General features: G+C 43.7%; 1 protein-coding gene across 1 annotated transcript; it reads right to left on the reverse strand.

The window, feature by feature from the left end:
* Positions 1 to 34798: 34798 nt before the first annotated feature.
* On the reverse strand, positions 34799 to 35380 carry LOC148540813 (neurogenin-1-like; the record flags this gene model as incomplete). Its single annotated transcript, XM_088481972.1, has 1 exon — positions 34799 to 35380. A coding segment is annotated over one exon (582 nt), but the record flags the coding sequence as incomplete, so codon positions are not given.
* Between the last annotated feature and the right edge of the window lie 36709 nt (positions 35381 to 72089).

A 72089-nucleotide genomic window follows, 5' to 3' on the forward strand; every position in this document is an offset into this window, starting at 1 on the left:
GGTGCGATAACATCGTTTTTGCGTTAATATCGCAATTATGACATCATTATCGCAGGTTTTACTTTTACACCCTATTCAAATTCAAAGACTTATCGCAGTTTTGACAAGTCTTTGATAAAAAACGGTGATAAGTTTTCATCATTGAAAAGGTGTCGAAAAAAAGTGATGAATTGGGGTTTAGGGGTGCAGGCTTAAAAAAAATAGCCTGCACCCCTGAGAATGACATTTAAAAAAGAACTGTGTCAAAAAAAGTTTTAAAAAAAATAGGGACACCCCAAAAAATTAACTTAAAAATTTGGGTGCAAAAAAAATAAAATGGGGAAAAATTGTTAAACAATAGGGAAATAGGTTCAGGGCTATTCTGCAAGTATGCGGCAGGTGTTTTGAAGAATTGAATTATAGCGGCAGGTGCACAAATGCAGAATTTTAAAAAACTTACTTTAGGGACATCAAAATATGCTAGTACCCATTTTCATGTACCCCAAATCTGATGGGACCAATTAAAAAAACGAAAAAAAATAACCTAAGTGCTCTTCTGCATCACTTCTTCAATGTCGGGAAAAAAACACCTGCTGCGGCTCTTTAAATCCACGACTTTCAATTAAAGGCTAAAACGGGGGTACCCATAGTGTTCCCCCATGTTTTTACAACTTTAGGGGGGTCTTACAATTCTTTTAAGGAAAAATTCGTAACTTTACGCAAATCCAACTTCGGAGTTTCCCGTTTTCGTTAATTTTATATTGAATACGGGGATAAGCGGGAGCGCGCACCAGACTTAACGCAGAAAAAAACTCCGATATGAAACGTTAACTTCGACAGTGAAGTTAACGTTTCATATTGAATACCCCTCTAAGTCAATATTTTGAGAGTTTCTGAATATTTTGAGAAATCTTCTCGATATTTTGAGATACTAAGTCACTAATTTGAGAGTTTCTGAATATTTTGAGAAATGTTCTCGATATTTTGAGATACTAAGTCAATATTTTGAGATACTAAGTCAATATTTTAAGATAACAAGTCAATATTTTGAGATTCCAGTGTCCAGTGTCGGAAATGGGCTTCCACACATGAGTGAAAACAAAATAAGGGCAACTTAATAACACTCAATTCAGAAAATCACAAGATGAATAATTTTAAATGTGAGATTTTTATATAATCTCCTAGTTTATCATTATTTCATTTTTATTTTTTATTAATTATTTTTAAATTTGATTTCAAAGTCCTTCATGAAGCTGATAAATATACAAAGTATTAGCAGTCTATAATAGTCCTAATAATCGATGATTATCAATGGGGTGGTGAGGGCGGCAGTGTTGGCTCCCTCACTGTGACAGGAGCTGAGTGCTGCACTTAATTATAACCACTCGGCAGGTGACACCCGGGTGCGACCCACATCCCATTTGTGACGCCACAGATTCTTGCATCATAATGTGCATGGACTTTGACACCAACTTTGTGCATTTATAGACAGTACAATCCCGCTTAGTGCACCTTTAGATGCAGCCATCAGCAGGGGTACTGAGTGGGGAGGAGCCAGACCCCCCAATGCGGTACTTTGGACAGTGAGGGAGAAGACTGACAGCTGTTGCAGCAGCCTCTCTCCCTAGCCCTGCACACAGGCACACATGCTGCTATCATGCTATGTGCTGGGCTAGGGAAAGATGCTGCTGCAGCAGCAGTTTTATTCCTCTCTCTCTCTGTGTGATGTGCCGGGAAAGTGATCACACTCAGCCGACATGTGGACACCGGTCCTTCCCCTGTGCATCCTGCATGCCCACTATTTGCAGCCACAAATATATTATATTTTTTTTCTTTTTCATAAGGAGGGGGTTTGGCCACACCTCCACAAGTTGGCTACGCCCCCTCCCAGTACCGGGGTCTAGCAGAGCTGGTGGTAGCAATATCCATTAGATGCACCATCAAAACTTGCACCAGCCCCATACTAGGTGCTGAATCTGTTAGAGTATGGCCTCCAATGCAGGTAATTATGTATCTGTGTATGCAACCAGTTATGTGACATGCCTGTGACGCTCCCATAATGCACCCATAATATGGTAAGTCTCAGTGCGTCTGAATAGACATTTCCCAGTAATAGCCAAGAACGTCCATTATATTTCCAATGCATTCCTAAGACTGTGATTCATTCGGTCCCACAACTCTGGGCCTAATTCATAGTAAAACTGATGTTCATGCACATCTCCGATGTTTTTAGATCTGCACATGCTCAGAATTCGCATTTCACATATACAGATCTGGGGCCGCTATGTCGCTCTCAGTGCCCCAAATGCCACATTTGTTTCCTGACCATGCTGAAGCTAGTGGCTGTGTGCTTGGATGCAGCTTCACAGGCCCGGCAGTGTGATTTTCCCGGACATCGTGGGTAACCTGTGGGCTATTCAGATGTCCGATGGTTAAGCAGTTGATCCGAAGATGCAGCAGAGAAATCGGCAGTGGCTGTCCTATAACTTAAGATGCCTCCTGTGGCTTTTTTACTTTTAGCACAGCCGCTGCGTAGAAAGAAACAGCGGCTGTGCTACTGCATCCATTTCTGAATCAGGCCCTCTCTACGCTTGCGATGTGAGACACATGCGCTGTGTGACTTTATCAACCTAAACACAAGCACAGTTGAAAAACATTGACCATTTGCATCAATAGCGTCACTGCGCCCAACTCAGAATCATCCCACAAGTCTCCTAAACATAACACTCTCTTCTTTGGAGATGTCAACATAGGGCTTGATTCACTATGGCTGATTGTTGCGTACTGCGCGTGCAAGTGTGCATGCACGAATGAGCTATTGCGATCAGGACTTTGATTGCAGAGGCTACGCAGAACCCTTGCAGATTGATTGACAGGAAGCACCATTTGTGGGTGGTGACGGGGGGTCGGTCTGGGAAACAGAGACGTGCCAGTGCTTTCACACAAAATTGCAGGAGCGTGCATTAATTATCCACTGCGATGCCCCGCGCAGCCTGAGGACTCATGATGTTAGCAATTTCTGAGTAAGGTCAGAGCTTGTGCAAGTGTGCATGAGGCTACGATGGTACTCGATTATACCAGTGGTTTTGGTATTCTGCTAAGTATTACGGATGTGTGCAATGTAAAGTGGGCATCCTTATGTATTGCTGAGTTTGCATTGCAATTGTAATGGATTAGCATACTATCGCAGTTGAACTGCGTGCGTATGCAATATTGTGTTCCATAGTGAATCAGGCCCACAGTCAGATGAATCCCTACTTTCCTTGCACAGTGGGGCTGAAGCAGACGTGGACAAAAAAATCAGCGTATTTCCGACTAAAAGAGCAGCGTACAAAAATTGCATATAGAAGGCTCGATATATGTTCTTGTCAGCAACAGTAACTCAAGCGTCTAGTTTAAGTCAGGCTCATGTCACAGGCAGACAAATCCCACTTATACCTATGTTTTAAACATGTCTTTTAAGTGCAAAAAAAACTTATTAAGCATGAATAAAATGTTGTGAAAATTAGCTTAAACACAATTTAAAAAGCATAATATATGCCCGCATGCTATAGAAAGCACCAATCGGTCGCAGCATAGAGTTCTCAGCCAATCACAAATGGTTTGGTTGTGCTCGCAGCACATCATCCTCATCTACTATTTGTGACTGTCGCTGACCATCTGCAAATAATACGACTTTTTGCGAATGTGTGAACATACCCTTAAGCGGCCCATACATGGTGCGATTTTTTACACAGTGTGCACGATTTCAATCAATTGTAACTATCAATCGTGCACATCGTGTGTTGTTTCTGTGTGTATACGATGCCGATGCGTATCCCCGCAGTCGTTTTTTTTATTTTTGGCCCAGCAGTGCTTGACAGACAGCAGCACAGCACCCCTGTGCAGCTACACCGATGACAGTGACAGCCAGGTGTAGCTAACGCGCACACAAAAAAAATAGTTTTTTTTATTTTTGGCCCAGCAGCCCTTGACAGACAGCAGCACAGCACCCCTGCTCAGCTACGCAGATTACAGTGACAGCTAGGTGTGGCAAACATGCACACAACATTTATTTTATTTCTTTGGCACAGCAGCCCTTGACAGACAGCAGCACAGCACCCCTACGCAGCTACACTGATGACAGTGACAGCCAGGTGTGGCTAACACGCACACAAAAAAATCGTTTTTTATTTTTAGCCCAGCAGCCCTTGACAGACAGCAGCACAGCACCCATGCGCAGCTATGCCGATGACAGCGACAGCCAGGTGTAGCTAACACGCACACAATTTTTTTTCTTTGGGCCAGCAGCCCTTTGACAGACAGCAGCACAGCACCCCTGCGTACATATGCCGATGACAGGTGTGGCTAACACACCACACAAAAAATGTGTTTATTTTTAACACTGGGATGAACCTCTGAAAAGAGGCAGCAGCCCCTTAACAGACAGCAGCACAGCACCCCTGCACTGATGACAAGTGTGGCTAACACTATTTTTCTTTTTAAATTCACAGTGGGTGTGGATGAAGAGCACCCCAGAAGGACAGAGCACCCCCTGGACAACACAGCACAACAGCCAGCCAGACCTTATGGACAGGACAACAGCCAGCCCCTATGGACAGGACAATGACAGCCAGCCAGCCCCTATGGATAGGACAATGACAGCCAGCCAGCCCCTATTGACATGACAACAGCCAGCCAGCACCTCTACAGACAACAGCCAGCCTTATGAACAACAGTAGCCAGCCCCTATGCACAGCGTCAGCATGCAAATAACAGTAACAACAGCATAGCACAGCTCCTAGCTCCCTCCCTCTTCACTCTCCACGTCCGGAATGAAAAATGGCAGCAAATCGCAGGACCTTTATAGAATCCAAAACGCGCAAGAATCCGACAGTGGGATGATGACGTTATGCCTCGAATTTCAGATCTGAGTCAGGCAGGAAAACCTGAGCTGACTCGGATCTGCCTCAGATCCCCGTAGTTTGGGTTACTTCGGTTCTCAGGAAACCAAACCCGCTCATCTCCAGTTAGGAGGGCAGTTGGCCAATGTTTTAAGTACTGTGCATGCTTCTGAGTTGCACTGTGCATGCTTCCTCATTATAAGATGGAGAACAAATTTGGATGCAGAGTGTAGTTTTAGTTGGAATTACTGGGAGGTAACAGGGGCAGGGCCGGTTCTAGACCAAGTGGAGCCCAGGGTGAGAATTGGTGCTCACACATACGCTTCCCCATAGCTTCACAAATGGTTTGGGTAAGAGATGGCAGCACTTGGGATCTTGGCAGTCATAATATAGATGCCGGCATTCCAACGGGTTTAAGATATCCTCAGCATTCTGACTGTCGATATTATAAATGCCAGTGGTGCACTTAGTGGGGGTTTCTGGGAGCCTAGAAACCCCCCTGGATGGCCACCTCCTGATGCCAGCTGCAGCATGTTTCACACGCTGCATCCTGCCAGCCATACAAGGGATGACAGAGCAGCTACTCCGTTTGAGGAACGCAGACTCCACTTCCCAGCTCTACCCGGGTTATTTGCGCTGTTTAAAATTGGGATGCGCGCTGACCCCCGAGATTTGGTTTTGGTTTTGGATCTCCCCTGGTTTTGGATCTGCATTGGTTTTGCCAAAATCTCACCTCCGTGTTTTGTTTTTTAGTTTTGATTTTGGATCTGAATTTTTTCTTAAATAAGCATAAAAACAGCTAAAATCACATAAAACGGGCCTGTTTTTGTTCCTACTGTATTATTAACCTCAATAACATTTATTTCCACTGGTTTCCAGTCAATTTTGACCACCTCATATCTCACAATAATTATTTTTTTCATCTAGTTAAGGACCAAAAGGTTGCATCCAGCTAGCTGGCTCAAAACTGAGTGATAAAATGAGTTGAGTACTGTGCAAAGATGATGGTTGGGGTACACCTTGAGGATTGAAGAATTGATTGTTGATAATTGATACTGAAGGAGGAATTGATAGTTGATAATTGGTGCAGCCACTGGCTGAAGTAAGAATAGTTGATACCTGATAATTGGTGCAGCCACTGGCTGAAGTAAGAATTGATAGTTGATAGTTAGCGCAGCCACTGGCTGAAGTAAGAATAGTTGATACTTGATAATTGGTGCAGCCACTGGCTGAAGTAAGAAGAGTTGATACTTGATAATTGGTGCAGCCACTGGCTGAAGTAAGAAGAGTTGATACTTGATAATTGGTGCAGCCACTGGCTGAAGAATTGATAATTGGTGAAGCCACTGCTTGAAGTAAGAAATGATAGCTGATAGTTAATTGTTGATGCAGCCTCTGGGCTGAGTAGTACTGGAATAAAGAGCTATGATTAGGAACCAGTCCTGCAACAGCCAATGCAATGCAATGTCAGGCAGCAATGTCCCAAACAGCACATTATGTTGTATATATGATATAGGACATTCACAGATGAACAAACCAATCACTTCGGCCACAGGGACTGCCACTTGTGGCTGAAATTATTGGTTTGTTTGGACCCCCCACAAAACAAGCTGCCAATGCGCAGTGGACATTGGTAGAAATGATCCCACACACAAACTGGCTTTACAACATAGGTAAGATCAGATGTTGTCATCGTCATAGTCATCATCATCCCTAACAGTGTGTACATCCTCTTCTTCACACAATATTAATTTGTCCCCGTTGGAATCCATCATTACAGACGCTTCTGTCGTTTTTTACTTAATTGTTGGTAAAGGTCTTCCTCATGGAATTTGTAATTCATTTTGATGAACATCATTTTTTCCACATTTTGGGGAAGTAACCTCCTATGCCGATCACTGACAAGGTTCCTTGCTGTGCTGAAAACTCTTTCAGAGTACACAATTGAGCATGGGCAACTTAAGTACAGCAAAGCCAGTTTGTGTAAGGGACTCCAAATTGCCTCTTTTTCCTGCCAGTAGTGAAACGGTCTGTCTGACATGCCTACATTGATGCTATCCCTAAAATACTCATCCACCATTCTCTGAATGGTGACCATATCAGACAAAGTCATGGTAGACATGTCACTCATTGCAGGCAGTTCTTTCAGACCCAACCAGATGTCATTAGTTTTTGCTGACTGATCTGCATCACCACCAGCAGTGGGTCTCAGAAAAATTTATTTTTTTCCTGGCTGCTGCAGAAACTGAAGGAGAAGATGTCGTGTCATGTGCCGCTTGAGCTGACAATTTTTTCACCAACAGCTCTTTGCATCTTTTCAGATTTATGTCCGTCAGAAAGAAAGACACAAGGTATGACTTAAACCTAGGATCAAGTATGGTAGTCAAAATATAGCGATCTGATTTCAAGAGATTGACGACCCTTGGATCCTGGCAAAGCGAGTGAAGAGCTTGATCTACCAGTCCGACATACCTAGTGGAATCACTCCATTTCAGCTCCTCCTTCAGTTTCTCCAACTGATTTTGCAAAAGTCTGATTAGGGGAATGACCTGACTCAAGCTGTCTGAACTAACTTCACATTTGGCAAGTTCAAAGGGCTTAAGAACCTTGCACAACACGAAAATTATTCTCCACTGCACTTGATTAAGGTGCATTCCTGCTTCTCTCCCTATGTCATAGGCCGTAGTGTAGCCTTGGATAGCCTTTTGCTGCTAATCCATCCGCTGAAGCATATAGAGGGCAGAATAGTTATTATCTGAGCCTATTGCAACATTTTTTTATATGTTTTTACAGGCTGTTATATCATGTATGTGATCATTACATTTTATTAGAGTACAACTATGTATTTATAGTGCTGTTTTATATGTTTATTAATTGTACCTTGGTTTAAGGAGACTGATTATCTCCTATTTTAAACAGCAGCTCTTATTTATTGGAACAGCTACACCAAAGCAGCGCCCGTCTGTTATTATTTGTTAATAATATATTAGAGGGTAGAATTCCACCTAGTTACTACCTCTTGCTTCAGTTGATGGCAGAGCAAATTCAACAGTTCTTTCTTGCTGGTTCTGCAATCTCCGACAGTTGCTGATTGTCGAAAATGTCCAGAAACCTTATGGGCCACCGAGGGCATCTCCTGGACGTCCCTGTCATTTTGAAAAAAAATGTTGCACCACCAAATTATTGCATTAGCAAAACATGGGATATGTTCGAATTCGCCCACATGTAATGCTCGCACAATATTGGTGGCATTATCAGAAATCACAAATCCCGAGGAGAGTCCAAGTGGGGTAAGCCATTTTGCAATGATTTCCATGAGTTTTTCTAAGAGTTTCTCAGTGGTATGCCTCTTAGTGAAACCGGTGATACACAGAGTATCCTGCCTCTGAATGAGCTGGTATTTGTTACATGTTGCTGCTGCTGCTGTTTGCACTGTTGGAGGCAATACACCTACCCAGTGGGCTGTCACAGTCATGTAATCTTTAGTTTGCCCTGTCCCACTTGTCCACATATCTGTGGTTAAGTGGACAGTGGGCACAACAGCATTTCGGAGGACTTTAATAAGGTTTTATTAATGTCCTTGTACAGATTGGGAATTGCTATTCTAGAGAAGTGGAATCTAGAAGGGACATGGTAGCGGGGACACAGAACCTCCATTAACTGTCTTAAACCCACTGCATTAATGGTGGATACTGGACGCACATCTAATACCAGCATAGCTGTTATGGCGTCAGTAATCCGCTGTGCAACTGGGTGTTTGCTGTCATACTTGTTTACCAGTGCAAAGGATTGTGTGACAGTCAATTGTTTGGTTGAACTTGAACTACTCAAAGTAGTCTTCTTCCTGGTCCCCTTCTGGAATGAAGATCCACTCATAGGAACAGCAGCAGCATGCATAACACTCAATGATCCTTCTGAGGAACAACAGATAGGAGAGGAGTCAGTCCTTATGAAATTGGATGCAGGACTACTTCCGATCACGAATGAGGCTGTTGATAATGATGCAGGTGTTGGTGGTGGAGATTGCAGGCGCTTGGATCCACATAGAAGGGAGAGCAGCTAGGTGACACTGGACTGATTGTTGTTCGTTTTTTTATCTCCACAGTTTTAGAATTTGAAATAGTTTTTCCAAAATGGCGATGCCAGGTTACAGCACTGCAGGAACGCGGCAATCCATCGCTGATGGATGGGGCCCATAACTCGTCTTAACAATTTACAATTTTTGGTACCTCTCCTACAAGCAGAAGGGCTTCAATCATCACAACTAGAACCACCAGTCATAAATAAAGGCCACTGCCTTATCCTTTGCTTGCCACTTCGTGCAGTGAATGGCATATTGCCAATTTTTTGTTTCTCTAAAGCTAACTTTTTTTCTTTAACAGGGTAATAGTTGTTCTTACATGGCCTGACTTTAGTCCTGGTTCATCGGCCTTCATAGATGATGTTGACGGCCTTGCATCATCATCATGACTTTTGCCTGCAGCTATAAGACTGGTATGTGGATACCGCTCTTCTGTCATGTGACTGTCCTCTATACTCACTGCGGTCTTGTCATCAAGCAATTATAGTGCAGCTAAGTTGCGGCTAATGCACACAACCACACAAAAAAATATATCTATTTATTTATTAACAGTTTCTTATATAGCGCAGCAAATTCTGTTGTGCTTTACAATTTGAATCAACATTAACATTATACTGGGTTGTAAAAGACATATATACATACATAAAAAATATACATAAGGGTAAGAGGGCCCTGCTCGCAAGCTTACAATCTGTAGGGATTTAGGTGCTGATACACAAGGATAGGTGCTACATATTGCAAATTGGTCCAGCCTGATTGCAGATGTTCTTGGTTGGTTGTATAATCCAATCACACTGGAAAGTTGGCCTAGGGTTAGGAGGATGTTAAATGAAGAAAGAGAAGAAGATGTGATAGGTGTTTACTATAAGAAGAGAGTTAGATAGGGAGCTATAAAAGGTTAGGTGGGCGGTTCTGGAATCTGATAAGCTTGTCTGAAGAGGTGAGTTTTCAGAGAACGCTTGAATGTTTGGAAACTAGTGGAAAGTCTTATTGTGCGTGGGAGGGCATTCCACAGGGTGAGTGCAGCCCAAAAAAAGTCCTGTAACCGTGCATGGGAACAAGTAATGTGCGGGAATGAGAGACGCAGATCTTGTGCAGAGTGGAGATGTCAGGTTGGAAGATATTTTGAGATCAGTGAAGAGATGTATGTTGGTGTGGTTTGGTTAATAGCTTTATGTGTGAGTGTAAGTATTTTAAATTGAATGGAGGGACTGATAGAGTGGATCAGCAGACACTGAACGTTTGGTGAGAAAGATCAACCTCACAGCTGTATTCAAAATGGATTGTAGTGGGGAGAGCCTGTTTTTGGGAAGACCAATAAGGAGACTATTGCAATAGTCAATGTGGGAAATAATGAGTGCATGCATTAGAGTTTTTGCAGTGTCTTGCGTAAGATATGGTCGAATTTTAGCTATTTTTTTAGATGTATGTAACAGGATTTAGAGACAGATTGAATGTGGGGAACAAAAGACAGTTCAGAGTCAAGGATGACACCTAGGCAGCGAGCTTGTGGGGTGGGATTGATTGTCGAGTTGTCAACAGTAATAGAGATATTAGGTTGGTAACTACCATTGGCTGGTGGAAATATAATTAATTCTGTTTTGGATATATTAAGTTTGAGGTGGCGAGATGACATCCAAGATGAAATGGCAGAGAGACATTCAGTGACATGGACCAGCACAGATGGTGCCAAATCTGGGGAGGACAGGTAAATTTGAGTATCTTCCACGTACAGATGATACTGAAAATCAAAAGAGCTGATTAGTTTGCCAAGAGAGGTGGTATATATTGAGAAAAGCAGAGGACCTAATACTGAACCTTGTGGTACTCCAACTGATAGAAGTGGAGGTAGACTCAGAAAAGCGAACAGTGAAAGAGCGATTAGATATGTAGGATGAGAACCAAGAAAGGGCTGTGTCTTGAAGACCTAGGGATAGTAATGTTTGTATGAGAAGAGACTGGTCAACAGTGTCAAAGGCAGTAGAGAGATCTAGAAGAAATAGAAGTGAATAATGGCCTTTAGCCTTGGCAGTGACCAGATCATTTACTACCTTAGTCAGTGCTGTCTCAGTGGAGTGTTGGGAGTGAAAGCCTGACTGTAGTGGGTCCAATAAGTTGTGGGTATTAAGAAAGTGTGCGAGGAGAGTGTAGGAAAGTCTCTCCAGTAGCTTGGAGGGGCAAGGTAGCTGGGAGATATGACAGTAATTTGAGAGAGAGTTAGGGTCAGAATTTTTTCAAAATGGGAGTGATCACTGCATGCTTGAACAGTGATGGAAAGATACCAGTAGAGAAAGAGAGATTACAGATTTTAGTTAAGTGTGGATGAGCACAGGAGACAAAGCTTTACTGATTTGTGACGGTATAGGATCAAGAGGAGAGGTAGTAGAGTAGGAGGATGAGAAGAGTGTAGCTACTTCATCTTCATTAGTGGGGTCAAATGACGAGAACATGCCACTGGGTTCAGGTAGGGAATTGACCAAGACCCTGGCTGAGGAAGTGCATACCATTTTATTTCAGATCTTATCAATCTTGTTCTTGAAATAGGAAGCAAGATCTTGTGCACTGATAGTAGCAGGTGGGTTGGGTGACGGAGGGGTAAGAAGTGATTTAAATGTATTGGGGTTAGAGGCTTGGGCAGAGATAACAGATTGGAAATATGTCTTTTTGGCATTATCCAGTGCATTACGATAAGAGTGGTAGATCGTCTTATATGTGAGGAAGTCACTTGGAGTATGAGACTTTCGCAACTGACGTTCTACTTTACGTGAGAGTTTTTGTAGGTGTCTTGTGAATTTGGAATGCCACGGTTGATGTCTAAGTCTACACGGAATGTGATGGGTAGCTGGAGCTACTTCATCAAGGGCTAGTTCTAGGGTCTGGTTTCGGTGTGATACTGCAGTCTCAGGAGAAGTGAAATTAGAAATAGGTAAGATTGATTGTTGCAGAGAGGTGGATAGTTGTTCAAAATTAATAGCATTAATATCTCTGTAGGTTTGAGGAGGTTTGGTTGATTTGCTTGGCATTGACATTGATGTAATGGAGGAGAGTGTGCAGGTGATAAGGTTATGATCTGAGAGAGGGAAATGAGAATTAGTGAAATCAGAGACTGAGCATAGTCTGGTAAATACATGATCAAGGCAGTGGCCATCTTGATGAGTAGAGGAGTCAGTCCATTGGGAGAGGCCAAGAGAGGATGTTAAGGAGAGAAGTTTGGAGGCATGAGGGGATTGTGGACTGGCAATGTGGATATTGAAATCACCCATAATAATGGTGGAGATGTCAGAGGATAGGAAGTGAGGGAGCCAGGCAGAAAAATGTTCCAGAAATTGATTGGGTGGTCCAGGTGGACGATAGATAGCAGCAATGCACAGAGAGAAAGGAGTGAAAGTCCTAATAGAACTTCAAATTATGTAAATGTAAGGGATGGTACCTGTGGAATAACTGTGTATGTAAAAGATTGGGACAGTATTATTCCTACTCCACCTCCTTTACTATTACCAGGCCTGGAGGTGTGTGTGAAGTGTAGACCACCATGTGAGAGTGCTGCAGGGGAGGAAGTGTCTGTTTGTGTGAGCGATGTTTCTGTTAATGCCAGAAGATTGAGGTTATTTGAAATAAAGAGGTCATGGGTGGATGTTAGTTTGTTGCAGACAGAGCATGCATTCCATAAGGCACATTGCAGTGTTTTGGGGGGTGATGGTAGGCATGTGATGTGTCGGAGGTTTGCTGGATTTATATTCCGTTGTGAGTAGGACATGTGTGTAGGGCCTGAATTTAGTGATATGTCACCAACTAATAGAAGTAGAAGGAGAGAGATATAAATATAGTTCTGGGTTTTGTATGAAAGTTTTTTATGGTGACAGGTTGTGGATGTTATGGTCAATTTAGAAAGATAAGCAGATTATTGAGGCTGCAATATGTACAGAGGGGTGAGCTGCAGGGAGAGCAAAGGATGTAATAGCCTTAGAGAACATACCATGAATAGTATTTGGTACATGATGATTTAGAATAAAAAGAGAAAATCCTTAGAATACAAATACTTATAGTTTGCATTTAGAAATTATCTGCTTTTTGATGTTGTTCAATGTTTGTTCAACTGTTTTTTAACTGTTCATTTTTGATACTTTATGCATAGGATACTTTGTGCATGGGATGCCCAGCTCAATCGAGCCCAGCTCTCTTAGATCTGACTAGTAAAGCTGGCCATACATGCTACAGTTATCGGGGCAATCCAACCAATGTCCGCGGATCGCCCCGATAATTGTAGCATGTGGGGGGGGCGACCGAGGGTTAAATATTGCTTGGTCGGGCATGCCAGATTGTCCAGCATCAGGAAACAAAATCAATTATCATCAAACCAGCAGATAAGGGGGGAGGGATAGTCATCCTGAACAAAGAGGACTATCACACGGAAGCCATTAGGATATTGGGGGATACAACAACTTACAAACAATTAGACCATGATCCCACAGAATTATTTAAAAAGAAATTAGATCAACATATACTAAAAGGCTTGACAACAGGAATCCTGACAAAATTGGAACACAAATTCATAACAACAGATCGTCCAATCATTCTGGTATTTTATTACTTACCAAAAGTTCACAAAAATTCAGTCAACCCCCCAGGAAGACCCATAATTTCTGGAATAGGATCATTGACATCGAACTTGTCAGAATATTTAGATTCCATACTTCAACCGTACGTTCACAAACAAAAAGCACATCTTAAAGACACTACACATATCCTCAATATACTACAGGACGTACAATGGGATGATGACTATTGGTTAGTCACTACAGACGTGACATCTTTATATTCAGTGATAAACCATGAACAGGGGATCAACAGCATCCGTTATCATCTAGAGAAAGATCCCAAATTACCTCCAATACAGTGCGAATTCATATTATAAAGCATAGAACATATTCTTAAATACAATTATGTCTGGTACGACAACAAATTCTACTTACAAATTACTGGTACGGCAATGGGCACGAGGTTTGCCCCAAGCTACGCCAATCTCTTTATGAGTTGGTGGGAGGAGCATAACATCTGGCATACTCAAGAGCTTGGGGCAAGCCTCGTGCTTTGGAAAAGATATATAGATGACGTTTTTTTCATATGGAGAGGTGATGAAAACACCCTTAAGAATTTTCAGATCAAAATTAATAACAACTCGAACAATCTAATCTTTACAGCCAACTACAGTAAGACTGACGTCGTTTTCCTGGATCTCAATATATTCATACAGGATGGACAGATACACACCAATACTCACAAAAAGCTTGTAGATGTCAATAGCTTTATTCTTTCAACAAGCTGGCACCATCCAAACTGGCTTAAAGCCATACCCAAAGGACAGTTCCTACATCTTAAAAGAAACTGCTCCAGACAAGTAGATTTTCTGAAACAGAGTGAAGATCTTACCAAACAATTTGAAGAGAAAGAGTACCCACAAACCCTAATACTTCAATCACTAGAGGCAGTACAAGATAGAGACAGAGCTGATTTACTGACTCATAAAGTATCAGGCACAAATCGGGAAGGAACATCGAACGATGAAGTCAGATTCATTACACAATATTCACAACAAAGTAGACAATTAGAAAAGATCCTAAGAAAACATTGGGGAATACTCAAAGAGGATGATATGCTGGCAGGATTAATACCCAATAAACCCAAAATAACATATAGGATGGCACCAGACCAGAGGTCTAAATTGATAAAGAACCATATTCCGCCTAAAAAAACAATACAGACCACTTTATGTACACCATCAAATGGCTTCTTCCATTGCCATTCATGCTCCGGATGCAGAAGCACAGGAGCAACAAGCACTAAACCAACTACGACATTTGAATTTTGCTCAACAGGAGATACATACAATATCAGGGAAACATTAACATGCAACCATAAGAATGTCATTTATCTTCTACAATGTACATGTCCGAAACAATATGTGGGCAGAACTACTAGACCCCTGAAAGTAAGAATTATGGAACATGTCAGAAACATAAATAAGGGATTGGACAGCCATAATTTATTCAAACATTTTAATGATCATCATGATAATAATCCAAAACATTTGAGTTTTATAGCATTACAGACAGTTGAACCAAACTGGAGAGGGGGCAATTTTGATAACTACATAAATAGAGTGGAACTAGAATGGATGTATAAATTACAAACTTTTCATCCTAAAGGTCTGAATCGTGACAATGAGGTAAAATCCATAATATGTAAAAATTAGATTACTATTCCATTCCATTCATTATGCAGACCATATACCCCATATACCCCCTACTCGGATATGATTACAGAAGTATTGGCCTCTTTTTGCTTCACTTTCTCATATACACAATATACAATATGATAATATACTATTGAGGTCTAGGTTTGAGCTATCTATATCCCGTTAGACAATAATATAAGGAAAACTCTTATTCACCTTTATGTATCTATTACACCTTAGGTGACACCTAGGGATATATCTCCACTTGTTTATTAATTTAATCTCTATTCAGTATTTTTGGTTTAGTTATTCTTTATTTATTTATTTTCTTCATTTATTTTCTTTCTATATTTATTTATTTTCTTCATTAATTATTTAATTAATTATTTTTTTATTTATTATTATTTTTATTTTTATTTATCTTTATTTTATCGTTTATTTGTGTGTATATATATATATATATATATATATATATATATATACTTTGCATATATATATATATATATATATATGTAGATACATTTATACAAGCAATATCATACCTATTCATCTATGTATGTGGAACCTTATTATCCAGCCTATCAGCTACACATTATAGATAGCACTCTCAGGAGGATGTAATCACCAAGGTGACCCGCCCTCCTGTCAATCACAATTTGAACCAATCACAGACATTGTCGCTGTATTTGAAGGCTCAAGCAGCAGTACTAGAACAATTCAACTCCCAGAAGAAGACCCGACAGGTCGAAACGCGTTGGAGGAACACTGCAATCCCTATCTAACAGCATCTCCAGTACCACATTTGCCGTCCAACTGTTTCAGCTTACCACTACCGGAACTTGAATCTACTAGCGAGCAACAGAAGCGCGCCATCACCGACGACGAAGACCGCTGGGACCGGCAGTTTGGCATCCGGGTAAGTATCCTCTGGTGCAGAGTCATCCGCGGCCCCCGGCTTGCACAAGCCAGGACTGTAGGCACCCCTCTCCCCTGTCCGGCACCTGGTGCACGCACACGGACTTGCCCCCTGGCAACAGGGACAGTGTCCGTGATCTCGGCACTCAGGGCGCCCGTGACGCAGAGTGATCCCCGGCGCTCGCCACAGCCAGCCTCCCCCACACTACACGGAGAATAACCCGGGCAACATACAGACATCCACAGGACTTACAGCATACCACCGAGGTACCCCTTTGGAGCTAGCCGGACGCCGCTAGATCTCCCTGACTAAACACTATACTTTAACCATCTCTATCATATTGACTATTCAGTTGGCGGCATCTAAGGTTGAGACCAGTACCAGTGCCTATTCACAAATAGATCGGCACATTTGCTATTTATATTTTGTCTACATTTGTCTATACTTTGTTTATTTTTGTTTATATTTGTTTACTTTTCCTTCTGATAATTTTGACATGTTGCAGCATTGTCCATTGTGTTTATTTGTTTGTTTATTCTGTTGGTGTATAACCAATGGTTTACAGGCACCATATTATATTGCATTACAATTGTAGTGACTATTATTGTGAAACTTTTATCAGTAAAAGCAACATTTGTTTGTTAGTTGGTACCCTCTCATCATTTTGGGTTCTACTACTTTAGAATATATTTAGAATATACAGAGTTCAGGAAATAGGTTGTGCGCAGCATCTGGTCCCAACGTTTCTCTGTATTTACCCACTGGATGAGGTCAGGCATCCCCCAGTGCAGCAGCATACCTGTGGCAAGCAGTACCATCTACACCACTTGCGCAGGACCTACAATCTCTCAAGAAAGATTGTCCAGCATGCCCGTCTGATGCGATATTTACCGGTAAACTGTCGGCCGCATCATGCAGTGTATGCCCAGCTGCGGCTGACAGACAGATATTTCCTGTGTTCCTTCATGGAAGGAACAGGGAAATGTTTCCCCCCCCAGGGCGGAGCGCAGATGTCGGCTAATACACTGTGAGAGAAATCTCAGTGTATGCCATGGACATCTCCAGCTGGCAGGCTGCCAGATAAAATGTCTGTCGGTCTGACAGACATTTTATCTTGCCTTGTATGCCCAGCTTAAGATATACTGTGGCTGATTAACACAGGCTACATCTGAGACATGTCCAGCTGACCTAAGGTGTTAAATTGCCTTGTGTTTGACTATACAAACAACAGCCCAGTATGCCATCATAAACTATGCTTCACTAACAACATCACAAAAATAGGTAATGACTATTGCAACAATTTAGGATATCACATACATTTAATTAAGTTGAATGAATAAAGTTCAGAGTATGATTGCAGGACGGTGGATATCACATACATTTAAATAAGTTGAATGAATAAAGTCAGAGTATGATTGCAGGAGGGTGGATATCACGGGTGCCGGACTGACAGTAATTAGTTAGACAATGTCTAGACCAACCCCGGTTGTTAGACAGTCAATAGATCGACAGGTACAAAAGGTCGACAGGTACAAAAGGTCGACACACTAAAGGTCCACATGTAAGAAGGTCGACAGGTACAAATGGTCGACAGGGTCAAACGGTCGACATGAAAATGGTGGACACAAAAATGATCCACACAATTTTTTTTTTCTTTTAGGTTTAGGGTTAGGCACTTAAGATGAGGCAGTGTCCAACGTCATTCCCTACCATCCAACATCATTCCCTACCATCCAAGTGGGCATGGAGGGGGAATAAATCCATGTGGCCAGTGAAGCGAGCCATCGTGCCCGCAGTGTGGCGAGCGAAGCGAGCCCGCAAGGGGCTGAATGGTATTTACGCAAAAAAAAAAAATGTGTCGACCATTTTCATGTTAACCTTTTTCATGTCGATCTTTAGACACTGTCGACCATTTGTATCTGTCGACCTTCTTACATGTCAACCTTAAGTGTGTCGACCTTTTATACCTGTCGATCTATTGACTGTCTGACAACTGGGGTAGATCTAGACATTGGCCCTCATTCAGACCCACTCGCAAGCGGGCGCATGTACGTTAGGCGTACGTACAAAATTATTTAAATTCAATGGCTCGCTCGTATTTTCGTTCGCATCTAAAATTCCTCCCTAAACTCAGGCGACCCCTCCTCTAACTAACGAGCGTGCGAAATAGCGAGCATACATCCCCGAAATGGCTTGAAGGGAACGCACGCACAAGTGAAACCGGAAGTGGCCTTGTCAGATGTCGATTACCTGCTCCTTTATTCTGCCTACCTCCCTCAATCGTATCATGCCAATCAATGTATCAATTAGCTTAATTGTTGTTTTTTTTTCAACACAATGCAAGAAACTTTACTCTTGTCCGTGTTTGTGTTTACCCGCAAAATACGTACGGATGGAACATTCGCTTTTATTGTTCAAAAAACATGTGAACAACAATTAAACAATTGTTCTATTGCTGTGGATCCCCGCATATTTTCCGGGGTTCATTTCTTTATTTAAATTTGCAAACGCATGTCACTGCATCAAGCCTATCATAACTCTCCAGAGATTTCTGGCCCTGTTGAACACATGACTCATACACTAACCAATAAAATTGCTCCTGTTAATTTCCAAAATACATTAGCCAATCAGAAATTTTTTGCACACTTTATCAAAAATGTTTTGTATGAAAAACTCCATTGCCATCATGAGAGCCTCCGCATTCACCAGGCGCGAGCTGCTGGTGCTTACGGAGGTGATGGATCGCCGTATCACCAGCCAGACTCCACCCATCACCAACCGGCAGAAGCGCTCCGCGTATGCGGAGGCACGGTCCCGCCTGCGGTCCTTGGGTTCACGCCGCAACATCGGGCAGCTGGAGCGCAGGTGGTCAGACCTGCAACGGCGAACGCCCCGCTTGCTGGCATGCTTTCACATGCAGATCCTGGAAAGTAAGTGTTATGTATTGTGGTTTTCATGTTTGTGTTTGTGGGGCAAACTGCGTGTGCATGTTTTCCTGTCTGTCCTATATATTATTTGTCCTCATATCTGCGTGTGCATGTTTTCCTGTCTGTCCTATTTATTATTTGTCCTCATATCTGCATGTGCATGTTTTCCTGTCTGTCCTATTTATTATTTGTCCTCATATCTGCGTGTGCATGATTTCCTGTCTGTCCTATTTATTATTTGTCCTCATATCTGCGTGTGCATGTTTTCCTGTCTGTCCTATTTATTATTTGTCCTCATATCTGCGTGTGCATGTTTTCCTGTCTGTCCTATTTATTATTTGTCCTCATATCTGCGTGTGCATGTTTTCCCTCTATTTCTGTTTTTTTCATTCTACTCCTATTTGCATGTTTTTTGTTGGTGGTTTTTTTTTTTTTATTTGGGCCCCGGATTTGCCCAGAAACTAACCTCAATTTGTTTGACATATTTTAGGAGGACAGCCAAGACTACGCCGTCACCGTCCGGCCAGACGGCGTTCCCGGCCACTATCCCCAACCCCCAGCCAACACTCCACCCCAAATATTTCCCCTATACCCCACTCCTCACCAGCCTTCCAAGACCCTCTCCCGGAACTGTCGGGCCTCCTTCCCCTCCGTCCCACTTCCCCCTCTCCTCCACCCACCCCTCTTCCAATTACCCCCTCCCCGGAGTCCGTCATTACCCCTCCCCGTTCTTTGGGGAATGAAGGCTCCTCCGAGGAAGAACATGGAGGGACTTCCGGAGCTCCCGTTTTGGCTCCCGGTATGTTTTTCTTTCACATTTTTTTTAACCACAAACTGTTTGTATGTAATCATGTGTCGTGCCTTTATTCGTGCTTGTTTGGTTTACTTTTGGTGATTTAGCAGTTTGCCTTTACCTCTTCCTGCTGATTTCAACATACACATATCACACCTGTGTGAATTTGTACATAGGCCTTGTATTTTTGCCAGCACCCCCTTTTTGTTTTGGTTTTTTTTTTTTAGGTTTAGGAGTGATTTCGTTGTGTTTTTGTTTTTTTAATGTGGATTCCCTATTGTTTTATTAATCCACACACTTTTCTCACCCACAGAGGAACAGAGGCGTCGACAAGAGGTGGACGAATGTGTTGGCCAGATGCGCCAACATGTCATTGGCATTCTTGTGGGCCTTGACCGGCTGTCTGGCATCCTTCGCCAGTAGTTTTTTTTGTTTATTTTCGTTTTCTAAATAAATTTTTTAGTTCTAATATACGTTCTGGCTCATTCTTTTTTTCCAAAACAAAAATAGTTTTCCCTGACATAAGTAGACTGTTCCTGCAAGGATTTCCCTTTTTTAAAAGTTAGATTGTGTTTTGTATTTGTATGTTAAACAGCCACAAGAAACACATAACAGTAACAATGTCATTTCCCTTTTTGGGTGTAGTGTCAATTAGATATTTCGACATTTTACAGGTTCCTAGTTGGTGTGCAAGCTGCTTAGGCCAATCTTCAAAATCCAAAGGTTTGGACAGGCTTCCTTTTGGTGTGGGTTGGGAACCTGAAAACATATTTCAGTTTACATCAACTGGTGTCAGTACTGGATTACCCCTTAGTCAAATGTAAGGTGTGTTAACCTGGTTACACTTGCTGTTAACGTCCAAAAAAAGGAAGACCATTTCACTCTCCAAACATTTATTCACAACATAAATGAGAAATCAAAGTGGTCACTCCCAAAAAAAAAAAACAGTGATAATCTCAAATACAACACATACAAATAAAATATTTAAATAAAAAAAACAATCAAGAACTGGTTGACGAAGGACCATGCCAACATGATTCCACAAACATGGCGTTGCGATATGGGTTCCAGAATATATGCCCAAAATCACCAGATCCAGGTTTGTTAAGGGTAGCAGGAAGTAGTGAGCGTTGGAGTGGCAAAGATTATGTGAACAAACAGAAGATGGTGAAAAAAATAAAAATAAATTAGATGTTCGCAAACAAACACAAACACATTAGGTATAAACACTGTAGTTTTGGTCAAACTTATCTAAAAAATCTGGCCACCACATCATCGCGTATGGCCCCCCCACATACTGACCTCCGACCAACCTCGGGGGGGCCATCCTCAGGTAAGGCATCCTCTGGCTGCATTGGGACACCACTCCTTATGGCGATGTTGTGAAATATCCCACACAGGACCACAATTTTCGACACCATATCCGGCAAATACATGAGCTCGTCACCAGAGCGGTGGAGGCATCTGAATCGGCCTTTTAAAAGGCCGATACAGCGCTCCACCACTTGCCTGGTGGCTGTAAGTGCGGAATTATACTCACTTTGTGGGCCTGGTGTGGGAGCCAAATAAGGAGTGAGCAGCCAGGACATGCAAGGGTATCCACTGTCTCCTGTGAAAAATAAGAGACAACATCAGGAACACTGTGTATCAAGCTTACCATTGTTATGTACTAAAGGTCTCCACTTACCCAGAAGCCACGCATCACCAGCTTGTAGGTCGGTTAATTTCTGCCATATCCCTGATTGCCGGATGAAGAAGGAGTCATGTGCACTTCCTGGTAATTTAGCATTCAGGGACAGGATCTGGAGGGAGGCATCACATACCACCATTACATTCAGGGAGTGATAGTGTTTCCTGTTTCTAAATATTGCCTCCAGCCGTGCTGGAGGCTGAAGTGGTATGTGAGTACCATCCACAACCCCTATGATGTGTGGGAAGCCAGCTATTTGGTAAAAATTGGCCTTGGCCACACTAAGGGCACCCATATCCAAAGGCATTTGAATAAAATGATGGAGGTGCTTGAAAAGTGCCTCCATCACTGCCCTCAGGATCCGGGAAAAGGAGGATTGGGAGATGCCCGCCACTATTCCCACCGTTGTTTGAAACGATCCTGAGGCACAGAAATGTAACACCGCCATAAATTGCGTCAGTGGTGGTATTGCTGTTGGACTGTCAATTTGCCGCTCAAGATCACTTTCTATTAATGAGAGAGTGTCTATGATGATTTTGGGAGGTAGACGGTAGCATCTTAAAACCTCATCATCGGGCATTCCAAAAAGGGTGACACGTGTTCGAAATATCTGGGGCCTTGCATGCCTACGATGCCTACGCCTGGGATGAGATTGAGGTTGGTCGGCTTCCGGGAGCATGGCCAGAACAATCCGCCCCAGATCAACCTGAAATTCAAAGATTTCAAAGTAAGGCTTTTGACCCACCCCAAAACTATATTAAAACAACTTAGCTTGATGATACCATCCATTGCTGCTTACATGCCGGGGTATTGTCATGATACGTCCAAACTGAAAATAAACACCAAAATTACTTGACACATTTCACTCTGTGCATTTTTGTTTATAAATTTTGTGCTAGACCAAAGTTAAAATATGCCAAACACCCATTTAGCAAAACCGCAAAGCGACATTTAACACAGTACATCAAAACGGGTCGAAATGTTGGCTGAAAAAGCGAAAGATAAACCACCAAAAAGTTAGAATGATTATTAAGCTGTTTAAAATGCGCTAATTAGTTCGCTAATACAAGTCACAAGAGTAACTACTAAAAATGCGCTAATTAGTTCGCTAATACAAGTCACAAGAGTAACTACTAAAAATGCGCTAATTAGTTCGCTAATACAAGTCACAAGAGTAACTACTAAAAATGCGCTATTTAGTTTGCAAATACAAGATAAAAAATGGACTTACCAAGAGCAAATATCTAAGATGCAAAATCAAAAGGTCTTTGGGGTCGAAAATAAACAAATTCTAAAATAGAAGAAATTAGGGATCCAAAAATTACAAAATATACGAAACACAATGAAACAACAATTGAACAAAAGTTAGACTTCACAAAACTTACCAAATCAAGAAACGAGGTCCCAAAAATATAAACCAACAAAGATAACGGAAAAAAAAACGCAAATCTAACCAACAAACGAATCTCCAACCTCCAACTCCTTTCTACGCAATCAATAAACTCCAGCCAAGATAACCTCCAACAATCCAAAAACGCCACCTCGACTTGAGACACACCAAGCCATAAATAGTGTTTCGTTTCCCACACAAATTAAGGAGGGATCATAGGGCCGCACAATCAATGATGCGGCCGCAAAATAAGGACGCATGTATAAATACGTCACGAAAACACATTCAAATTCTGGTGTATTTCTTGTTTGGACCTCAGACATGGCGACAGACCAGGGAAAAAATGCCCAAGAGTCAGGCGGTAAGTCTTTCATGCATTTTCTATCAACGATTAATTTGAAACATAAGATTAGGCAAGTTGTGATTTTGTGAATTCTGAAAATTTACACAAATAGGTGAGGAGGATGACATGGAAGAGGCTGCTGGGCCCAGTATTCCGGCCAAAGCGGCCCAAAAAAAAAGGCAGCCACATTTCACAAGAAAGGAGATGGAGGTTTTGATCCAGAAGTGTGTGGACATCCTGCCACAGGCAGACAGGAATATGAGTCTAAGCCAGAAGTGGAGAATGTGGGAAGAGGTAGCCGTTGCTGTCAATAGAGTGGGTGATTATGTCCGTCTAGCCCGGGATGTCAAACGGCGGTAAGTAAACCCTTGCCCCCCCTAAAAACAAACCCCATTTTAAACCAAAGGATAATGGCTTCCATTTTTCCCCACAGATGGGGCGACTTCAAATATCGCCTAAAGCAAAAACTCGCGGACAGGGCTAGGCATGCAAGGGGGACAGGTGGGGGTCCCACCCCTGTGTCATTGGAGTTGACGGATTTAGAAGAGCTGGCACAGGGGTGTGTGCAGCCTGTGGAGGTGTTTGGCGTGTCCAACATGGATACGGACATGCCAGACTTTGCGGCTCCTCATGTTGGCCCAGGTAAGTATTGTGATGTCACCAACTCTGAAATGCTATTGTGCCAATATGTAGATTCTAATGTGACTCTTTTCTCATTTTTCCAACAGAGACACAGGCGGATGAGTCTGCTCCAGAGGGAAGCCTTGGCCGCAGAATTTCTTCTGGCTCTGCAGGGGAGGAACCAGTACATCCGGCTGAGGACCCTGCAGAAGCCAGTCCAGGGCGTGCCCCCTCGCAGGCAGTGGGCCTCCTCACAGAACTCAATTTAAAATCGGATTTCCATACGGAGATTCTGCAGAGGATGGACGCCAGTCTGATACGGGTGGCTGAGGCCCTGGAGCAAAATGCTGCGGCCAACGTGACCATTGGTCAGGCCCTGGCGGAAAATACCAGGGCCAACATCCGCATCGCCGATGCCCTGGAGCAGCTCATTCGCCAGCACATGGTGGAGCCGACCTCCCCTTCCTGCCGGAACATCAGGATCCTCCACCTCTGGCACAACATCAGCCAATCCTCCAAATGTGCCTAGCCCTGTGCCTAGTCCAGAGGCCACAACATCTGCCTCTGGACAGGCCAGCCCGATGGCATCCCGGACCCGGTCTGGCGCCCACCCTCCCCCATCCAAATGGGCGAAAAAACAGTGACAGCAATGGCGACTTTTCCCACACTCCTTCTGTGCTTGGCTCATATTCCTTTCTGGTCAAAACTTCCCTCTCCTTTCTTGTGAAATGTTTTTAATTTATTTTTGTACGTTTATGTTAGCAGTTATTGATTATTTATTTTTGATAAAAAGTATCTTTGCCAGAAAAAAAGAAAACAAAATATTATGCCAATTGGTTTGTGTTTAAACAATAAATTTATGATAAAAATCTGACATTGTATTGTGACATTATTGTACAAATGGGTTACATTTAATCCTGGCCCTAAAGGCAAAAATGGACACAAAAAACCATTTCATTTGTAAAAAAAAAGGCCTCTTGAAGGAACATTTAAAAAATCACATAACGATGCAAATTCCACATTAAAAAAAAAAAGGGGAGCTAATTAAAACATGATGACATTATTGTCACAATAGGCCATAAACAACAAATTGAGGCCAAAAAAAACCCCAAAAAATGTACGCCAATTGATTGTGTAATCCTGACATTAGCAGGTATGATTTCCACCTGCGTACGGTTTTGTGCTATCCCAATAAACTGCTTGCCAAACACATACCAAGCCGGTTTTCAATACAACACTAATTGCTTTTGTGACCACCCGCGATTAATCGCTGCAACATCATGGAGTCCCGGGACGGAGGAGAAGGCCATCGCCAATGTGGTCGAGTAATCCAGACCCTAAACTGTGCGAGCATTTTGAAGGGAAAGAGGATGTTCCAGTGACGTATGTGACGGTCCGAACACATTTGACGTTCGCATCTGCTAATGTATGTACGCCCCAAAAACGCCTCGCCACGCCTGCGTTTTTCCATCTCCACCCCCGTCAACACCCAAAAACGCCCTGTTCTGTCAATCACATTTGACATGTCACTTCCTGTACGCTATTTTAGGAACGAGAGAAAAAAAGCTCGCAATCTGCCGTACGCACATGCGCAGTGTAACACCGACGCATGCGCGGTTAGTCAACATCGGAACGCAACGAGCGTACTGTTGGTAACGTGCGGCTCTGAATGAGGGCCATTGTCTATCTAATTTTTGTCTATCTCTTATACCACACCCGATATCACATACATTTAAATAAGTTGATTGAGAAAAGAAGATGGTTAGGTCCAGATAAATGTAAATTGTTTTTTTAACTGTTCATTTTTGATACTTTATGCATAGGATACTTCGTGCATGAGATGCCCAGCTCACTCGAGCTCAAAATATATATTTTTAAAACTGGGGAAGAGCACCCCTGAACAAGGCAGCAGCCCCTTGAGAAACTACACAGGCAGCACCCCTGTGCAGCTACATTGCTGAACTTGCAGCGAGTTCAATCCTTAATTATCATATGGGATACTTTTCCCTTCATAAATAGACCCCTTGGTAACTGAAAATGCACAGATACAGCTTGAATTTGTTTGAAAAAACAGAATATTTAATTTTTTTTATTAATTAAAAAAAAAATAATAATAATATATATATATATATATATATATATATATATATACAGTTCAAGAGGTCCGTCACTCCAAAAAATGATACATATCCTGCAGGGGTGCCCACACAAAAAGGATTGAATATGCAGTTAAGGTGCAGCACTCCCTTATAAAAAACCACACAGACCACCAGGGAAATAAAGGAACGTTTCAGTACTTTAAGTACTATCTTCAGCCATATAACAATTACAATAACAGCTTACCTTAAATACATCCCCCACCCAATGTGCATAAAGTGTGGCAATCAGGCCATGCTGGACTAATGGTGGGTACACACTGCACGATATGCTCCCTGAGCGATATCGTGTAGTGTTGTCCCCGGCAGGCTGTGCTCAATGTCGTTCATGACATTGAGCACAGCCGCTGAACGATATCATTAACGATATCATTCAGCGCCGGGCTCTCTCCCCCATTCCCTGACATGCAGCAACCTGACGAGATCGTCAGGTTGACCTGCATGTCAGCCCGATGAACGATGATGACGAACGACCCGCAAAAACGCGCGTCGTCGTCATCGTTCATCGTTTTGGTGTAAAAAATGGACGATAAAGTGGACGACTGAACGATAACGATATCGTTATCGTTCAGTCGTCCACTTTATCGCCCAGTGTGTACGCACCATAAAAGTGGTGATTGCTGATGACATCAGCAAAGACCGTGTCATCAGTAAGAGACACAAATATCACCATAGTAACAAATACACAAATCGGAAATATACAAAAATGACACTGCTAGCATAAAGATAACAATACAGGTAATGAATACACAGGCAAAACAATGCAATATCCAATACTCATCACAATAATATATACATTTTTAGAACAGAACTAGAACATGTGTGAATTAAAATAATTCACCTAATATTAGACTCAAACACATAGCAGTAACCATGAGAACCAGAAATGCTATGGAAACATATAAAGGGTAACAGACATGCATATCAACAACAGGATTATGTTAATGATTCATATCAAAAACAGGACAATGTTAATGATTCGTTCAATCCACGAGGCGTGACCACATCTAAACGATGGATCCACCGTGCCTCACATTGTAATAATAAACGATTCCTGTCACCTCCTCTTCTCACCACTTTTAGTCCAGCATGGCCTGATTGCCACACTTTATGCACATTGGGTGGGGGATGTATTTAAGGTAAGCTGTTATTGTAATTGTTATATGGCTGAAGATAGTACTTAAAGTACTGAAACGTTCCTATATTTCCCCTCTTGGTCTGTGTGGTTTTTTATAAGGGAGTGCTGCACCTTAGCTGCATATATATATATATATTAAAAAAAAAATCACAATTTGAAATAGTTTGATCTGATGCTGTCATAGTGAGACGGCAACAACAGGTCAGTTATTGCAGTAGGTTTAATAAAGCCGCACACACACACTGCCCCCAAAGCCTTACACAAACACACACTGCCACCATAGCCTTACACACTCTCTGCCCCCATAGTCTTAAACATACACTGCCCTATAGCCTCACACACACACTGCCCTATAGCCTCACACACACACTGCCCTATAGCCTCACACACACCCTGCCCCATAGTCTCACACACATCTTGCCCCCATAGCCTCACAGAGGCCTATTCATCAACACTAAAATAATGTTTTTAAGGACATTTTCCTTAATTACCGTTATTTTAGTATTCATGTAGACATGTAACACAGGAGATATCACTGATATTAAGTCCACCTGCGTTAATTTCCACACTCTCCATACATTAGTATGGGGATATGGAAATTATGCTGTTCATCAAATTCTAAAAATTATGTATTTTCGGAATTTGATGGAGTTACTAATACTTTAAGCCACTGTGAGGTGGCATATAGCAGGTGACACTTATCTGTATCAGCGTGGGCTGGTCCTCCTCTGCTCCCTCCAGTGCTCCCTTGTCTCTCCTCTGGCTCCGGAGGCTGTTCTGACAAGTGTTCTCCAGGCAGAACACAGTAAGGATTAGAAAAAATATATATTTTTTTAAACTTTACTGTGTTCTGCCTGGAGAACACAGTGTCAGAACAGCAGATGGAGCCGGAAGAGGCTGCAGCCGGCAGGTAACTCTGGGACGGGGGGAAGGTGAGCGGAGGGGGCACACAGAATTATCGCAGCTATGGGCAGTGCTGCGCATGCGATGCTTTTACGGATGTAACAGCGCATGCACAGCACTGATTCCAGCTGCGGTAAGGTAGAGAGGAAAAACTATCTATTTCCTGAAAAGCTGTCATCGCAAAAATGGCAGCTTTTCTAAATAGATAGTTATGGAGAGGAGGAATGATGAATTCCTCCTGTAATTAGGTAGAACTCCATGCGAGTTCTAAACCTAATTACCTCCAGAGAAATTTTAGTTATGATGAATAAGCCCCACAGACACACACACACACTGCCCCCATAGCCTTACACACACACATTGCTCCATAGCCTTCCACATACACACACACTTCCCCCATAACCGTAAACACACACACTGCCTCCATAGCCTCTCACACACTGCCCTGTAGTCTCAATACAGGCACTTGCTGACCTGCCAGCAACTAACAACCTGCCACTGCACACATACAATAAGATCCGAGACAGGGGAAAAGAAATCTCAGTTTAAAAACAACCACATTAACTAAGAACCCAAAGTCTTTCAGTGACACCATCCCCTTTCCTGCATCTCTCAGCCACATCATAATCTCCTCCCTGCATCTCTCTCAGGGGCCTATTCATTAAACCTAAAAATTCTCTAGAGATAATTAGGTTTAGAACTCGCATGGAGTTCTACCTAATTATAGGTGGAATTCATCATTCCACCTCTCCATAAGTATCTATTCCGAAAAGCTGTCATTTTTGCGATGACAGCTTTTCGGGAAATAGATACTTTTCCCTGCCTACACTACCTTATCGCATCTGGAAACAGTGCTGCACATGCGCTGTTACATCTGTACCAGCGCATGCGCAGCACTGCCTACAGATGCGTTAAGTTTGTGTACCCCCCCGGAAAATGTTCTTAAAAATTATATTTTAGTGTTGATGAATAGGCCCCTCAGCCACAGCAACATGTTCCGCCTACGTCTCTCTGCCACACCAACATGTTCCGCCTGCATCTCTCTGCCACACCATCATGTTCTGTCTGCATCTGTCACCATCCCCCTTCACTCTGTATCTCTCAGTCTCCCCCTCCCTTCACTCTGTGTCAAACAGCCTCCCTCCTTCACTTTCTGTCTGTACCCCCTCTTCATTCTGTGTGACCCCCATTCTGTGTCTCTCCGTGTTTCCCCCTCCAGTAATTGTGTGTCTCTCTCTGTCCAAATCCTCCATCCAGTCATTCTGTGTTTGCCCCCTCCAGTCATTGTGGGGTCTATTTACTAAGCCTTGGATGGAAATAAAGTTAACGGAGACAAGGTACCAGCCAATCAGCTCCTAACTGCCATTTTTCAAACATAGCCTCTGACATGGCAGTTAGGAGCTGATTGGCTGGTACCTTATCTCCGTTAACTTTATCTCCATCCAAGGCTTAGTAAATAGACCCCATGTCTCTGTGTTGCCCCCATCCTGTCATTGTGTGTTTCTTTCTGAGTCTCCCCTCCATTAACTGTCAGCCACCTCACCTGTCTGGATGATCCGGCAAATGGTGAGGCCAGGTAGGCACCTGGGCTCTTCTTCCTGGCAGGACATGTGACACTACTGGCAGCAAAGTGAGAGTGCAGCAGGCCCATTGTGCTTGGCGGGTCTATGGTGGCGCAATGGTGGGCCTGACTATGGTGGGCAGCAGCGCTATGGCGGGTGGTGTGTGTATGCTGCCCTGGCTGGCTGTGCCCCCCTTTGCTGGGCCTGCCACATTGCCCAGGGCATATCCTACCCACGTTATACCACTGCAGGGGTGTAGCTATGAAGACACGAGTGTGTTGAAAGCAGCTTCATCTAAAGACGCTTAAACAGGATGCTATACTCAGATGGAGAGACTTCATCTGCCAAAGGGCTGGTGCAAGTTTTGATGGTGCGTCTGATGGTGCAGATACAGATTTCCACAGATGCAAAACACTGCAAGTTGGCAACCCAATTTCCTGGGCATATTATATGACCATCCTCTGGATATACTATATGACTGTATCCTCTGAACATACCATATGACCATCCTCTGAACATACCATATGACCATACTCTGGACATACCATATGACTGTACTCTGGACAAAACATATGACACCCAATGGACATACTAAATGACGATACTCTGGACATACTATATGACCATCATCTGGACAAACCATCTGACTATCCACTTCACATACTGTACTATATGACCATCCTTTGGGCATAGCAACCAATCAGATTCTACTTCTCATTTATCTAGCACCTTCAAGAAGCTTGTACCTGGAATCTGATTGGTTGCTATGGGCAACATCACTTCTTAACAGAACTCCCATCTTAGTAAATTACCCCTAGGACTGTCTTCTGGGCACTCTATATGATTATTTTCTGGACATGATATATGACCAGCTGGACATACTATAGGAGCATTCAATGAACATGCTATAGTATTATTCTATGGACACAATATATGACCATTCCCTATACATGACATTGGTCTATCTATTCTCAGTACATCATATGGCTATAGTCCTCTGTACATATCATTTGTAGGCCTCCATCAGCTGTAAATATATTACAACCTGAGTTCACACATTTACGAAATGCTGAAGTCTTACTTTACTGACACACGATCAGCAGCATCTGCAGTCACACTGTGTCCAGCTGCACTGTCAGGATATCCTGCTGTTATGAGCGGAAATTTTAGGTCCACTCTTGCACAATGGTGACAGTAAATGTAGTCAATAATACTTTTGCCATACATGAAAATTCCATCCAGGATATATTGTCTAGTGTTACCGTGTTCTTTATGCTCAAAAATCATGTACAGTATGTGTCATTTCACTTCCTATATACAGTATTTTATGTTATACTACATAGCAAGGCAGCAAACTTACTGTTTATAGAAATAAATATGAATATTTAAAATTAAATAAAAGTAAATAAAATAAAGCAAATTATCATATATTCAATGAATGCTTACTGCTGCCCATGAAGTATGCAAAAACATTTCATTTGCAAACTGCACATACAGTATATCAGGTGAACACAGTGTTGCAAGCAGCTGATGTTTTCAGTCTGCGTTGTGGGAAAAAATGCATATACCCAAACATTCTGATGCTCTGGGTCATGTCATACTTGCCACTCCCAGAAGTTGCAGGAGGCTCCCAATTTTTTGGGTAGCCCCCCGCACCCCCGAAAGAGTAGGCAGATCTCCCACATCCCACCTACTTCCTAGTGAAGTGGGAAGGATGGGGAGATTTTACAGGGAATTTGCGGGTCCGTAGGGACGGGTCAGGGCAAAATGACGTGAATCACATAATTTGGCTCCGCCTTCTCCTCGCGGACTCGCGAATTGTGGGTTATTCCTGTAAAAGGGGTGGGGCCTATTGACACCAACAGTTTGTCCCCGCCCCCTGAAGCTGACAGCAGCTTCTCCTCTCTGGGCTGCACGTGGAGAGGATGTTATGAAAGTCGGTAAGTATGAGTAATGTCCTTGTTGGTGGACAGTGCATTAGATCAGATCTATCCTGTCAGAATCGGAAGAGGTGTTGAACATTACGTCATACTTGTCTATGCTTCCGGAACGCCCGGCAGGCTCCCAAAAATCGGGTACTGCTCCTGGCCACCCGGAAAGGCATAAAAATATCCCGTAGTGCCCTCCGTCCGCCCTGCCCCATACCCTTCCCCTGCCGGTGTTGACAAGTATGCATTACGTTGTTGCTGCACTATACTATCACCTGTCCCCCTAGCAATATTTTTTGAGAATGTCTGGCAGAATGCAGTCTGTACTCCCACGGCCACCAGTCTTCTGTCTTTGCTCTTAGATTTCAGTAGATGCAGACAACAGTGGAACTACGGCTATTGATGGGAGTGCAGCGACTACGTGCCCCTTGCTTCCTGGTCCTGTTACCATTGCTTCACCCTGCAACCACGATAGTTCCGCCACTGATTGGGAGGTTTGGTATTGTGTATCCCCTGCAACCACGATAGTGCCGCCACTGATTGGGAGGTTTGGTATTGTGTATCCCCTGCAACCACGATAGTTCCGCCACTGATTGGGAGGTATAGAATTGTGTATCACCCTGCAACCATGATAGTTCCGCCACTGATTGGGAGGTATGGAATTGTGTATCACCCTGCAACCACGATAGTTCCGCCACTGATTGGGAGGTTTGGAATTGTGTATCACCCTGCAACCACAATAGTTCCGCAACTGATTGGGAGGTATGGTAATGTGTATCCCCTGCAACCACAATAGTTCCGCCACTGATTGGGAGGTATGGAATTGTGTATCACCCTGCAACCACGATAGTTCCGCCACTGATTGGGAGGTTTGGTATTGTGTATCCCCTGCAACCACGATAGTTCCGCCACTGATTGTGAGGTATAGTATTGTGTATGTGAGGCAAATTGAACATTTTGCATGCATTCAGTGCTGGAAACAAGCATAAACATTATTACCTAAACGTTTCTTGCTTTGAAAAACCTAAGCAATGGTCATTTTAGAAAGTAACCGGCTAAAATGGTATTTTGTGACTTGTAGTTCCACAACATATGGGCAGTCATGGGGCTGCCTTCCTCTTGCATGGTACATTAAAATAAACTGTGTTTACCTCTGGTAACATTGTTCTTATGGTGTTTGTTGACAGAAATCAGTCAGCAAAACAATGACCTTCTATTTAGCATTTTAAATGACCTTTGTAAAGCAGTACCGCATTATTTTCTCAGTCTGTTGTCTACGTATTTAGCAATGCTAAGTCATATTTGCCTACCCTCCCAATTTGGCAGGCAAGCCTCCCAGGGCCACCGACCTGTCCGCTTCCCCCACCCCCTGCGGTTTCACCAGCAGCTTGGGATCCGTTGACTCGATTTGCAGTGGATCGCATCATGGTGGTCCTGCCCCCTGCTTCACAATGCAATTAATTTTAGTATTGTGAAGAGGGGGTGGGGCCACGATGACACAATTCAACCCCCTGCTCCGCCCCCAACGGAGCATCATCGCAACAACATGCCCCCCTGCCTGTGGAAGCCTGACAGCTCCCTCCCGAAAGGAGGGACCAGAAAAGTAAGCAACTATGTGCTAATGAGTATTAGCACATAATAGTACATAAATGATATATTTAAGTAAACACCAAAGCTTTAAAGCAGAACAAAGCAGTTATAAAATGTAAATAATTAGTGGAACACTATAGGGCTGGTGCAGTGTAAATTGGGCATACATTACTCAAAAGAAACATATGCATTTTCGCCTAGAACTGTTGGTTTAATCAGTTGAAAAATTAAGGTGAATAAAAAAATTGTGTTTTTTTTATATTCTACTACCACTGTTGGTTATAACCTTCATATTATGATACAGTGGATATAGAAAATCTTAGCTACAGCTGGCACATAGTAAATAGAGTTCTAGGGTTAAAGTCACTAATGGTCGGTTTTGGGTTTTTTGTAATGTTTCTGTCCGTTTTGCAAACCAACCATTTACTAAAATCAAAACCAATGGCAGAATGACCAAAAACCCGACTTTAGAACATTTTAGAACATCAAACCAACAAACAATTTTTTAACATAGGCAAGAATAGGATCTGCAGATTTACTAATGGTCAATTTTTATAACCGGCCAAAAAAACAACGTAAAACTACGGCAATCCTGCCCTGTGGGGGATGCAATCGGGAAACCGGCTGACGTGATACCAACAGCCGGCTTCCCGATTGCTTTATCCCGGCATGGGTTAAATGACAGGTGTCTATATCTAGACTCCTGAAATTTTCCTGACGCCGGGAGACAGGCGCCCGGCATCCCGATCAAAGGGACTCCGGGCGCCGCGAGCGGACAGCCACGGGGGGGAGGGTTAGGTTTAGGGCTCCCGGAGGGGACTTAGGGTCAGGCACCCCCCCGGGAGGGTTAGGGTTAAGCTAGGGGAGGGAGGGTTAGGGTTAGGCACTCCCAGGGTGGACTTAGGGTTAGGCACCCCCCCGGGGGACTTAGGTTAAGGCAGCGGGGAAGGGGGGGGTTAGGGTTAGGGACTTACAGGGGGGATTAGGGTTAGGCACTTGGGGGGAGGTTAGGGTTAGGCACCCCTAAGGAGGGTTAGGGCTAGGGGGGTTAGGTTAGGTTAGTATATACTTACCTCAGGACGATCGGGATTTCCAGCGCTATCGGGCTGCCGCTGCAGGGATCTGTCCATCTATCGGGCTGCCGCTGCCGGGAATCGATACTTGTCCCATGAGTGCCATCATGCTGGGGCAGGCTTGCTGGGACTTGTAGCCCACATGTAAGACAATATAATGATCTAATATTTTACCATCAACCCCGCACCCACCACCCAGGGGTGTGAAGAATAGCCCAGGTCTGGTTGTTCCCCAGGAGGCTGGACCCCATTTATTTATCTGAGGAATTCCAGCCATGGACTGACCAGTGCGGGGTTGGTTGCCAATATGGCACAGGAATCCCATGCTGTGTGTCCCCCCTGGCTAGTTCAGCCTGGTGCTAATTATAAGAAAACAGTGGGAACCCCACATCATTTTTCCCCCTATTTTCACATACTTTACCAGCCCAGACTGAAAGGTTCAGGGCTAGTTATGGATTTGTGAGGGGCGCACACAGTGGCGGTTCTAGGGGTGGGCTAACAGGGCCGTTGCCCTGAGCGCCGGCCCCTAGAGGGCGCCACTGAGTGCCCAGAAGTAAAAAATTAAAAAAATCCCCATAAGAAAAAAAAAATCAGCGCCGGTCCCCCCCGTGTTGCCGAGCGCCCGCTGATACACTCACTCCTGAGCTCCGGCTGCCGCAGAGCACTATGGGAGGGACGTCATGACATCTCTCCCATAGATCTGTGGAGCCGGAGCTGGGAGATGGAGGAGAGTCGGTGAGCTGGACAGTGGGGGCCCTGGGGTGTAGCTGCTTGGCCAGCCGCAGGGTCTCAGAGAGCGCCCAGATGTAGTTGTGCGCAAAGCGCAGAGTCTCTATTTTGGTGAGCTTGACATCCTCCGGGAAGGTGGGCAGCACCTCCATCAGCTCGTTGATAGCTTTCAGGCGCCGGCCCTTCTTGAGCTTGGTCATCACTTCCCCGCTGTTGCGAGCCCGGTGCTGCCTCGGCTTCTTATTGCTGATGCTGCTGCCCTCCTCCTCCGGCTGTGGGTGCAGGTGCAGGGAAGCGGTGGGGATGAGGAGCTGCTCGTCGTCGGAACTACTGCAGGCGGCGGCGAAGGGCTGATGCTGGGGTGAGGACGGGCTGCTGGAGGAGGACACGGAGCAGGGAGAGGACAGCAGCTCCTCCTCCTCTCTGTACACTTTCTGCTGTATTTATACACTGACATCTTACTGTACAGTACTGCTACCAGGCACCCACCCCACACCTTATACACTGACATCTTACTGTACAGTACTGCATCTCTCTGCCACATACAAACAGTGAGTTCCTGGCACAGGGGTCACCTCAGCTCATGATTTATGTACTACTGTGTAGAAGTATCTGCGGAATAAATAGTAATAGCACTACTACAAGTGGCGGTTCTAGGGGCGGGCTAACAGAGCCGTTGCCTGGAGCGCCGGCCCCTAGAGGGCGCCACTGAGTGCCCAGGAGTAAAAATTAAAAAATCCCAATAAGAAAAAAAAAATCAGCGCCGGTCCCGCCCCCCACATTAACGGGCCCCCAATGATATTTGTTATCAGCGGGCACCCGGCTCCCTCCCTGCAGCAGCAGCCAAAGCTCACTGCTGAGCCGGGGTGACGCAGAGCACTATGGGAGGGACGTCATGACGTCTCTCCCATAGATCCGTGGAGCTGGAGTTCACTCCTGAGCTCCGGCTCCAGCAGAGAGCACTATGGGAGGGGTGTCATGACGTCTCTCCCATAGATCCATGGTGGAGCCGCGGTCGGACGCAGCGGACGCAGGAGTGGGCCTAAGGTAAGTATTGTGTTTTGTATTTTTTAGTTTTCAGAAGGGACGCATGGGGGCATTACTACTGTGGGGCCTGTCTCTAAGGGGGCATTACTACTGTGGGGCCTGTCTCTAAGGGGGCATTACTACTGTGGGGCCTGTCTCTAAGGGGGCATTACTACTGTGGGTCATAATTTGAATTGGGGATACTGTATTATAAAGGGAATTATTGTTTGTGGCACAATGTATTATACAGGGCATTACTGCGTGTGGCATAATGTATTATACAGGGCATTACTGTGTGTGGCACAATGTATTATACAGGGCATTACTGTGTGTGACATAATGTATTATACAGGGCATTACTGTGTGTGGCACAATGTATTATACAGGGCATTACTGCATGTGGCATAATGTATTATACACGGCATTACTGTGTGTGGCACAATGTATTATACAGGGCATTACTGCGTGTGGCATAATGTATTATACAGGGGATTACTGTGTAAGGCGCATTACTGCACATGGCAATTATTCGCCACGAGGGGAGAGCTTGGGGAAAGCCTAGCACCTTCATAAGTGCTGGGCACGCCCCACAGTGTGATGAATAGGGGGTGTTCCGCAAGGACACGCCTCCTTTCCGGAAGTGCGTGCGTCATCTATACAAATTTTTTTTTTTTGGGGGGGGGGTGGAGCAACTGTGAACTTTCGCCCTGAGCTCCACAATGTCTAGAACCGGCCCTGGGCGCCCACGTTTTTTTTAACCGTTTGTTTCTAAACCTAACGGAACCTGCACATATAATAGTGATCTGTGCAGTGCTTCTCCCAAACACGCCTGCCACAGGCAGGTCTGTTTCTTGTCATTTTGCAGTTGTTTTTAACTTTTATTTGCCGTCAATTTTGATTCAAAAGTTCAAGACCGACAGACTTTAGAGCTATCAAAATGATGGACATTGATGTTGGATTGCAATTGAAGTTAAAACGGGATGATAAAAAGTAGTTTTTTAGACAGCAACATGACATCTGTATCTGTCGGCTTTGGAAAAGAACCACACACAACAGTTAGTAGGCCCTACTGACTCTCTCTCACTGCAGTCACTTCTGCCTGAATGCTTGTTCTTTTCTCTCTCTCTCTCTCTCTCTCTCTCTCTCTCTCTCTCTCTCTCTCTCTCTCTCTCTCTCCCCCCTCCTCCCATACATAACTGTCTTTCTCCATTCTCTCTTTCTGTCTCACGTATTGCAGCTTAGTACTTTCCTAAACCTTTCCTTTGATTATTACATAACAGGAACTGCTTGTGTATTTGGCTAATCTTCCATTTCTCCGGTTATATAAGGTTCAGGACACGATGACAAGCAGGGAAAATCCCATATTCTGACACAGAAAGACTTCAAATTCCTTTCGAAATCCAGGATGTTTTAATAATTTATTTATTTTAATTATAAAAAGCGCTAAGCAGTAAGCCAGCTCATGTGTACAAATTAGGGGTGAGCGGGTTTGGATTTCTGAAATCCGAACCCCCCCCCGTGCCCCCCCGATCCGAGGCCGATCCGAGACAGGCTCGACTTTTCCCACCTGACTCGGATCTGAAATCGAGGCAAAACGTCATCATCCCGCCTTCCGGGTCTCGCGGGTTTTGGATGCTATATAAGGTACCCGCGTCCGCGCCATTTTCTCACTCGGCTGTGGACAGTGAAGAGGGAGGGTGGGAGTTAGGGCTGGCTGGGCTGTGTAGTGTAGTGTAGTGTAGTGCAGTGTAGTGTTGTGCTGTGCTGCGCTGCTGTTGTCCATAGGGGCTGTGTCCACTACTTCAAAGTCCATAGGGGCTGGCAGGACTGTGTTGTGCAGTCAGTTGTCCATAGGGGCTGTGTCCACTCCAATGCAGTCCTGTGCAGTGTCCCAGTCCTAAAGGGGTGCTGTAGTGTTGTCCATGGGGTGCTCTGTCCGTCAGGGGTGCTCCCCCCAAGTGCTAAAAAAAAAAAAAAATTGTTCTGTGTTTGTGAATTGTGTACACTGTGGCTGCACGTGCATCAACAAAGGAGCAGCGCCAAGCGTGCGCCTGTGTCCCATAAGTAAAGGGCTGGCTGGCTTGTCCGTTAAAGGGTGCTGTAAACCCCAAAGTACACTCCAAACAAAATAAAAAAATATTTTCTGTGTTTGTGAATTGTGTGCGCAGTAGCCGCACGTGCATCAACAAAGTAGTGCCAAGCGTGCACCTGTGTCATAAGTAAAGGGCCGGCTGGCTTGACCGTTAAAGGGTGCTGTAACCCCCAAAGTACACTCCAAACCAAATAAAAACATATTTTCTGTGTTTGTGAATTGTGTGGGCAGTAGCCGCACATGCATCAACAAAGAAGTGCCAAATGTGCGCCTGTGTCATAAGTAAAGGGCCGGCTGGCTTGACCGTTAAAGGGTGCTGTAACCCCCAAAGTACACTCCAAACCAAATAAAAAAATATTTTCTGTGTTTGTGAATTGTGTGCGCAGTAGCCGCACATGCATCAACAAAGTAGTGCCAAACGTGCGCCTGTGTCATAAGTAAAGGGCCGGCTGGCTTGACCGTTAAAGGGTGCTGTAACCCCCAAAGTACACTCCAAACCAAATAAAAAAATATTTTCTGTGTTTGTGAATTGTGTGCGCAGTAGCCGCACGTGCATCAACAAAGTAGTGCCAAGTGTGCGTCTGTGTCATAAGTAAAGAGCTGGCTGGCTTGACCGCTAAAGGGTGCTGTAACCCCCAAAGTACACTCCAAACAAAATAAAATAAAATATTATTTTGTGTTTGTGAATTGTGTGCGCAGTAGCCGCACGTGCATCAACAAAGTAGTGCCAAGCGTGCGCCTGTGTCCCATAAATAAAGGGCCGGCTGGATTGACCGCTAAAGGGTGCTGTAACCCCCAAAAGGGCACTCCAAACAAAATAAAAAAATATATTTTTTTGTGTTTGTGAATTGTGTGCGCAGTAGCCGCACATGCATCAACAAAGTAGTGGCAAGTGTGCGCCTGTGTCCCATAAATAAAGGTCCGGCTGGATTGACCGCTAAAGGGTGCTGTAACCCCCAAAGGGCACTCCAAACAAAAAATAAAAATATATATTTTTTTGTGTTTGTGAATTGTGTGCGCAGTAGCCGCACGTGCATCAACAAAGTAGTGCCAAGCGTGCGCCTGTGTCATAAGTAAAGGGCCGGCTGGCTTGACCGTTAAAGGGTGCTGTAACCCCCAAAGTACACTCCAAACCAAATAAAAACATATTTTCTGTGTTTGTGAATTGTGTGGGCAGTAGCCGCACGTGCATCAACAAAGGAGCAGCGCCAAGCGTGCGCCTGTGTCCCATAAGTAAAGGGCCGGCTGGCTCATTTCTTAAAGGGTGGCGTAACCCACAAAGTGCACTAGTCTCCAACAAAAATAAATAATTATTTTCTGTGTTTGTGTGCGCCTTAGCAGCACGTATATATCAATATAACATAAATGGAGGACCAAACTTTCTCCGATAAAAATAAAATAGGGAAAGATCAAGAACCACTTCCTCCTAGTGCTGTTGCTGCTGCTGGGAGTTGTTCATCATTCCAGAGAGGAAGTAGGAACACCACTACTTTTACTAAACAATTGAGCCTCCAACAGTCCTTAGCGAGGAGGATGAAGTACGACAGCAGTCATCCTGAAGCAAAACGTATTACTGAGGCCTTGACTGCTATGTTGGTGTTAGACGTGCGTCCGGTATCCGCCATTAGTGCAGTGGGATTTAGTCAATTGATGGAGGTAGTGTGTCCCCGGTTCCAAATCCCGTCTAGATTCCACTTCACTAGGCAGGCGATACCGAGACTGTACAGAGTCAGAAAAAGTGTCCTCAGTTTCCTGAAAAATGCGGTTGTACCCAATGTCCACTTAACCACGGACATGTGGACAAGTGGAACAGGGCAGACTAAGGACTATATGACTGTGACAGCCCACTGGGTAAATGTATCACCTTACGCAGCAACAACAGCAGCGTCACCAGTAGCAGCATCTCAGAAATGCCAGCTCGTTCCAAGGCAGGCTACGCTGTGTATCACCGGTTTCAGTAAGAGGCACACCGCCGACAACCTCTTAGAGAAATCATTGCCCAGTGGCTTACCCCACTTAGACTCTCCTGGGGATTTGTGATATCTGACAACACCACCAATATTGTGCGGGCATTACATCTGGGCATATTCCAGCACGTCCCATGTTTTGCTCACACAATAAACTTGGTGGTACAGAATTTTCTGTAAAGCGACAGGGGCGTGCAGGAGACGCTTTGGGTGGCCCGAAAAATTTCTGCCCACTTTTGCCATTCAGCGACTGCGTGCGCCTGTGTCATAAGTAAAGGGCCGGCTGGCTTGTCCGTTAAAGGTGCTGTAACCCCCAAAGTGCACTCCAAACAAAATAAAAAATTCTTCTTTTTTTTTCTGTCTTTGTGAATTGTGTGGGCTGTAGCCGCACCTGCATCCTCAAAGCAGCAACGACAAGCGTGCGTCTGTCTGTTAAAGGGTAGTGTAACCCTCAAAGTGCGCTCCACAAACAATAAAAAAATTCTTCTTTTTTTTCAGTCTTTGTGAAATGTATGCGCAGTAGCCGCACCTGCATCCTCAAAGCAGCAGCGACAAGTGTGCGTCTGTCTGTTACAGGGTGGTGTAACCCTCAAAGTGCGCTCCGCAAACAATAAAAAAATTCGTCTTTTTTTTCTGTCTTTGTGAATTGTGTGCACTGTAGCTGCACATGCATCAACAAAGGAGCAGCGCCAACCGTGCGCCTGTGTCCCATAAGTCTGTTAAAGGGTGGTGTAACCCCCAAAGTGCTCCAAAAAATATAAAACTTTTTTTTTTCTGTTTGTGACTTGTGTGCGATGTAGCCGCACGGGCATCAACACAGTAGCAGCGCCAAGCGTGCGCCTGTGTCATAAGTCAAGGGCCGGTTTGGACATCTGGTCCGGACTGAAGGACGTGCCAACAATTTCTGACAAATCTACTGTCACTGCATATGATACTGTCCTCAAAGCAGCAGTGACAAGCGTGCGTCTGTCTGTTAAAGGGTGGTGTTACCCCCAAAGTGTGCTCCATCAAAATAAAATAATCTTCTTTTTTGCTGTGTTTGTGTGTGAAATGTATGCGCAGTAGCCGCACCTGCATCCTCAAAGCAGCAGCGACAAGCGTGCGTCTGTCTGTTAAAGGGTGGTGTAACCCTCAAAGTGCGCTCCACAAAAAATAAAAAATTCTTCTTTTTTTTTCTCTTTGTGAATTGTGTGGGCTGTAGCCCCACCTGCATCCTCAAAGCAGCAGCGACAAGCATGCATCTGTCTGTTAAAGGATTACATCGGTGACAGCATTAATACTCTGTGAGGATGAGGATGTACACAACACTGAAGAGGGTGAGGAATCGGTGGATGAGGAGGATGAGGACGACATCTTGCCTCCGTAGAGCCAGTTTGTGCAGGGACAGATTAATTGCCAGCTTGTTTTGTGGGGGCCCAAACCAACCAATCATTTCAGCCACAGTCGTGTGGCAGACCCTGGCGCTGAAATGATTGGTTTGTTAAAGTGTGCATGTCCTGTTTATACAACATAAGGGTGGATGGGAGGGCCCAAGGACAATTCCATCTTGCACCTCTTTTTTTTCTTTGAATTATGTACTGTTTGGGGCCTAGTTTTTCAAACTGCCATCCTGTCTGCCACTGCAGTGTCACTCCTAGATGGGCCACGTGTTTGTGCCGCCCACCCATGTCGCTTAGCATAGTCATCCAGCTACCTCGGTGCAACCTTTTGGACATAAAAACACTATTGTGAGGTGTGAGGTGTTCAGAATAGACTGGAAATGAGTGGAAATTAAGGTTATTGAGGTTAATAATAGCATAGGAGCAGAAAAACCCACAAATTCTGTGATTTTAGCTGTTTTTATGCTTTTTAAAAAAAAAAATACATATCCAAAACACAAAACCCAGAACCCAAAACACGGAAGGGTTGTTTTGGCAAAACCAATCCAGATCCAAAACACGAAGAAAGATCCAGATCCAAAACCAAAACACAAAACACGAAAAGTGGCCGGTGCACACCCCTAGTACAAATACAGAGACTGGTCTGGTGAAGCAATAAGTTAAATCTGCTCTGGACAGTATTTCAGTGATAAAAATAAAAAATCATACTGATCGCTACAATAAGGGTGATAATAAATTGACTCCTGTATCTGGGTTTTAATTTACTTTTAGAAAAGTGTAGACCTCATGTATGAAGGTTACACTGAAAATTAAACTGGTTTTGCATCACTGTGTCTGTATGGTAATTTAAGCACATACTGTACTGAATTATTCTGCCTAGTCACTGCTATCGGGAAATCCTTCTTTATATGCAGAGAATTGGAAATATTCACTGGCCTATATCATACTTGCCTACCTTTGTTTTTCTCTCCCTGGGAGAAGCCTGGGGAGGAGAAGCAGGAGAGTGGTGACGGGACCTGACAATTTGCGTAATTAAACCCCGCCTCCTCACCGTAAATTGCCGCAATAGGTTCAAATTTAAATAGGGGCAGACCCAAATTATGAGATTCATGAAGAATTGCGTCATTATGCTGCGCCCCCTACACGGAGACCCGCGATCGCCGCGAAAATTCTCCCCATTCTGCCCACTTCACCAGGAAGTGGGCAGGAATGCAGGAGAAATGCCTACTCTACCGGGGGTGCGGGTGGTTACCCAAAAAATCGGGAGCCTCCCGCGGCTTCTGAGAGAGTAGGCATGAATGTCCTATATGTCAATACTATTTTACTATTTTTACTAAAATATTGTGAAAATTAGTGTTTTCACATCCTTTTCACATTATTTTAGTATAACATGAATTTACTAAAGGGCAATTGGAGTAGAATTAGCAAATTTCTACTCCAAGCCCTAATTTTTAAATTTTTAGTACATAATTGTAATGGGAAATGTGATCTGCTCAGATTTACTAAACTGGGTTCACACTGGCAGATATATTGGCCAATCAATTGATCAGCCACTATATCTTGTGTGCGTCGACCAGTGTGTACCAGCGATATGTCTACAAACAGTCTTTCACAGACATATCGCATTGGCTGTGCTGCACAGCCGATGCCTAATATATCTGCATATATATTGGGGCATCGTGCTGTGTGAATGGGCAGTCAGCCGACTTGCAGCAGAGGCCGCGGGGAGAGGGGCGCGACACCTGTGGCCAGATGACAAATGATGGTGTTTCAGTGTGTATGAACGACCATCATCTGCAGATATGTCTGTCAGGTGTGTACCCACCTTAAGTCTGATTTAAGTTGGAGATGTCAGTGAGCCTTGATCACTTCAAAGATTATTCCAGCTGGCATGGTGGACTCGCCTATTTACTTTCTAACATGTTTCACCCTGATGGGCTTCGTCAGAAGTTGGGCTGCAGCTGCAGGGCTCAAACTTTGTTATTAGATAACGCAGATGATAAATATTTCTTTATAAATTAGTTGTGTTTGTTACATCTCATTTCAGTGTTTCTTTTTTTCAATATTTTTTGTTTAAGAATCTATGCATTTAGCTGATACTATTATACAGTAGGGGAGTGTAGTAATATAAATAAATACAAAGCCCTTAGGGTTACTTCTGTATTTAGTCATTGATTTCAATTGTGGTACAGTCAGTAGTGTCAGCACAATTCTTCTGGGAACTACATAAGATAAAGGTCATTTCTTTACTTACGTTTGTAAAATACTGTAGAATGACAATCTACCCCAGGGGCTCCCAGCAACTCCTACATTTAGGATTTATGATTATGGGAACAGATGGGATTGCTACTAACTTATACCCCTTTTCCACCTAAATTCCGGGTCTGACCCGGAGTTGGAACAAAGGTCCTATCCGTATCAGACACAGAATTTTGCCGGCGCCGACTCTGGATATTCCCGAGTCAGCGCCGCTCACACCGCAGTCGGGTCTGCATAGACCCGGCTTTTGCGGAGTGAAAGTGGTCGCTTGGAGATGACAGCGCACTCCAGGTCATCGTGACAGAGATGGCAGCGCACTCCAGGTCATCGTGACCTGGAGTGCGCTGTTCTCACAGCAGGGTTTCACGGGCTACGCCCGTGTTAAACCCTGCTAGTTACCTGGGTTGGATTGCCGGGTCACTCGACCCGGCGATCCAACTCTCTCCCCTTTTACACCAGGGAGCTGCCCAGGTTAACCCTTCAAAAACCCGGGTTTTAGCTCCGGTGTAAAAGGGGTATTAGATGAATGAATTAGTCTGTGCATTGTCAAAATATACCCTTTACAGGGAACTTGAATTGCATAGTGCAGGTGAGTACTTACAGGAGGTTATTCAGCTGCCTTTATTATGTTGTCCTACATCCAGGGACACCAATAGGTGAGTGAGGCAGGTGCCTAGGCCCAAAATGGAGCAGCTATGCCCCACTGTGCGCTATACAGTATATTTTAAGAAAATAAATTTGGACAGAGCTTAAATGTACCCCTTGGCCACACTCCCTCCCCAGCAGCAGGGGTCATACCTGTATCACAGAAGTGGACACAACATAAATGATCTTAACAGTGATTTCTTGTTCATTGGGAATGCACTTTATCAATTAGGGTACTGGTGTCAAAAGAAGGTTGGTGAAAAATCATAGCATGCTGCTTTATACCTGTAGATCCACGCAGCACAGAAAACAGTGCTGTCTAACACAAAGAATTCACTCCATCCAATCTTTTAGATGGTAAGAAGCATACTTTACCATTAATTATGTAAAACTGATGTCATTGATTCACAATGCTGAGTACATGAATTGGTAGTTTACATAAAACTACAGTATACAAGTCTGTGATGTGGCTATTAGCGAACTGAAGAATCCTGACAACAATGTAACTAGCTAGTATTTGTTTATACAAGGAAATAAGAGGTAATAGATACTGCCTCAGGTCATTGTGAATTGAAAAGCTGGGATTAATTGTACTATTTACATTTCATGTTGTGCTGTTCAACACCTACTTTGTTACAAACAGGATCTCCTCAAATGGAAATCAAGGACCAGTCCAAATGATGACTGATTTTATGTGGGCAGGTTTAGATTCATGCAACTAGAGATTTAAGGTGGGTACACATCTGGCCAATGGGTCCACCATTTGGACAACCCATCATCCTACCTATTGGTAAGTGCACACTTAACGATCATTCAGCTGATGTCTGCACTGACATAACTGTGTGGGCATTGCCGATATATCTGCATAGGCTGTGCTGTAGGGAAGATACAGTATGTCTGTGAGCTATGTCGTTCAACTGTACACACCCGCTGATGCACTACATGGAACGGGCGATATATCTGTCAGTGTGTACCCAGCATTACAGCATTAATGACAAAGTAATTTTGAGGAACAGCAACTTCAAACATAAAAATACATATATACAATAGGAAACAAGCATTTGCTCTGCAGTGCTTGCAATATGCCGTATTTAAGTGTTTATTTATCATTGCACGCCCATACAATGGTGTTTAAATGGTTAGACATGCCTACTTTTGCCAAGCCACTCTCCTGTTCTCCCAAACTCTGACTGCCTGTCACTCACTTTGTGAATCGAACCTCTTTGTAGGCGTAATCACAAATCAATCACTGCACGAGTGCAGGGCAGCTGACATGCATTGTGCAATGGCAAACAATCGCTCGATCTGCATAAAAGTCGGCATTGCGTTCATCCCTGAATCAGGCCCTCTGTCCCAACATTTTACCTTAAAGAAAAAAAAATATTGTTCCCCTGCTCGGGGGATGCACACATTAATAATGCTATTATGCTGGGAAAATGCAATGCAAGTTTGGATTGAATTGCAAATTTGATGTGAAAAAACTACTTGCAAGACCTTACTCACACCTAATTGAAATGACCCCTATTAAGTTCTGTATACGTGCAATATGAAGGGTTTCCAGCATTACATATATTCAAATAGGTCAAAAAGGGCCTGTACTTTTCGCATGCCGCACTTTTCACCGACTTCGCATGTTTTAGCCACGGAAACTTATCGTACGTGCCCCCGCTATTAGCCGTACTCAATTCCAAAGGACGCAAAAACACGTCCCGGTGAAACTCAAACAGGCAAAAAGTGCTGTCAGTTTTGGGGAAATCAGCCTGACACCCACCAAAAGATGCACTAACATTGGGGATCAGGATAGATGTCCCCGATTAGCCCCCCTGGAGTTATTTGGGATACTTAAGTGCTTTCAATTGCCTCTATGTAGCGTCTTTGCACAAGTGGTGAAGAATAGCATTTAGCAGTTTTTTTTGGAGAAAATAACTAGTCCCATCAAATTTGGGGTACATGAAAATGGGTGCAAGCATGGTTAAAAATCGCTAAAGTCAAGTTTTAAAAAAACTTAAAATACACACCTTCAGCAAGCACCTGCAATAAAAAAACCACCTCCCCCATACTTGCAGACCTCCCAAAAGCTTATTTCGATAGTTTTTAAGTTTGTACCCCAACTTTGTACTTTTTCGCCCCCTTTTTCAAAGTAATATTTTGGGGTGTTCCAAATTTTTGGGGGGGATTTTCTTGACGCAATTAACCTTTGGGGGGCTGTCCCAAGGGTGCAGGGTGGTTTACCCACCTTTGCAACCCAAAACCGCAATTCTGCACTTTTCTTCAACACCTATTCATAGGCGAATCTCTTTCACCATATTACGTTGCATTGCATTTTCGCACCTTTGGAATTGAATACGGAGGAAACTGTCAGACTGGCGAAAAGTCGCAATCGGCAATACTTTTTCGCCGATCTCTGCTTTTCGCCGCTAATTCAATACGGCCCTAAGGATGTGCGCCGGTCCATTTTTGCTGGATTTGGCTCTGATTCGTCGTCCGGCTCTGGATTTGGATTTGCCAAACCGCCGTGACTGGTTTTGGATTTGGAGTTTTTACAAAAATGTTCAAAAAAAGCTAAAATCACATAATTTGGGCTTTTTTTGTTCCTAGAGTATTATTAACCTCAAAAACATTAATTTCCAGTAATTTTCAGCCAATTTAGACTACCTCACAGCTTATAATATTGTGTTCACCATTATTGGCCAAAGGCTGCAGTGAGATGGCTGGTTACACAGGGGCCTATTCATCATAACTAAACTTTCTCTGGAGGTAATTAGTTTTAAAACTCGCATGGAGTTCTACCTAATTACCAGAGGAATTCATCATTCCTCCTCCCCATAACTATCTTTTTCAAAAAGCTGTAATTATTGCAATGACAGCTTTTCCGGAAATAGATAGTTATCACTCTCTATTCTAACTTACCGCTGCTGGAATCCGTGCTGACATGCGCTGTTACATTCGTCAACCCAGCGCATGCGCAGCACTGCCTACACCTGCGGTAATTTTGTGTGTCCCCCCCTTCTCCCCCCTCCACTCACCTGCCCCCACTCCCCCCTCTGCTCACCTCCCCCCCGTCCCCGACTTACCTGCTCGCGCAGCAGCCTCTGGCTCCGTCTGCTATTGCAGAACTCAGTAGTTTAGGGGAAAAAAAATGTTTTTATTTTTTTCTAAACTTTAATGTGTTTTGCTGGGGAGAACACGACAGCACAGCAGACGGAGCCAGAGGAAAGTCCAGAGCGATGGAGGAAGACGCCGGGGGACATGCCCAGCTGAAAGCAGGTAAGTTTTACCTACTATATGCCACCTCAAGCTAAGCTAGAGAGCCATTTGATTCTTGCTACTATATGATTGATTCATTCTGTTTGATTTTATATATGTACATTTGATTAATAGTGTCTATCTGTGGACCATTGTATTAAAGTAGATTTATTTCATTTTATTCAAGCCTCCTGTTTAATTAAACAGACAGCAAACCTTATATAGAGTTTTCTAAATTTGTAAATCCAACAGTGCATAGCGCAGTAAAACAATTCTATACTCTTTTCTGATTTTGTGGAGACTTCTGTCTCCAGGTTTTTGACCAAACCTGTATTACTTGCAGCTGGCACTGATTACAACCAAACAATTTTTGTATTGAGCGCCGGGGTATTTGCAGCTTTGACTGCAAATAGTTTTTTTCCTTTCATTATATACACAGAGGGCTACGGCCCAAGGAGTCACGGTGCTTGGATATGCAGTGGGCTTTGGCCCAATGAGTCACAGTGCTTGTATACAGTTACACAGAGGGCTACGGCCCAAGGAGTCATGGTGCTTGTATACAGAGAGAGTTAAGGCCCAATAAGTCACAGTGCTTGTATACAGTTCACAGAGGGCTATGGCCCAAGGAGTCACAGTGCTTGTATACAGTTACACAGAGGGCTACAGACCAAGGAGTTACGGTTCTTGTATACACAGAGGGCTAAGGCCCAAGGAGTCCCGGTGCTTTTATACACAGAGGGCTAAGGCCAAAAAATTCACAGTGCTTGTATACACAGAGGGCTAAGGTCCAAGGAGTCACAGTGCTTGAATACACAGAGGGCTACGGCCCAAGGAGTCATGGTGCTTGTATACACAGAGGGCTATGGTCCAAGGGATCACAGTGCTTGTATACACAGTGGGCTATGGCCTGCAGTCACCATACTCCTATACAGTACACAGTGGGGTATAGCGCAAATAAACAGGGTTTTTTTACTTTTATAATTTTTTTTTTATTTTTTTAAGTTTTTTTTTTTACTTTTCTTGCATTAACTTGTCACAGTACTTATGTGCTATGAACACACAATGAGCTACAAGCCAAGGAGTCACAGTGCTTGTATACGTAGTGGGCTACGGCCCAAGGAGTTACAGTGCTTGTATACACAGTGAGCTATGGCCTGCAGAGTCACAGCACTTGTATGCGCACTGGGCTATGGCCCAAGGGGTCACGGTACTTGTATACACAGTGGGGTACAGCCCAAGGAGTCACAGTGCTTGTATACACAGTGGGGTAAAGCACCAAACTTTTAATTTTTTGGAAAGGCTTTTTTACTTTGTTAAACTTTGTTTTTGCACACACAGCCACTAGTGAGTCTGGACATAGCCACTTTAATCAGCTGAGTATAGCTCAGAATACATCAGCGTGCAGTGTGCCCCCTATACACAGTCAGTTTGCCAGCACAGCCACCTGTTAGTCTCTGGACACAGTCACTTTAATCAGCAGAATATAGCGCAGCATACATCAGCGTGCAGTCAGTGCCCCTATACATTAACTTTACCAGCAGAGCACAGCGTGAAAACGTGCTAGTGAAATGGCGCCGAGTCGCGGCGCCTTATGTAGAGACAAACTCTCGCGAGAATCCAACGTCAGGAGGATGACGTTTGGCCTCGAAGTGAGATCCGAGTTAGGTGGGAACACCCGAGCAGCGGCTCGGGTTTTCTCGGATCCCCAGTATTCAGAGCGGTTCGGATTCCACAGAATCCGAACCACTCATCTCTATTTCACACCCCTTTCAAGTTGTTGTGCCAGAGCTCCCAAGACAGCATAAACATGTCAAAACACAGAGCTTGTTTATTTGTACTTTCCCAGAAATGTATGCCAGCACATGCAGCTATTCGGGCAAGGAAAGTTTATGTTCTAATTTCATGAGAAAAACTATTTATCATGTGGTCTATCTCCCTTAAATCCAGGGAAGAGTTACAAGTGATCTCTTCTTTCAGATATGTGTACATCTCACATAGTAATGTCTGGTCTTACATATCTAGGAATTTCCATGGAATCTACACAACCAGCATGCCTGAAGGAGTTGGAAGAATTTTGAAATAATCAAATCTGAGTTTAATCTCATAGAAATAATAATATATGGACAGAAATGTATATGCATTAGCTGAATGAAAAATAGGGAATACATATGTTCAAATCCCGGCAGCGCCAGCCCGACGTGGATGGAAATCCTGATCGTCTAGAAGGTAAGTATTATCTAACCTAATTACCCCCTAACCCTCCTTTAGGGTGCACAACCCTAACCGCCCCCCGTGCCTAACCCTAATCCCCCCTCTAAGTGCCTAAACCTAACCACCCCTTTCCCTGCCATCGAAACCTAAGTCCCCCGGGGGTGGTGCCTAACCCTAAGATCCCCCTGGGTTGCCTAACCCTAATCTTCTCTCCCCCTAGCCTAAAACTAACCTCCGGGGGGGTGCCTAACCCTAAGTCCAGCATCCCTTCAATCGGTTGCCGGGCGCCGGTCTCCCGGCGTAGGTTAATTAACCCTCGCCGGGATTCTGTAGTGGAGATGCCGGCGGTCGGCATAGCGACCGCCGGCATCATAAACGCTTACCGAAAAATAGATCTCTGCACTACAGGTAAATGGCACCAGTATATTTCACTCTTAATATGTTTTCCCTGTGTTTCGCAAGTACAGTTATTCCCTGTACAGTTATTTGGCATATGCACTAAATGGAAGCACGCTTGGATTTAGGGGAGAGAAAAAAGAATATTTGCCATATTTTTCAAGCTTGGCCTTTCACCAAGACATTGCTCTGTTTTCAGTATACAATCCATAATGTGGTTAGTTATAATTTAAATAATTACCTTTATCTTATTCATTTAGTTAGTTTTGATATTAAGCGTAGTCTTAGTCATTTTGATATTGTGAGCCCTTGCTAAATCTGGGCACACATACACACCTATGTAATTATTGGTGCAATCACTCGGTATCAGCTGATCAGCCTTATAATTACATATGTGTGTATGCCGAAGCATTAGCCAATAAGCGGCGCCAAACATTACTGCAACGGTCAGATCGGGAGGTTGCATCTTATGATCTGCTTAAACAAAGGTCCGATCTTCTGATCCCATTGGAAAAAGTACATACTGAGCTAAAAATAGCTCACTAAGGGGACTATTCATCATCACTTGTCACAAAAGCAGGTGAAAAAGCACATTTTCACCTGCAATTGTGACAAATAAGTATTCGGGCCATTCATTAAGAAGGTGAAGCAGGAGATATCACTTCTGTTTGCGGAATGGCCCGCTGTCCTCATACACTAGTATGGGGACAGAATTCATCAAGCTCTAAAAATATAAAATTTTCAGAGCTTGACTGCGGGGGCATTCGCCGCTCTTCCCTATGGGAAGTGGGTCCGGGTTGCGAGAAGGGATCCTTTCGGATCCCTCTGCCCCTGTCCGGCTCCTTCCGCTGGATGTCGGGGCTCTTATGCGCATGCGTGACATGTAGGTCGCGCATGCGCACCGCCGTCACTGCTCTGACAGGATCAGTGAAAAGATTCACTGCTCCGAAAAAGAGCAGTGAAGCCACTCGTGGGGGCAGCTGATTTCACATCAGCTGCCACCGCACCAGAGCAATGCTGAATTGCTCCGGTGGCCGTGGCGAATTAGAATGTTAATTATCGGGGTCCGTTCGGAGTTAGGGGCTCCAGTGATGTCCTCCCTCCAGTCAGCTGGTCTCTCATCCTGCACTGGGGCCCAGTCATCAGGTGACCGGATCCCAGTGCAGGATGGGATGTCAGCTGACCGGAGCCATGGAGGACATCACCGGAGCCCCGATCACTGCAGGTAAATGCAATTAAGAGTGGGGGGTCGCAATCGTGGGGGCGGGGCTTAGTGACGGGGGCAGGGCTTAACGGTGGTCGGTCGGCACATGCGCAGGCACTTGTCACAGTAATTTTTGCGAAAATACCATGATAAGTGTGTGTAGGGGATTCGCAGGGACAGAGCTTTATCGTGAGCTCTGTCCCTGCAAGGGATTTTTAGCAAATCCCTGTGATATTGCCTGAATTGAGTCGGTAATATCACACTACAATCTGGATTCCCAATGCGGATTGTAGTAAATAGAGCCCTGTGTATGGGATGTGCACTATTCAGATTATCCCTGGAGCGTTAATCTGATCTGCCGAGTGATCTGCACAGTGTGTACTACAAATTAATATTAGTTGTTGAAAGTGGCTCTGATTCAGCAACCACAGACAGTACTTGCTGTTATGTTGGGCATACATTGTCAGCTAACATGTGACAGACATGTTATCTGACAAGCTGAAACCCATCAAATATCATGGCCATAAATTGTGAGATATTTTACAATGTATGGCCATGATATCTGCTTTTCCCCATTCCTCCCCTGTGAAGAAACAAGTGAAATGTTGGGCAGTCGGCCACAGCAGCGCTTACACTGCCGGATTCTGCTGACCAATGATGTGATCAATCAGGCATACTGCAAGATTTTTCATCTCTGATTGGTCACGGCCATACACTGTGATTATCATCTTATTCCTCCAATAATCTGCAGATTGGGCCAATAATGACATAACATTTACCCAGTTTAAGACCCAGGGGCCTGTGTTCACCGCACACTCTGCACCCCTTATAGATACACCATATTACCCCACTCCTACCTGCTTTCACTTATTTCCATTAGGCCTAATAAACGTATCTTAGTAGAAATAGCCTAGAGTTTAAGGAATATATTTACTAAAGTGCTGGTTTTTAGAAGTGGAGATGTTGCCAATAGCAACCAATCAATCTATTTTTCATTTATCTGGCAACCTTCTAGAAGATAATAGCTAGAATCTGATTGGTTGCTATGTGCAACAACTTCACTTCTAAAAACCTGCACTTTTGTAAATATACCCCTAGGTGTTTATGGGTGTGCTTTAAAGAGGCACACCTCCTGTAACCAAGTCCTCATGGTATATTTATTATTTTATTAACATTTATTTATATTGCACACATATTCCACATCACTTAATAGAGAATATTTAATTATTCACAATATTCCCTGCCCCATTAGAGCAAATAATCTATGGGCCTGATTCAGAGGTGGGCACACTGTGTCTTTGACGCAGCTGCTGTGGGTAAATATGATAATGCTGCAGGCGGTGTCTTGTGTAAATAGACGCATCTGGTCAGCTTCTGTGATCCACTGCTGTGTCCCATGATGCAGCATCAGAACAAACCTCGAAAAACATCAGCCATTTGTCTGGGCCAGGAAATCTGCATCTGAAGACGCAGACCCGGGCTTTGGCATGCTTACTGAGCGGGGATGACACATCCTGGTTTTGTAAAATGCTCACCATTGCCGCCTCCGTCCCTCCCACAAACGGCCGCAGCATGTCAGTCATGGGGGCGCTGTGAGTGATCTCGCAGAAGGGGCCTGGTACAACACTGAATAAGGACCTATGGGCATGATTCAGACCCACTCGCGAGCGGCTGTCCGCTCGCAAGTGGGTCGATGTTCTGGACTGAGCATGCGCACGACGGAGGGAGCTCCGTCGTGCGCATGCACCAGATGCGACGAGCGAAGGAAAGTCCTTCGCTCGTTGTGTCTGATCAAAGGGGGCGTGCTGTCGATGTTGATTGACAGCACGCCCCCTTTGGTGGGCGTGCCGGGGGCGTGCCACCCTGACGGGGGCGTTCCCACGGGAACGCCTCCCATCAAAAGCCGGCCCACTGACATCACTAGTGATGTCAGTGGGAGTGATTTTGGCTCTGATAGAGCCAAAATCACTCCGGAGCTTGCGGTTGAAAATCTCAACCGCAGGCTCCGGCTCGCAGTTTCGATGGTCGCGATGGTCACGACCATCGCGGCCATCAAAATGCACGCTCGCATAGCCTGTGGGTGGTGACCCACAGCTATACGAGCGTCCAGGAGGACGCTCCATTTTCATGGAGGCCGGCCCTCATTCAGAGCGTGCGCTCTGCTCAGAGCGTACGGCTCTGAATGAGGGCCAATGTTTCCTATTACATGGCCACACACATAAACTAATAAACTATTGATGTGCAGTTTAGTTTTCCTGAAAAACTAAGGGGTCTATTTACTATGCCTTGAAAGGAGATAAAAGGGACGAAGATAAAGTACCAGCCAACCAGCTCCTAACTGTCATTTTTCAAACACAGCCTGTAACATGGCAGTTAGGAGCTGATTGTCTGGTACTTTATCTCCGTTCACTTTATCTCCATCCAAGGCTTAGTAAATAGACCCCTAACACACTAGAACCTTTGGGGTTCAGAGTCAAATCGAGTTCTGGGTCAGGTCTGCTGTAAATTTGGAACTCGTATTTAAAAAAGGAATCTCAGGTTTTGGATTGTATGTAAACAGGTCCAAATTACATGATTTTAGCTGTATTGATCAATTTTAAAGAAATCCCAAACTAAAACCAAATCAAAACACTTAAGGGTGATTAAGCCAAAACCAAAACCATAATATTTAAGGGTGCGTTTGCCAAAACCAAAACACAGGGGTCTGTGCACATCTCTAATATAAACTAGGGTTATATTGTTTTTTAGTCAGAATCCGAATAACTTACTAGTATGTAGAACATACACACAGAAGGACCATGACCTGGAGTTAAAATTATGACCTCAGTGCAGTGAGTTAGTAATGCTAACCACTATGCCATCCATGCTGACATAGACCAATCTTTAATTTAAAAAAGCACTCACCAGATTTCCAAAAGAATCCAATAGCCTTTATTTAGTACATACTGTAATAGTAACACATCTAGTACTACTATGTACTAAATAAAGGCGATTGGATTCTTTTGGAAATGTGGTGAGTGCTTTCATCAATTTCTACTATAAATGTAGATTATCTCACCTTAGCAGACGTTCTGGTGGCTTCTAGGCTTTCTGATGCTAGCAGAGAGGCAAGCGACCCCCAGTACCCGACACAGTAAACACACCACTGTAAAATAAATAGCAGTTTATTGAACAGGAGCTCTTCAAAGCATGAGCTAGGAATGAGCAATTTACCGAAGAGAACTCATGCACAATATTAGCACGGCAAAGAACATACTATCAATTGTAACTTATAACATTAAATAACAATGAATTTATCACAGTATGCGTAACACTTCTATGTTTCATATACAACGCCCTATGTTCCTAATACCAGGCTAACCCTGTATGTCCGGCCTGGCCAGGGCTACGTTGGTGCACAATTCAGAACGGAGATAGTTAAACAACAGTTAATGGCAGCTGGCTGCTCTTACTAACTTTGCTCCTAGACAGTGATGACTGTAGCTGCAGGATGCTGTTCCTATTTTAATACTTTGCATAAACTGTGTAGTCGGGGTTTTGTAAGATGCAGTAAATATGCTTGAAGGTGGATACTAATACGTTACACCTTACATCTTGATTTAAATCTGAAGCAGTTTCTTGTAAACTTTGGCAAGTCACAAATAGGGGTATCTGTATTACTTGAAAAAAATTATGTTTATGCCAGCAAAAGGGTTTATTTTCACTTAGCCCAATATACCAAAGGGTCACTGCATACAACAGAAACACCATTTGCTGGGGAGAGGCACATCGGCAGGAACCACAGGGGAGGGGTGTACAAGTCATTAGCACATTAGTGGGCTGGGAGAGAGAAGAAGAGTTCTGCAGCTTCTATCCCCAACACATGCTGCTGTGTTCCTGGGTGCAGAAGGTCCAGGGAGGCTCAAGCAGCAGTCAGTTTACCTCCCTGCAATTATTATAGGAGGGAGGTGATCGTAGTTATCTCTCCCCTCCCCCTGGAACTGCTCCCTGGCCCTACACAGTGCGTTGTGCTGTACAATATACTTTAAAAAAAAATGGGACTTGGGGTGGCCACGCCTCCTCAATTTGGCCATGACTGCTCTTTTGACCGCCCTGACAGCAGGATCCCCCGTATGAGAGCCATGCTAGACTGCTCGCCTGATTAGGTCAGGTTTATCTTTTTTTTTTTCTTGTACATTATGACTTATTTTTTTATTTTGCAACTTTGGGGAGGGGGGCAATGGCCAGCAAATTGTGGTGATGGAGGGTAAAAATTGGAGCTGCATTGGGGGGCCAGAGGCATTGGAACCAGTGCCAACATGCAGGAGACAGTGACATGATGGTGGGCGACCAATAATATTGTGCCTAGAGGAAGAAGGTTGACCCCTAAATTCACCCCTGTTGGGGTCACTGGCCTGCGTGATGCTGTTTCACTGGAAGTATACTAGAGACTCTCAGGGGAACGTTCGGGTGTCCTGACAAAGTGACAACGCATTGTGCTCTCTCCGAACAGCTTTAAGGAACTAAAAAGTAAAACGCAACTATCACTAAATATGACCTAAGGTTATTGTACAAATGACAATTATATCAATCACTCTACATAAATGCAAGAACTTACCATGTGCGTGCTTGTAATTTAGTGAAGTCGCACAAATCAGATATCACAGAGGTGCGAGGTAACAAGGCAATGCAATTTTTGAGTCCGTCTTTTGCTTTGTCATTCTACAACGCATTTCCAAATTCACATTCTGAATTTCACATAATTTATAGCCTCTACGTGGAGCTGAGAGATGACAGTGAGCCTGATTCAGAGGGTAATGTGATCGTAGCTGCAATTTCACACACAACACAGCTGCAAAAATTTGCTAACAGTTCCAAAGCTTACCCGAGTATAAGAACACCCACTGCTGCCTTCTCATATGTGTACAACGTCGAGCACCTGCGATAATATCGGTAGCATCGAAGCACATTGAGCGGCCATCTTGCCCTTGCAGCAGGTCTATCCGATGGAGACTCATCAGCTCTTCTGACACGCAGAGGACTCTCATGCTGCTTAGGAGATCTTAAGGGATAGTTTATGCATGCATGTAACGGCGTTTAAATGGTCAGACATGTCTGTGTTTTATTTACCACCCTCCGGTACCTCCCCCAAAATGCTGACTACTGTACCTGTCACTCACTTTGTGAATGGATCCTCTGTGAGAGCAGAATCGCAAAACAATCGCAGCACGTGCACAATACGGCTTATACGCATGCTCAATGGCAAACAATCGCTCGATCTTTCATGAATATTTGCGTTAGAATCCATCTCTGAATCATCCCCAGTGTCCATTCACTCTGCTACCAACTAGCAGTATTTTGCACAAAATTCAAAACCAAAGATAAAATAATAGGGGCAATACCATGCAAACAGCTTAAAAGGTCCATTTCCATCTACAGTATGTCTTTTATTTTGTCTAGTTGTTTAAAGATAAAATGACAGAATTGTAAGAAATCCACACACAGTGCGGTGTGATCACTGCATAAATAAGCCACAAAGATACTAACAGCAATGAGTTAAGAAAGGAAATGTGTCAGGCAGGACAATAACATAATAAAATGAGAAAGGATATGTGAAATATACGGGTAAATTATATAACCAGGAAAAGAAGTGAGAACAAAAACAATGGGAACTAATAAAACACCAGAAAAGAGGAAATTTGTGAAGGTTATAAAGAGCTTTATACAGTCTGTAGGATATCTTAATTAGCAAATACTGTATTTGTACCACGTTGAATCAGGATTGTGTAAGCTTTATGCTAGCCACACATGTATATGTAGCAGAAGGTACTGAACAATAGGCCTAATATAAGTCACTCGATACTGATGTTATCAATTTAGATTAATTGGCATTTTTTATAAATACAGTTAGAAAATGACTTCTACAGGCCTTTGCATTCATGTTCCCCATTTCTCCAGAAATTATCCCAATCGGGCAGTAGGACCAACTTGTGTTTATTTCTCCAGTTCTATTATGGTGACAGCAGGTAGGGACTCTTCAGGGGGGTGGGAGGTACAGCAAAGGGTGCGTAACCTGATAGTGATGAGGAGGGGCTCCTTTAGGGTGTACCCACTAATATAGACTGCTGTCTTCATCATATGTAGCCTTTTTTTAGACACAAAATTAGGGAGCACTGTGACTCCCAATACGGATCCATAATTTTACATTCATGTCTTATCATAGGTGCAAGGGGTGCAGCTGCTATGGGTCCCAGAGCTGAGGGGAACTCATCTTCCTTCAAAGTTACATGTGTTATATACATTTTTCACCATTGGGTGGTACATAGGGTCCCTTACAAACTTTTTGAGATAGTGCCTTCAAATACTCCTGTGCTTATTGTCTCTTTCCACATCCACCAACCTACTGTACAGTAACCTCATATAAGGTACTTCCGCTTTTCTCACCTAAACCCCACATCTTCAGATTTAAGCAGCTCACTACCCACTGCATCTTGAGAACAGACTCCAATATACCTTTATGATCAAACATTGTAGTTTCATTTAGAATTAAACTAAAATTTGATTTTATTAAAGAAGAAATGCATATAAATTCAATTGGAAGTTACTAAAGGTTATTTGACAACATTTAAAATAGTGCACCCCTACAGAGCATATGTAGGGTTACCACCTTTTTATTTTCAGATTCCTGGACAGGGGTGTAGCCAAAACCTCAGTACAGTCACAACCATATTAATTCTGAGAGCCCCCACTCATGACCCTTATTTATCATCAGAGCCCCACATACCCCTTTATATGCCATTAGATCAGCCTCATCTACCTTATACGCAATCAGACCCCTCTACATGCCCCAACATATGCCAGAGCCCCTTATGACCATATATATCTTATACACTGCAAAAATAAGCCATAAATATACTAACCGCAATGTGTTGAGAAAGGAAATGTGTCAGGCAGGACAATAACATAATAAAAAGAGAGAGGATCCGTGAAATATACAGGAAAATTAAATGCACAGAAAAAGAAGTGAGAAGAGAAACAATGGGAACTAAGAAAACACCAGAAATGAGGAAATTCTGCAATGAACGTTAGAAAGAGCTTTATCCAGTCAGTAGGAAATCTTAATAAGCAAATAGTTGTACCAAGTTGAATCAGGATTGTGTAAGCTTTATGCTAGCCACACATGTATATGTAGCAGCAGGTACTGGATAATTGGCTTAACATAATTCACTTGATGTTATTAATTTAGATTAATTGCCATTTTTTTATAAATACTGTTAGAACATTACTTTTACAGGCTTGTGCATTCATGTTCCCCATATCTCCAGAAATTATTCCAATCAAGCAGCAGGATCAACCTGTGTTTATTTCTCCAGTTCTATTATGATGACATCATGTAGGGACTCTTCAGGGGGGTGTTGGAGGTACAGAAAAGGATGTGTAACCTACTAGTGATGAGGAGGGAGGGGGGGGGGGGGCTCCTTTAGGGAGTACCTACTGGTATAGACTGCTGCCTTCATTAGCACACTACCCACTGCATCTTGAGTGCATACTCCAACACACCTTTATGATAAAACATTGTAGTTTCATTTAGAATGGTCTTCATAAGATATATACACTCAATTGGCTTTTATTATTTCAAATTTGATTTTATTAAAGAAGAAAGGCATACAAATTCAATTGAAAGAAACTAAAGGCCATTTGCCAACATTTAAAATAGTGCACCCCTTCACAGCATATGTAGGGTTACCACCTTTTTATTTTCAGATTCCTGGACAGGGGTGTAGCCAAAACCACAGTACAGTCACAACCATATTAATTCTGAGAGCCCCCACCCATGACCCTTATTTATCATCAGAGCCCCACATACCCCTTTATATGCCATCAGATCAGCCTCATGTACCTTATATGCAATCAGACCCCTCTACATGCCCCAACATATGCCAGAGCCCCTTATGACCAAATATATCTTAGACAGAGAATGAAAAGGACCAGATCATTGTTAAAAATGATCTTATCAGAACATGTTACCGTGACCAGTAGCTGATTTATGGACAGGTCTCTTTCTTTCTGTAGTAAGGATAAGGACTGTCATTTGGTCGTCTGTAACTATAATATCATACTGCACATGAGTGTCGGAATGGGGGGCAAGAGGGCAGCTCACCCCCCTCCCCCAAACATTTCAAAAGAGTGACCGTGGACTGTTAGGGGCTGCGCTTTATGGTAATAGGCTGCACAGCCCCTGCAACACATGAAGGCGGAGGTGTAATGTGCCGGTCCTTAAGTTTGACCAATGCACATTACACTATTACTGTGAAGCACAGCCACTGACAGTCTCCAGCCGCCATTTAGGTAAGGGGGGGGGTTGGAGAGAAGGGAGGGGGGAAGAGAAGGGAGGGGGGGGCGACACATGAACAATTTTATGTTGTCCTCCAATATAAAATCATTACGATGCCCATGATAGTGCATAAAGATTCTAGATCTGACAGAAATAAGTTTGTCAGTGTGTTGTTTTTCTTCAGAAAGGTAAAAACTAGAGTGATCTAAAAAACCACCAATAATGGAAAAAATCAGGGAAAGTTAATAAAAAATGGATAAATCAATAAATATATGGGGACCCCATCCCTTTGGTCATTTGCTTAATATAAATAAAGTGGTAAGGCAGCATGTAGTCATATGTTTTAAATTAGATGCAGGTCTCCTGATATAATTAATTTATTCTCAGGCCCAATGTATGGACATACAGAAGTGGTTAAAAGGTGAACATTTAATTAGACCAAATAGGTCAAATATATGAATAAAAAGGAGCTCTTTACCTACTAGACAAAGATGGAAAACTAAGCAACATACACAGAACGCTTAGGTGGACTCCAGGTATAAGTCATTGAATATGTGGCACAGATGTCTAAAGTAGGTATTGGCCCTATGCCCACTTGTCCAATGTGTTTCGACTATACTGTATAATAATTTTTTCAAGGTTGAAAAATACCATTATATAATCAAACATGTGTTCACATAGATGCAGCCAACTCTGAGTACAGTCAAAGATCTGCATTTATGTTCGAGCATGTAATGCACAATGAATGATCACAAAAGATCATTGTAAAAGTTATGGCAATGTCTAATGTCCAGGTTTAAAGTTTATTTTAATGTTTATATTCTGTATTACATGTATTTAAAAAAACACTGATTATCAGTGTAAAAAGTAAATGTACTTGCAAAAAAAAAAGTAGAGATGTGAGCGGACCCCCGTGTTTTGGTTTGGGTTCGGTTTTGGATTCCTTAAAAAACGATAAAAAATTGATAAAGAAATAAAAGCTAAAATAATGTAATTTGGAACTGGTCACATGAAATCCAAAACCCGAGTTTAGGCCCTCATTCAGAGCCGCACGTTAACAACAGTACGCTCGTTGCGTTCCGATGTTGACTAACCGCGCATGCGTCGGTGTTACACTGCGCATGTGCGTACGGCAGATTGCGTTTTTTTTTTCTCTCGTTCCTAAAATAGCGTACAGGAAGTGACATGTCAAATGTGATTGACAGAACAGGGCGTTTTTGGGTGTTGACAGGGGTGGAGATGAAAAAACGCAGGCGTGGCGAGGCGTTTTTGGGGCGTACATACATTAGCAGATGCGAACGTCAAATGTGTTCGGACCGTCTCATACATCACTGGAACATCCGCTTTCCCTTCAAAATGCTCGCACAGCTTAGGGTCAGGATTACTCGACCACATTGGCGATGGCCTTCTCCTCCGTCCCGGGACTCAACGATGGTGCTGCGATTAATCGCGGCTGGTCAGTAAAGTAATTAGTGTTGGATTGAAAACCGGCTTGGTATGTGTTTGGAAAGCAGTTTATTGGGATAGCACAAAAGCGTACGCAGGTGGAAATCAGAGCTGCTAATGTCATGATTACACAATCAATTAGCGTACATTTTTGGTGTTTTATTTTGGCCACAATTTGTTGGTTATGGCCTATTGTAACAATAATGTCATCATGTTTTAATTAGCTCCCCTTTTTTTTGGTTTACTGTGGAATTTGCATCGCTATGTGATTTTTTAAACGTTCCTTAAAGAGGCCTTTTTTTTTTTTTAAGAGGGTCAGTTTTTGCCTTTAGGGCCAGGATTAAATGTAACCCATTTGTACAATAATGTCACAATACAATCTCAGTTTTTTGTTTTAAATTTATTGTTTAAACACAAACAAATTGGCCTAATATTTTTTGGCCTTTTTTTTGTGGCCAAGATATTTGTTAAAAAAATTAAAAAAGCCATAACTGGTAACATAAACGTAAATACCAAATTTTAAAAAATTTCACAAGAAAGGAGAGGGAAGTTTTGACCAGAAAGGAATATGAGCCAAGCACAGAAGGAGTGTGGTAAAAGTCGCCATTGCTGTCACCGTTTTCTCGCCCGTTTGGCTGGGTGAGGGTGGGCGCCAGACCGGGTCCGGGATGCCATCGGGCTGGCCTGTCCAGAGGCAGATGTTGTGGCCTCTGGACTAGGCACAGGGCTAGGCACATTTGGAGGATTGGCTGATGTTGTGCCAGAGGTGGAGGATCCGGATGTTCCGGCAGGAAGGGAGGTCGGCTCCACCATGTGCTGGCGAACGAGCTGCTCCAGGGCATCGGCGATGCGGATGTTGGCCCTGGTATTTTCCGCCAGGGCCTGAGCAATGGTCACGTTGGCCGCAGCATTTTTCTCCAGGGCCTCAGCCACCCGTATCAGACTGGCGTCCATCCTCTGCAGAATCTCCGTATGGAAATCCGATTTAAAATTGAGTTCTGTGAGGAGGCCCACTGCCTGCGAGGGGGCACGCCCTGGACTGGCTTCTGCAGGGTCCTCAGCCGGATGTACTGGTTCCTCCCCTGCAGAGCCAGCAGAAATTCTGCGGCCAAGGCTCCCCTCTGGAGCAGACTCATCCGCCTCTGTCTCTGTTAGGAAAAATGCGCAAAGACTCACATTAGAATCTACATATTGGCACAATAGCATTTCAGAGTTAGTGACATCACAAGACTTACCTTGGCCAACATGAGGAGCCGCAAAGTCTGGCATGTCCGTATCCATGTTGGACACGCCAAACACCTCCACAGCCTGCACACACCCCTGTGCCAGCTCTTCTAAGTCTGTCAACTCCAATGACACAGGGGTGGGACCCCCACCTGTCCCCCTTGCATGCCTAGCCCTGTCGGCAAGTTTTTGCTTGAGACGATATTTGAAGTCTGCCCATCTGTGGAATGAAATTGGAACCATTATCCTTTTTTTTACAATGGGGTTTGTTTATAGGATGGGAAAGTGTTTACTTACCGCCGTTTGACATCCCGGGCTAGACGGACATAATCACCCACCCTATTGACAGCAACGGCGACCTCCTCCCACATTCTCCACTTCTGGCTTTGGCTCATATTCCTGGCTGCCTGGGGCAGGATGTCAACGCACTTCTGGATCAAAACCTCCATCTCCTTGCTTGTGAAATGTGGCTGCCTTTTTTTTTTGGCAGCTTTGGCGGGTTGACTGGGGCCAGCAGTCTCTTCCATGTCATCCTCCTCACCTATTTGGGTAAATATGCAGATTTAGCCACTTCACAACTTGCACAATATTATGTTTTAAAAGAATCATTGAGACAAAATGCATGAAGGCCTTACCGCCGGATTTTTGGCCATTGTTTCCCTGGTCTGAAGCCATGTCTCTGCTTCCAGAATGAAATCAACCAGAAATTAAATGTGATTTCGTGACGTATTTATACATGCGTCCTTAGTTTGCGGCCGCATCATTGATTGTGCGTCCCTATGATTCATCCTTAATTTGTGCGGGAAAATAAACACTATTTATGGCTTGGTGTGTGTGGAGTCGAGGTTGCGTTGTTGGATTGCTGGCGGTTAAGTTGGTTGGATTTGGTTGTTTGCGGTTGGAGGATTTGGCGGAGTTTTTTTTTTTTTTGTTTTGCTACAGTTGTTTTGGTTTTCCGTTCGCATTTTTTTGGTTTATTTTTTTCCATCGTTTCCTGATTTGGTAAGTTTTGTGCAGTCTAATTTGTGGCCAATTGGTGTCTACTTCTGGTTTTTGGTTTTATATATTTTTTTTTACACTAATTTCATCTATTTTAGTTTGTTTTGGCTTTCGGACCCAAAGACCTTTTTGTTGGAAATCTTATATATTCGAGTTTGGTAAGTCCATTATTTTTCTTGCATTTGCGAACTAATTAACGCATTTTTGACTGTTGGTGTAGTGACTTGCATTTGCGAACTAATTAACGCATTTTTGACTGTTGGTGTAGTGACTTGCATTTGCGAACTAATTAACGCATTTTTGACTGTTGGTGTAGTGACTTGCATTTGCGAACTAATTAACGCATTTTTGACTGTTGGTGTAGTGACTTGCATTTGCGAACTAATTAACGCATTTTTGACTGTTGGTGTAGTGACTTGCATTTGCGAACTAATTAACGCATTTTTCGCGGCTTATTCATCATGTAAACCAGTTTTGCTTTTCCCTTTTCCATTTTTGGGGTCCATTTGACCCCTATTTGACGTACGGTGTGCAATGTCGTTTTCATCGATGGCCAAATGTGTGTTTCGCCTATTTTATGTGTTGGCTTGCACCAATTTGACAAACATAAAATCACCCTCTAAATTTTTGATGTCTCATTTTTGGCTTTTTTACAGTTTATACGTATCATGACAATACCCCGGCATGTAAGCAGCTATGGATGGTATCATAAAGCTAAGTTGTTTTATGTTACTTTTGGGGTGGCTCAAAAGCCTTACATTGTAAACTTTGAATTTCAGGTAGATCTGGGGCGAATTGTTCTGGCCCTGCTCCCGGAAGACGACCAACCTCAAACTCGTCCCAGGCGTAGGCATCGTAGGCATGCAAGGCCCCAGATATTTCGAACACGTGTCACCCTTTTTGGAATGCCCGATGATGAGGTTGTAAGACGCTACCGTCTACCTCCCAAAATCATCATAGACACTCTCTCATTAATAGAAAGTGATCTGGAGCGGCAAATTGACAGTCCAACAGCAATACCACCACTGACGCAATTTGTGGCGGTGTTACATTTCTGTGCCTCAGGATCGTTTCAAACAACGGTGGGAATAGTGGCGGGCATCTCCCAATCCTCCTTTTCCCGGATCCTGAGGGCAGTGATGGAGGCACTTTTCAAGCACCTCCATCATTTTATTAAAATGCCTTTGGATATGGGTGCCCTTAGTGTGGCCAAGGCCAATTTTTACCAAATAGCTGGCTTCCCACACATCATAGGGGTTGTGGATGGTACTCACATACCACTTCAGCCTCCAGCACGGCTGGAGGCAATATTTAGAAACAGGAAACACTATCACTCCCTGAATGTAATGGTGGTATGTGATGCCTCCCTCCAGATCCTGTCCCTGAATGCTAAATTACCAGGAAGTGCTCATGACTCCTTCGTCATCCGGCAATCAGGGATATGGCAGAAATTAACCAACCTACAAGCTGGTGATGCGTGGCTTCTGGGTAAGTGGAGACCTTTAGTACATAACAATGTTAAGCTTGATACACAGTGTTCCTGATGTTGTCTATTTTTTTTCACAGGAGACAGTGGATACCCTTGCATGTCCTGGCTGCTCACTCCTTATTTGGCTCCCACACCAGGGCCACAAAGTGCGTATAATTCCGCATTTACAGCCACCAGGCAAGTGGTGGAGCGCTGTATCGGCCTTTTAAAAGGCCGATTCAGATGCCTCCACCGCTCTGGTGGCGAGCTCATGTATGTGCCGGATATGGTGTCTAAAATTGTGGTCCTGTGTGGGATATTTCACAACATTGCCATAAGGAGTGGTGTCCCAATGCAGCCAGAGGATGCCTTACCTGAGGATGGCCCCCCCGAGGTTGGTCGGAGGTCAGTATGTGGGGGGGCCATACGCGATGATGTGGTGGCCAGATTTTTTAGGTAAGTTGTAACAAAACTACAGTGTTTATACATAATGTGTTTGTGTTTGTTTGCGAACATCTAATTTTGTGTTTTTTTTCTCACCATCTTCTGTTTGTTCACATAATCTTTGGCACTCCAACGCTCACTACTTCCTGCTACCCTTACCAAACCTGGATCTGGTCCTTTTGGGCATATATTCTGGAACCCATATCGCAACGCCATGTTTGTGGAATCATGTTGCCATGGTCCTTCGTCAACCAGTTCTTGATTTTTAGTTTTTATTTAATTATTTCTTGGTATGTGTTGTATTTGAATTTATCACTGTGTTCTTTTTTTGGGAGTGACCACTTTGTTTTCTCTGTTATGTTGTGAATAAATGTTTGGAGAGTGAAATGGTCTTTCTTTTTTGGGACGTTAACAGCAAGTGTAACCAGGTTAACACAAGTTACATTTGACTAAGGGATAATCCAGTACTGACGCCAGTTGAGCTAAACTGAAATATGTTTTCAGCTTCCCAACCCACACCAAAAGGAAGCCTGGCCCAACCTTGGGATTTGTAAGATTGGCCTAAGCAGCTTGCGCACCAACTAGGAACCTGTAAAATGTAGAAATATGTAATTGACACTACACCCAAAAAGGGAAATGACATTGTTACTGTTATGTGTTTCTTGTGTCTGTTTGACATACAAAGACAAAACACAATCTAACTTTTAAAAAAGGGAAATCCTTGCAGGAACAGTCTACTTATGTCATGCTAAACTATCTTGGTTTTGGATGTAAAAAATGACCCAGAACGTATATTTGTCTGAAAAAATTTATTTGGAAACGTTAACAAAAATAAAAAAACTACTGCCGAAGGAGGCCAGACAGCCGGTCGAGGCCCACCAGAATGCCAATTACATGTTGGCGCATCTGGCCCACACAATCCGCCACCTCTTGCCGACGCCTCTGTTCCTCTGTGGGTGAGAAAAGTGTGTGGGTTAATACAACAATAGGGAATCCACATTAAAAAAAAAAAAAAACAACGAAATCACTCCTAAACCTAAAAAAAAAAAAAAAAAAAAAGGGGGGGCTGCCAAAAATACAAGGCCTATGTTCAAATTCCCACAGGTGTGATATGTGTATGTTGAAATCACCAGGAAGAGGTAAAGGCAAACTGCAAAATCACCAAAAGTCAAGCCACAAAAACACGAAGAAAGGCACGACACATGATTACATACAAACAGTTTGTGCTTTAAAAAAAAACAAAATAAAAACATACCGGGAGCCAAAACGGGAGATCCGGAAATGCCTCCATGATCCTCCTCGGAGGATCCGTCATTCCCCAAAGAATGGGGAGGAGTTATGATGGACTCCGGGGAGGGGGTAATTGGAAGAGGGGTGGGTGGAGGAGAGGGGGAAGTGGGACGGAGGGGAAGGAGGCCCGACATTTCCGGGAGAGGGTCTGGGAAGGATGGGGAGGAGTGGGGAATAGGGGAAAGATTTGGGGTGGAGTGTTGGCTGGGGGTTGGGGATAGTGTCCGGGAACGCCGTCTGGACGGACGGTGACGGCGGAGTCTTGGCTGTCCCCCTAAAATATGTCAACGAAATTGTGGTTAGTTTATGGACAAATCCGGGGACCAAAACTAAAAAAAAAAAAAAAACCCAAAAATAAGCCAAATAGGAGTAGAATGAATAAATCAGAAAGAGAGGGAAAACATGCACACGCAGATATGAGTACAAATAATAAATAGGACAGACAGGAAAACATGCACACGCAGATATGAGTACAAATAAGAAATAGGACAGACAGGAAAACATGCACACGCAGATATGAGTACAAATAAGAAATAGGACAGACAGGAAAACATGCACACGCAGATATGAGTACAAATAAGAAATAGGACAGACAGGAAAACATGCACACGCAGATATGAGTACAAATAATAAATCGGACAGACAGGAAAACATGCACACGCAGATATGAGTACAAATAAGAAATAGGACAGACAGGAAAACATGCACACGCAGATATGAGTACAAATAAGAAATAGGACAGACAGGAAAACATGCACACGCAGATATGAGTACAAATAAGAAATAGGACAGACAGGAAAACATGCACACGCAGATATGAGTACAAATAAGAAATAGGACAGACAGGAAAACATGCACATGCAGATATGAGTACAAATAAGAAATAGGACAGACAGGAAAACATGCACACGCAGTTTGCCCCACAAACACAAACATTAAAACCACAATACATAACACTTACTTTCCAGGATCTGCATGCGAAAGCATGCCAGCAAGCGGGGCGTTCGCCGTTGCAGGTCGGACCACCTGCGCTCCAGCTGCCCGATGTTGCGGCGTGAGCCGAAGGACCGCAGGCGGGACCGTGCCTCCGCATACGCGGAGCGCTTCTGCCGGTTGGTCATGGGTTGAGGTTGGCTGGTGATCCGGCGATCCATGACCTCCGTAAGCACCAGCAGCTCGCGCCTGGTGAATGCGGAGGCTCTCATGATGGCAATGGTGTTTTTCTTAAAAAACATTTTTGATAAAGTGTGTAAAAATTTACTGATTGGCTAATGTATTTTGGAAATTAACAGGAGCAATTTTATTGGTTAGTGTATGAGTCATGTGTTCGACAGGGCCAGAAATCTCTGGAGAGTTATGATAGGCTTGATGCAGTGACATGCGTAAGCAAATTTAAATAAAGAAATGAACCCAGAGAAATATGCGGGGATCCACAGCAATAGAACAATTGTTTAATTGTGGTTCACATGTTTTTTGAACAATAAAAGCGAATGTTTCATCCGTACGTATTCTGCGGGTAAACACAAACACGGACAAGAGTAAAGTTTCTTGCATTGTGTTGAAAAAAAACAAACAATTAAGCTAATTGATACATTGATTGGCATGATACGATTGATGGAGGTAGGCAGAATAAAGGAGCAGGTAATCGACATCTGACAAGGCCACTTCCCTGTTTATACTTGTGCGTGCGTTCCTTTCAAGCCATTTCGGGGATGTACGCTCGCTATTTCGTACGCTCGTTAGTTAGAGGAGGGGTCGTCAGAGTTTAGGGAGGAATTTTAGATGCGAACGAAAATACGAGCGAGCCATTGAATTTAAATATTTTTGTACGTACGCCTAACGTACGTGCGCCCGCTTGCGAGTGGGTCTGAATGAGGGCCTTAGTCTTTAAATCAGAGTTCTGAACTGACTACAGAATCTAACTGGGATTCAGTTTGATTTGTAACCCCAAAGTGATTGTGAACTGGAACTATATATTGTCTTGATAAATAAAAAGTGTACTTCCAGATATATGTTCTGTTAAACTGAATGTTTTGTTTGATGAAAGTATGATGTACAGCTATATTTTGAATGATATTTAGATGCTTGAACGTACCTTGAATAAAATTGAGGATTTAGAGTTCTAATGGCTGCCAACAAAACCATTAGTAATAAATATACCTTATAAAATAAAAAGTTTGATAGCTTAGTGACTGTGGGGCATATTCCTGGACGTGATGTCAGTGAGGGCGGAAGTGCGGTTCCATACCCTGACAGCACTGTTATTTTGTCTCGCTTTGCTCGCCACAGGTTACTATTCCAACTCTATGTCCATGTGCATAGTAACAGATGACATCAGGGTCTGTTCGGTGAAGGGCATCTACAAGTGCCAGCGGGCCTGTAATGCCCTGCATGCTGGTAGTTGTGGTTCTACAAATACCAGCATGCGGGAGAGGCTTGCTGGTATGTGTAGTTGCACAACTATAAACAATATTTAACCCTTTAATTTACACTATACACAATTACACTATCAACCCGGCACCAACCACCCTGGGGTGCCGGGGATAGCCCCGGGCTATCAGTCTAGGCCTATGGTACCCTGGAGAAGGGGACGACTTTATTGGGGGGGTCCCCAACTCCCCAGGGATCCCCGGCCTGGGCTGACTAGCGGTCAGGGGTAATGCTTTGGCCAGGGAAACCGATTAAAGGTTTTCCCTGGCTGTGGCATTACCCCCCCACTATAAAGAGTTCGGTGCTGGTTGTGGAATTAACAAGGGAGCCCTACTCATTTTGTCCCCTGTTTTTCCATAACCAGGACCGGCTCTGCAAAGCCCTGTGCTGGTTCTTAATATACAGGGGACCCCCACACATTTTGTCCTCTGTATTTTTAGAACCAGGACAGGGCTTTATGCAGCCGGGGGCTGGTTATGCTTTTGGGGAGAGGCTGCACATCATTGTTTTTATTAAAAAAAAAAAAACTTTTAAATAAGTACACACAGAAACATGCACGTATCTCATGGATATGTGCATGTTTCTGTGTTAATTTGACCTGCTCAGGATGTACTCGCTATCCTCTAGCAGGTCTATTATTTGGGGACTTTTGGTTATTTTTTTTTGGCGAGTCTAAAACAGACACCCTATTTCCTTGGGCAAGTTGATTGTTTTCAATGTGAAAACATCTGGATGTGAGTTTGAAAATCTGGATTTTTAGTAACTCTGAAAAATGCGAGCTCTATTGAACTAACACCCTATTACATTGGATAGTTGTGAAAAATTGCGAGTTTAGCACAAAACTCGCAATTTACCAAAACAGACACCCTATTACATTTGGCCCTATATCTGAGTTTTAGAAAGGTGTATTAACTACATAAGTAGTTTGTCAAGACTTAGCTTACCATGTTCCACACTATAATTATAAACATCTGCAGCAGCCACAGCTGACCCTGGGAAACATTATCTACCAGGAAATGACCACTACATAAATCTACTAAAATATAGCTAGATAGATAGATAGATAGATAGATAGATAGATAGATAGATAGATAGATAGATAGATAGATAGATAGATAGATAGATTTATATTAGCTAACTAAAGTACAGAGGGGCCAATTCAGCTAAGGTTGGAATTGCAAAGCTGTATGCAAGCAGCTTTGCAATTCCGTCCTTGCAAATATGCAAATGCAGCAGGATGTGTATGACAACTAGGGGTGTGCACCGGCCACTTTTCGTGTTTTGTGTTTTGGTTTTGGATCTGGATCTTTCTTCGTGTTTTGGATCTGTATTGGTTTTGCCAAAACCACCCTTCCGTGTTTTGGGTTCTGGGTTTTGTGTTTTGGATCTGTATTTTATTTAAAAAAGCATAAAAACAGCTAAAATCACAGAATTTGTGGGTTTTTCTGCTCATATGCTATTATTAACCTCAATAACCTTAATTTCCACTAATTTCCAGTCTATTCTGAACACCTCACAATAGTGTTTTTATGTCAAAAAGGTTGCACCGAGGTAGCTGGATGAGTATGCTAAGCGACACGAGTGGGCGGCACAAACACATGGTCCATCTAGGAGTGACACTGCAGTGGCAGACAGGATGGCAGTTTGAAAAACTAGGCCGCAAACATGACATAATGCAAAGAAAAAAAGAGGTGCAAGATGGAATTGTCCTTGGGCCCTCCCACCCACCCTTATGTTGTATAAACAGGACATGCACACTTTAACAAACCAGTCATTTCAGCGCCAGAGTCTGCCACACAACTGTGGCTGAAATGATTGGTTCGTTTGGGCCCCCACAAAACAAGCTGGCAATTAATCTGTCCCTGCACAAACTGGCTCTACGGAGGCAAGATGTCGTCCTCATCCTCCTCATCCACGGATTCCTCACCCTCTTCAGTGTTGTGTACATCCTCATCCTCACAGAGTATTAATTCGTCCCCGCTGGAATCCACAACCACAGGTCCCTCTGTACGTTCTGGAGGCTGGTCTCCCAGGAAGAGTTGATAATTCATTTTATGAACATCATCTTCTCCACATTTTGTGGAAGCAACCTCCTACGCCTTTTGCTGACAAGGTTCCCAGCTGCACTAAACACTCTTTCGGAGTACACACTGGAGGGGGGGCAACTCAGGTAAAATAGAGCCAGTTTGTACAGGGGCCTCCAAATTGCCTCTTTTTCCTGCCAGTACAGGTACGGTCTGTCTGACATGCCTACTTGGATGCTGTCACCGATGTAATCCTTTAACACACAGACGCATGCTTGTCGCTGCTGCTTTGAGGATGCAGGTGCGGCTACAGCCCACACAATTCACAAAGACAGAAAAAAAAAGAAGAATTTTGTATTTTTTGTGGAGCGCACTTTGAGGGTTACACCACCCTTTAACAGACAGATGCACGCTTGTCGCTGCTGCTTTGAGGATGCAGGTGCGGCTACTGCGCATACATTTCACACACAAACACAGAAAAAAAGATTATTTTATTTTGTTGGAGCACACTTTGGGGGTAACAGCACCCTTTAACAGACAGATGCACGCTTGTCGCTGCTGCTTTGAGGACAGTATCATATGCAGTGACAGTAGACTTGTCAGAAATTGTTGGCACGTCCTTCAGTCCGGACCAGATGTCTAAACCGGCCCTTGACTTATGACACAGGCGCACGCTTGGCGCTGCTACTGTGTTGATGCACGTGCGGCTACATCGCACACAAGTCACAAACACAGAAAAAAAATAGTTTTTTATTTTTTGGAGCACTTTGGGGGTTACACCACCCTTTAACAGACTTATGGGACACAGGCGCACGCTTGGCGCTGCTCCTTTGTTGGTGCACGTGCAGCTACAGTGCACACAATTCACAAAGACAGAAAAAAAAGAATTTTTTATTGTTTGTGGAGCACACTTTGAGGGTTACACCACCCTTTAACAGACAGATGCACGCTTGTTGCTGCTGCTTTGAGGATGCAGGTGCGGCTACAGCCCACACAATTCACAAAGACAGAAAAAAAAAGAATTTTTTGATTGTTTGTGGAGCGCACTTTGAGGGTTACACCACCCTTTAACAGACAGACGCATGCTT

Source organism: Taudactylus pleione, unplaced genomic scaffold (genome assembly GCF_031769625.1).
Source record: "Taudactylus pleione unplaced genomic scaffold, aTauple2 ptg000017l, whole genome shotgun sequence".
In the NCBI taxonomy this organism is placed as follows: Eukaryota; Metazoa; Chordata; class Amphibia; order Anura; family Myobatrachidae; genus Taudactylus; species Taudactylus pleione.